The following is a 72,089-nucleotide window of genomic DNA, read 5'->3' on the forward strand; positions in this document are numbered from 1 at the left end:
TAACACATACAACACTTGGACCTCTGTTTTCCCTCTCCTGAAATTCTAAGGAAAAATAATAGAAAAGGTGGTTATTAAAGGGAAAAAAAGTGATGTGTGTGTGTGTGTGAGCGCATGTGTGCATGTGTGTGTTTAGGGAAGAGATAAATAATATTATCTCGATTAAGGAATAAAAATGCTTAATAAATAGGTTATTCCAGAACAAGTGGGCACTACTGCTAATTAGACCAAACTAATCTTAGGGCTTTCCATCCATTAATCTGAGCTGGTACAGTAAAATTAATTATGAAGCTGAGTTTAAAAGCCATAAATGACTAGATTATAATTCTGACAAGCATAGTACTTAATGATGTAACAATTATGCATTGTGTCTGTGTTGCTTGGAAAATCTTTGCCTGACTACACACTGTTGAGGACATATTATCATCTAGACAAAGGTTGACGATACAAAAGATTTATTTTAATCTGACTGATAGCATCATCTTAAATGTATGGGAAGTTGAGCTCTCAGAGATAGTTACTTCTGCCTGAAACCCTGTTCTTCTGTGGCAGCATCTATTGTATTGACAATTCAGGAAAATTTTATATCATTACTGATTTATATGGAATATTTTACCAGAAAGAGAGTGTGATTTTCGTTTGACTATTTCTAATATTTTCCAGAATTTAGTTTTACAATAAAGTTTAGATATCAAAATCTGTAAAGGAAAAATTATACATAAAATGTACCAATTTTCTCTCTTTTAAAATGTGCATATGACCGATTTGAACCTTCAAAACTCACTGGAAAGCATATGAAAAATAAAACGTTCAGTTGATGTCATTTAAATTAGTATATTGAGAAAATTATTGCTATTGTTCTCCAAGACACAATTTGGCAAAATACTAAATTAGCAAGTAGAGATAGATAGAATGCACCACTTTTTACGTTTACCCTTCTCATGTTTAAGATCAATTAATTTTTCCTGAAATAATTGCAGTTTCAGCATCTAATATATTATCTCACCTGTTGTTCATATTTTATTTACTCCTTATTTGAAAATAATGAGGCCAGGCATGGTGGCTCACACCTGTAATCCCAGCACTTTAGGAGGCCGAGGTGAGTGGATCACGAGGTCAGGAGTTCGAGACCAGCCTTGCCAATATGGTGACACCCCATCTCTACTAAAAGTACAAAAATTAGCCAGGCGTGGTAGGCGCCTGTAATCCCAGCTACTCAGGAGGCTGAGGCAGAAGAATCCCTTGAACACAAGAGGCAGAGGCTGCAGTGAGCCGAGATTGCGCCACTGCACTCCAGCCTGGTGGCACAGCGAGAGTCCATCTCAAAAAATAATAATAAAAATTAAAAAAAGAAAATAATGAATTACATTTTATTTACTTTTTGCTATTTTTTGTTGTATTTTTCATTTAGGACTAAGTTTTTTCCAGTAAGAGTCAGTATGATGAAGGGAGTGAAGACCTAGAGTACCCCAAGTATGAGTGTGATAGAGAAAATGATTGTTGTTCCTGTTTCTACTCAATTTTTAAAATCTATTATGATCACTGATGTCTAACCTCCTTGTCTCTCAGTTTGATAGGAATCTTCTAGTACTCACTTTAATTGGCCTCTTAGTAATATCCAACATTTTAAAATTCTCATTCTTTGATATATTCTCCCCCGTACACATCACTTTCTTAAATTTCTTCTGACATCTTTGGTCATTCTTTAGCTCGTCTTTTGGAAATGTCCCTTTGTATATGGTCATTAAATGTTTGACATACTCAAAGTTTATTCCCAGATCTGCTCTATTCTCATTTCATAATGTCTTTATAATGTATGGCATCCACATTGCTTCAATTTCTACCAGCATCTCAGCAACTGACATAATTCAACCACTAGTTTAGAACTTGTTGAACTAAACATTTCAATTCGGATTTCTCAAAGGTGCTTCAAACTTAGTGTGCTGAAAACTAAATTTATTCATCCCCCCCAAAATCTGCAAAAGGAATCTTCATAGGAGTCATCCTTAACACATCCTTCTCCCACACCTTAAATCCTACATTCATTTCTAAATTTTTTCCTAATCTTTCTACTTACCTGGAACTTACCACCACCTTAATGCAAACTATTGTTCACGCTAAACTACATTAAAACAGTACCTTTCCAAGAGATTTGTCCATATTTATTCATTTTCCCTCTTTTCTTTTCTCTTTTCTTTCTTTTTTTTTTTTTTTTTTTTTTTTTTTTGAGGTGGAGTCTCCCTCTGTCGCCCAGGCTGGAGTGCAGTGGCACAATCTTGGCTCACTGCAATTTCCGCCTCCCAATCTCCGCCTCCCAGGTTCAAGTTATTCTCCTGCCTCAGCCTCCCGAGTAGCTGGGATTGCAGGTGCCCACCACCATGCCCGGCTACTTTTTGTATTTTTAGTAAAGACAGGGTTTCACCGTTGGCCAGGCTGGTCTCGAACTCCTGACCTGGGGTGATTCACCCCCACCTCGGCCTCCTAAAGTTCTGGGATTACAGGCGTGAGCCACCTTGCATGGCCCATTTTCCCACTTTTCAAACTCTATTACCGACCACAGCTTACACTATTTTAATAAAGTTCAATAGTTATTAGGATAAATACCAATTTCCTTAACATGCTGCTCAAGGCACTATGTGAACTGGTCCCTATCCCATTAGCCTCATGCCTCATTTCACATCAGCCTTTCACTCACAGCTTGAAGTACCCTCATTTTTGTTCCTCATCATGCCACACATACACTCCCATGCCTGTGATAGTAACTCTCTGTTTTTACTCACTTTGCCTGGTTGAATGCCTTCTCATCCTACAGGTCCCATCTCAGTTCCTACTTTTGGTGGGCTTTTCTTGATCTTCCTGATTGGCTCAACTTCTCTAGCATGTGATTTCATGACACCCTAAACTTCTCCATAACACTTATTATAGGCACACTTTTATATGTATTTGTGTAATCATTTAATTAATTTTGGGGAGGGTCACAAGCTCTTAGAAGCCAGAAACCCTGATACTATTTGCCAATGTTTTCTTCATGCCTTGCACACACCTGGCATCTGTTAGGTGTTCAATTATTCATTGATTGAATGACTGACTATGAGAAAATACAACAGTTAAAATACAGTCCAGAGAAGTATAATGCTAGAGAAAATGGGATGGCAGGCTGGCAGGAATAAATTAACCCAGAAAAAAAGAACAAAAGGATACTGGCCTCAGTGAGTAGAGATGATGAATTAATATCAAGTTTATCTTTATGTTAGTTTTAGTTATACTTGTGGTATTTACATAGGTAAAGACATATGTACTATAGTATACATTATATACAAAGAACTTAAGTAAACTGCTTAGTATATTGCATGTAAAATATACTTCATCAATAATGATTAATCCTGTTTTAAATATCCTTTGTCTTTTTAAAGCTACAAATTAAATATCTTCTCAAAATTCTTAGAAAATGTGAAAATTATGTCAGCTTTTTGGGCCTTAGAGTGAAGAGATATTGTAAGGAATATTAACTGCCAAATGATGTACAAATGATTTTCTCTTTCTTGGTTTTGGAACTTTGGATAGCTGAGCTATAGTCATTGGTTTTCAGGGGGAAATTATAAATTTCTGTCTCAAAATAAACCTTATTCTAAGTAAGCTTCAGTATTAGCTGTGTGTTGTCACTGAGCACCAAGAAAATATTAAATATACGATCTCCGTTTATATTGTATATATACACATACTATGTCTCTTTAGAACTGCTTTCTAGTTTGTTGCTTTATAGGCAGAAACATAGTGTATTTCTACTTGTAAAGCCACATTTTCCTTCTTTCTCTTACTGTTAAGTTTTAATAAAAACAACAACAAAAAACCTTGAAGACAAAGGGAAAAAAAAAGAACAAAAACATTTGACTGATATTTAATTTAAAGAATTTAAAAATCATTTTAAATCTATTTGTTCTTCTTTGTACTACCACGGTGCATAATGACAGTACTTGGAATTAATGTACATCCACGCACATTACAATAGGTATTCACTGTAACTTAGCAACAGCTAAGCATGGCTTCTTCAGCTTGTTGATTTCCATTGCTGGACCTGAGAGGCCATAGAAAATTCAATTTACTCTAAATTTCTTATGTTAGCAGTTAAATGTTAAGCTTCTGTTTACAGAAAGCTCTTCTGTGAATTGTCAGAATTCAGCAAGCTCTGTTCTACACAGCAGGAGGTGTTAGCCATTTTCTTTTTGGGAGAGGGTAGTAGAAAAAAACTTTTCTCTATCTCTTCTCCTTTCCCCATGTGTTTTCCTGTTTAACCATGATCATTCCAAAATAGAAAGAGCAGAAGTGCATCAACTCATAGTACTTAGAATAGACCTTTAGTGCATAAAATGTTCATAATTCTACATGAGAAAAATATAAAGAAAAGCCCTTTTACTGTGTCTCAGTAAAACAGAAGCTGAGTTATAAAAATTTTAGGTCAACATTAGTACCCTTTGCCCTTGGACAATTGATAGGCCCCATATTTGCAAATGTATTTATTTTACGGGGTGGAAGGAGCATCTGGGAGATACACAACATTTTCCATTTTTATTTTACTAATACATTTAATTCATATAAGCATATACTAAAACAAAAGAAATATTTACACACACAAACACACACACAAAATTGGGAGATGATTAAATTCAAAATATAATAAGATATGTCAAACTAAAGGAAAAAACTGAGTCAAAATTAATATAAGTAGAGATTTTACTTGGACCAAGTTTGAGGATTATAACTCAGAAGCACATATTCAAGTTGTCCTGAATATACACTCAGAGTAGCAGTTTCAAGTAGGTTTTTAAAGAAAAAGAAGAGGCAGTTCCTAAGTTATTTACCAATAATTTACACTAAAATAACATCAACTATTGATTGGCTATACAATGCTTTTTGTATTGTAAGTTTAGAACATAAAGACAACGGGTGAGGCAGCTAGTCAGGAACAAATGCATTTAAACAATTGCCTCCAAGAAAATGACCCACGAAGTCATGGAGACTTTATGAGTTTGAAGTCGCATACTCATGTTTCTCTGGGCCTAATAAATTTTGCATACCGCACATAGCTCAAACTGCTCTAAACTATTTTTCTTTCCTCATATCCTTTAAATTGAATATGTTTAGTTTGAAAATAAACCTCATTCTTTGTTATATTTCACTCCACACCAATAGTAATCTGTGACCCTGAGTTGAGAAATTCCTACTGGAGGACATAGCTTTTACTTTTAACAATTTTATTGAGATAATTTAATGCACCATATTAAAGTGTACAATTCAATGGTTTTAGTGTTATCACAGAGCTACATAATCATAACCAAATTTCAATTTTAGAACATTTGTGTCACTCCCAAAAGAAATCTGCTTCTAATTAATAGTCACTTCCTAATTCCCTGAAGCCATTTGTTTATATTCTAGGGTTTCCAAACCTGGAGACTAGTTCCCTACCTTGGGAAGGTTTCTTTACATTCAGATTAAGGGTTGTTCTCTTTCTCTTCAGACGGAAGTAGTAGATTTGTCAGCTGACCTACATAAATTCTGCGATTCCTAATTTTGCAATTCCTTTTTTATGCTACAAACATCAATGTACACACTGCTGATACCTGCATTCATGGTGTTGTCTCATGCGGAATCTAGGCATGAAGAGACTAATGCAAGCTTTTCTATTAGCCATTAAAAGTCTGTCTCTAATCTAGGAGTCTCTTGACTGTGTGTGTGTGTGTGTGTGTGTGTGTGTGTGTGTGTGTGTATTCCTCTAATTCTCTTTTTTTGCACTAAAATATTAGCTAATGTAACATTTTTTATTCCTTTAATGATTTCTGATTTCTAAGTTATATTCTTTTATTTTGTTGATGTTCGCTCTAATGTTCTCTCTCTCTCTCTGCGTGTGTGTGTGTGTGTGTGTGTGAATTAATATGTTAGAATCTACTTCAGATTTATATCAACAACTTCAGTGTGCTATAGAAAATACACTTCTGAGCTGGGCACAATGGTGAGCAACTGTAATCCCAGCTACTCAGGAGGATGAGGAGGGAGGATCACATGTGCCTAGGAGTTTGAGGCCAGTCTGGGCAAAATAAGAGAGGAAATAGAGCTACACAGAAGTGTATTTTTTTTCTATTTTTAAAGAAAAATTTCTTTAATTTCTTAACATTTCTTAAAAAAACAAAAAATACACTTCCGTGTAGCTCTACTCCTTCTCTTCATTTTATGTTGTTCTTATTATCTTATTAGAAAAATATTAATGCCATACATGTTACATATTTAGATATTATAAATCCAGCAATGCATTGTCATAAATATTACTAGTATAGGTATATGTTTTTTGAAGAAGCTGAGGCGGAAAGAAGCTCAAATATATGTATTTATATATTTTCTTGTATTAGTAATCTTTTTATTCATCCTTTGTATTTCTGTTCATTTTTTTCATTTAGATTCATGTTTACCATCTGGTGTCAATTTTTTTCATTCCAGAAATCTTTGTTTCCATTTGTGCTATTCTTGTAAAATACATTCTATTTCTGTATGTTATAGACTCAAAAATGCAATTATATGAATGTCATTTTGTAAAATTACATTTAAATAGGTTAAGAGCAGAAATGTGCAATTATAATGTGTTTATAATTACCTACATAATTACCTTTATTGAAACTCTTTGTTTCTTCTTGTTTATTTGTATTATTGTCTGGCATCACTGATTTTTCAGCCTGATAAATTTTTTAGCATTCTTCTTAAAATGGGTCTGGCAGCAACAAATTCTGTGAACGTTTGTTTATCTGAGAATACCTCTATTTTGCCTTTATTTTTGAAATGAAGTTTTGCTGACATAATATTCTTAGTTGAACAGTTTTTTGAATTTGTTTTGCTTTAAGTTTTTAAATGCTTTGAATGTATTGTCTCACTGTCATCTAGTTTCCATTTTTCTTTTTTCTAATAGAGTCAACGGTTTTCTTAGTGTTGTCTCATTGTATGTTATAAATTGTTTTTCTCCTGCTACCTTCAAGATCTTGGTTTTCAACATTCAGACTATGACAATCCGGGTGTGGACCTTCTTGTATCTATATCCAGATCTTACCTGAAGTTTGTTGAATATTTTGGTTATGGAGATATATGTTTTTTAAATCAAATTTCAGAAATTTCAGTTGTTATTTCTTTTTTTTTTCTGTTTCTCTCTTTCCTCTTTCTGGTACTCCCATTATGTGTATCAGTGTGCTTAATAGGGTTCTATATTCTCAGAGGCTATGTTTATTTTTCTTTATTACTGTATTATCTTTATTCATTAGATTGCATTATTTCTATCAATCTATCTTCAGGTTTGCTGACTCTTTTGCTGGCTCAAATCTACTATTAATACTCTCTGGTAAATTTTTCATTTGGTTTCTTTAACTTTGCAACTTCAGAAATTTTATTTTTTTAATAAATTCTATTTTTGTTTTATTCTCTCTCAGATGAAATTTGCCAGTGTATTTTCCCTTAATTATCTGAAACAATGGTTTTCTATAGATTTTTGAGTATGTTTATAGTTGCTGCTTTAAAATTATTGTCTGCCAAGTGCAATATCTGGCCAACTTAAATACAGTTTCAATCTCCTGTTTTTTTTCCCTGTAGATTGTTATACTTTCCTGTTTATGTTTAAGTCTTTGATAACTTTGTAAGTTAGATAATATATTGTAGCAACTCTGAGTAGTGATCTTTTTGTCTCCCCACAAGGCTTATTATAGTTGTTCGGTTATTAATTTTTTAGTGACTTGGCTGGACTGGTTCAGTTATTTTTCCCCAGTTATGGGTATCCACTGATTTCACTCCTTAGAGGACATATTTATGTCCCCAAACCTCCTGAACATGAAAGGTGATTGTTGTTTTAGCTTTGATCTGTTTGGCTATCTCTTTTCTCTCTTTTCTTAATGAGATTCTTGCTGGTCTATTGATATTACATTCAGCTGTTAGCCTCCACTAATTGCTAGCTAATAACTTGTTTTTTTCCCATACGGTAGTGCACATTTTACTCCATGTTCTGATTCAATTGAAGTTACTCTCCTTGGCCAATGCAGGGTACTGCCAGCCTTTGACACTTACTCTGAACCTCTTCTGAGTACAACATGTAGACTATGAAATAGGAGGTAAGTGTATGGGTAGCTTGTTTGCTTTTCATTGCAGCTCTAACTAGATTCTCCCTAGGAAGCTACAGCTATGTGTTTGTGTTGTTGAGGGTAGGAAATGAAACTGCCAATGGCTTCTAGCAACTGCCCAGTAGGGATCTTCCACACTCTTAAGTTCAGAAGAATAATATCTGGCTATGTTTACTAAATATCAGTGCAGACCAGAATTTACCCAGCATAGCACTTTTTCTCTGAGACTGAAGGAGATGAGCATGGCTACTTGACTGCCAAGCCCACCAGAGCCATTGTCTTACAGCAGAGTTGTGTGCAAAAGGGACACTGCTCTGCTCTCTTCTTGAGCTGTTCTGCCAAGATTCTTACTAGGTAGAGGAAGATGGAAGTCAGGAGAAATAATGCCTCCTGACTATAGCCAGGCTTGACATGAGCTTTCCATAGCATGGAACTATGGAAAATGAGATCTGTTGATGTTCATCAGCAGCTGAAACTACTTGGAATAGTTCTTTCAACCCACGTAACTGGGAGACATGGACATTTCCACTTGTCTGCTGAGTTCTTTGAAACAGTATTTCTGCAAGACAGAGCTGTGGGAAGGGTACAGTCCATAGCTTAAATGCCACAGCTGCTTCTTACTGAGTTTTCACAGACGTGTTGAGTAAATGCTTCTCAATTTATCTAAGCCCTTTGATCCATTGTGAGACTTTATATGATTGTCTTCGCTAATTTCAACCAGCTTAATGAATATCTCTCTACAGGAGAGGTTTCTTTAAGGTTCTTACACTACCATTCCAGAAGGCCTTCCTGGTCATACCTCCTTTTGAATGTCTTTTGCTAAATCATATTCCTATGCTTTTATCTGAAACTTACACATTTTTAAAAAGTCTTAGATAAAATTATTCTAGGTCCCCAAAAACTCAAATCAAAAATCCATTAAAACTAATTAAAACATATACTTTTAATCCACTTTCTATCTTTAAGACTTTAAGCTGCATCTGTGTTATTGTTTTCTTAAAGCAAAATGCCAAAAAGAGGTACAAATAAATTTTACTTTATAAGCTAATTTATCTTAGTGCTTGGCAATTGATGTTAATACATTGTTGCTAAATATGATGTCAACAAGAAGTTTGCGTTAACTTATTTTACCCCTAAATTCCACAAAGTAAATAATATATTTGTTTTGGAAGTTTGAACAAATAAAATAAATTCTTGGGAAATTATTATTGAAGCAATTTTGACTTATGAATAATATTAATTAAAAATTTCATCTCATTGCAGTGAAGGTTTTACATTCTTGTTTGGAACTATAAGGAGAAAGTGAATGCAGTATATTATTTAATTGGCCCAGTTTGTTATATATTTCTTTCAATATTAGCTTATGTTACACTGGGAAAAAAATTTTTTCTTTCTGTGAAAAGAAGAAATTTCCACAAGTAAAGGTTTTAATTTAGTCACAATTTGCCTGTGTGTATGTGTGTTCTGTTTTGGAAATGACTATTTACAAAATCTAAATTCTTCAAATTTAAACATTCCCTTTGCCTTACCATATCTTGTTATCTTGATCGATGTCACATAGAAAAAAATCTATATCATTTTTTTTCTCTCTTCACAAGCCAATTAAAGAGGTTGGAAGGAAGGAAGCTACCCAAAAGTCTTTTTCCATAACTTACTGAGGTAATTAAATTTAATCTGGTTGTTCCTCCAAATTTTCTTGAACCTCTTCTCTGATATTCCTTTAAAATCAAAGAAGAAAAGAACAACATTTTTGTATGATTTATACTTTTTTAATCTGGTTGTTCCTCCAAATTTTCTTGAACCTCTTCTCTGATATTCCCTTAAAATCAAACAAGAAAAGAACAACATTTTTGTATGATTTATACTTTTCCATTTTGCGTAATTTTTTCAGGTAATTTGCATCTTACCGCCTAGTCAGTAGCCCATCTTGCCCTCTCTCTCATATCTTTCCTGACATGAAAAAGGGTAAGATAGGCTAGTGAGTAGGTGTTAAGTAAGATAATACGTTAGTAAGAGAGCTCAAACTCATAGTGTAGCAAAGAAGGTTTAAAAATTGCCTCAAGAAATTGTCCAAAAGTGAAAGGCATAAATCATACAAAAAGTTTGTCTGATTCCTATGTAAGAAATTAGAAATGAACAATGAAAGGAGAAACCAAGACATTTTCTTTACTGGGGTATTATACCAGTTGACTCACCAACCAAAAAACAACAAAACACAATTTAATAGAAAAACAAAAGAAAACAGATTCTCGCAAATCATATAAAGTGTAATCAGAGTGGGAATTACTTAGAAATAAACACTATGAAAGCTTAACTTAGAAATTCATGTGGGATTTAAGGAGAAAATTTATTAGGGAGAAAAAGCATCAATAAACTAGGCATTCAACTCAAGATGTTAAAAACAAACACACAAAACATACAAGATGCTAGAAAACAAACATACAAAAAGAATGATATAAAGCCATCCTAAATACAAAGGTTTAATTTACATTAAAGTAAATATAGATTTTGAAAAGACTGATAAAATAGGCAAAACTTTGAAAACATGGTAGTAAAGAGAAAGTAGCAACAAGTGAACAAAAATAATATTATGAATGAGAAAGAAACCATAGTTACGGGCCTTTAATAAGTCACTTAAGGAGCAAGTATTAAGCAACAACTGTGCACCAGACATTACTGTATGCTCTAGGATTATAGACATAACAAAACAGAAAAATAAAATCCCTCCCTTAGTGGAATTATCAAGCATGGAGAGAAAGACAATAGGCCAATAAGTAAGATGAATTATTAAACTATATATCAGACAGTAAGAAGTAGTATGGAGAAAAAGGTAGTAAGAAAGGCAGTTGCAAGTTTTTAGATAGAGTGGTAAGGAAAGATCTTCTTGAAAATTAAAATTGAGTAAAGATCGGAAGGACGAGCATGAGTAAAACATACACATATCTAGGGGAGTACATTTTAGGCAAATGAAACAGCTCCTTGAAGTAGTAGTATACTTATTGTGTTCAGGAAAAGCAGAGAGTCCTAGAGAGAAATTGAGCAGGGGATGGTAGGTAGTAGAAAATGATATGTGGAAGATTATGAAAGGTAAGGGATTTGAGAATGGGGGTTTCAAGAGCTTCATTTAGGATATGTTTCTATTGAAATGCCTATTAGTCCTCCAAATGTAAATTTTGTGAATATGCGTTTGGATGTAGTAGTTTGGAGTTCAGGAGAGATGATGTCTGTGCTGGAGACATTAATTCAGGATTCAATGGCATGTATATGGTATTGAGATTGCCAAAGGAGAAGGTGTAGGCAAATAGTCCTAAAGTCCTGGTCACTCCAACAAGTAGAAAAGGGTCAAAGAAAGGAATCACCCCTAATACATAATTAGCAGGAGTGACCAGTGTGTTAGGAGGAAAACTAAGTGAATATGTTGCCTAGGAGGTCAAGTGAAGTTATATCCAATATAGCTGAGAGAAATGTCTCTTGGTTTTATATATTCTTGATACATATATAATTAGATGGCTCAAAATCATGAGAAAAACAGTGATAACACTTAACTGAGAGGGTCTTTGAAAAAACAAACAAAAACCCAACTTACAAACTTCCCTGAAATTTAGTTTTAGTTTCTTTAAAAAATTAAGAAAAATCTTTACAAAAGTGTGTGGTGATTGAGTAACAAAAATCTGATAGAAAAGGATTCAAATGAGAATTGAGGATAAAACTAGAAAACGATAATGTAAAGACAAATTTAAAAATATTTTTGCTATAAAATAAAGAAAAAAATGTGTTGGTACCTGGGGGGGTGATATTTACTCTAGATAGGATTTTTTTAAGGTAGCTAAAATAATACCATTTTTGTATGTTAATGGCAAGTATAGTCAGGCAGGGAATTGATACTGGAGGAGAGAGGGAGAATTTTTTAATAACCTTAAATCGGTAAGAGGGACTGGGATCTAGGACACACAAGTAATCCATAATAACAGGATAAAAGATAGAGTCTGTAGGCTCAGAGGCAGATAAATGTATAAATATAGTGATGGGAGGATGTAGAAGCTCCATTTTCATTGCATTTTCTATGAGAAATAAAAATAGAAGTCAGTCTCTACAAAAATTATGAATGTAGTAGAGACATAAATGAGAAGTGTGTAAGTATCAAAGGACTAAAGTGATAATGTAGTCTTGCCATGTCTACTTAAAGTGTCTGAGCAGAAATTTAGTATGCAAATAACCAGCAAAATTGTGTGTCTTTGTGCAGCCACATTCAACTTTGTGAGAGACAAAAAATAGTAAGTAAAAAGTAGAAATAACCGATGTTTGACTTACGTAAGTGAATAAAAGAGAGTAAAAAAGAGACAGTAGTGATACACAAAATACTTAATAATAATTGAGTATGGAAAATAAATTAGAAAAAATAATAAATAATTATGTTAATGTAGTGAGATTCAGTGAAAATTTGGCAGATTCAACAGATTGAAGATGTTACAGGGTTGGATGATTTATGGATATAGAATACCAAAGGAAGAAAATTGAAAATATAAAAAACCAGTAATTGGAGGGTAGAATGTTTGAAATTAAAATGATTAAAGCATTTTATTAATAGTTAATAATAAAGCAAAGGGCATCATAATGGAAAAAATTTAGAAAATATAGAAGAGATACTAAATATAAGATAATGATACATACAATTTTAAAAATATATTTGTAAATATAGAAGTTGGTTGAATTTCTAAGAACACAAACACATGGATTCCAAAATATGGAAAACCTATATCATTAATTTCACTGAGAAATAAGTAATTGACAAGGTAATCAAAGATCAAAAAAGAAAAAGCCATGTCTTGAACATTTCATGTGTGTTTCTAACTAACCTTCAAAATAAATGTCCATCAATAGAGAATGGTTAAATACATTAAGGTATATCTATACTAGAAACAATATTCAGCCATGAAAAGAATAAGGTAAGTTTGTATGACTCGAAATATAAACTAAAAAAAAAAAATGTTTTTTTTTCTTTTTTTTTTTTTAGTACACGTGGGCTCAGAGATAGGTAAGTGTAGAAATATAGTGGTGGGACTATGTAGAAATTCCATTTTGGTTACATTTTCTGAGAAATAAGAATATAAGTCAGTCTATCAGCAGAGTGTATGGATGAAGTAAAGACAGAAAATAATTGACTAGAATAGTAGAAATGTCAAAGGACTAAGGAGATAAAGTATGCTTGCCATGTCCACTTATACTCTCTGAACAATGCAATACAGTATAATTTGTTATTTTGTTTGTTTAAATAATATATAGATATAAGAATGGCTCTTTTAAGAGAATACACAAACTAATGAAGTTAGATATTCTCTTCAGTATGAATTTAAAGTCAAGGATAAAAGAAGATTCATTTTTCAATGCAAACACCTCTGATTTTCTTTATGAAATGTGTGCATATTCATTTTCATGATAGACTTTAGTAAGTCTAAAAATGTCACCATATATTCTTGGTGTATATAAGTAGATACCTCAAAATCATGAGAAAGACAGTGATGGTAACATTGAACTGAGAGGATCTTTGAAAAACCTAAAAACTTACAAACTTCCTTGAAATGTAATTTTAGTTTCTTAAATAATTTGAGATACGTAATTCTGTAAAAAAAGATTCATCACTCTACAATAAGTTGTCTTTACAAATATTATTGCTATAAATTAAAATTTTCCTTTACTTCTGAAGTACTTACTATTTTTATGTAAAAACAATGGAAGCAATTCGGCAGAATGGCAGTGATTAACATAATAAAAAATTTAGAAATTTTTCATAGTTACTTTCAGGCATTTAGACACTTTTACCTACAACTTCAAGCTTCCTATAGCTTTCTATCTTCATTTAAATTAGTATTTTTGTATTAGTTTCCATAGTCATTTAAATTTAATTTTTGATACTTGATTAGTTCCTCCTTCAGTTTTCAATCTTTTCTTCCCACAGGTAATTTGTGTTCATTAACTACAAGATTTTTTAATATATGAAAGGAAAGGCTGCCATTTCTGTTACTGCTTTCTTCAGATCAGAAATAACCGTGTGTGTGTGTGTGTATGTGTGTGTTGCACATATATGCGTTATGTTTTCTGGTAGAACAAATAGAAATAATGTCTGCGTACAGTGCTTGTATGTGATATATAAAATAAAAGTTTGTCAATCTTGATATTAGCTTCAAAATTAAATTCTTAGATGGCCAGAATCATATTTTAAGTTTTTAAGGATTTTAAAAATACTGGCAATTTTGGCTTTGAATATTCTACAAAACAACCATGAAAAAAATCCATGAATAATGTTTAGTTTTTGAGAAATTATATACTTAATGGTGGTGTGATTATCATATTTTTGTATTATATAGTTATATATATTACCTATAGAATAAAAAATATAAAACTAAATGAGTAAACTGGAAGTTTGAAGGAATGTTTTAAATGTACAACTAGGGGATTTTAGAGAATTAGCCTTTCTCTTTCAAAGCTCATAGTGCCTGGATATATTGGTCACTAGTTACATAACAATTAGAGGTTCCCACTTCTCAGCTCTTGGATATCATGTACCTGGAGCACAGTCTACCTTGGCACCCTAATTTATCAAATCAGCTAGACAATTTAAAAATCCCCTGAAAATGTTTCTAGCCCTGGAACATCAAAGTAGCTTGGCTTTCTATTCAGTGACTGCATCCTCTTCCTCTAAAGCAGTCTACTCCCACAGTGGTGTTCTGAACACAATTCACAAGAAATGTATTTTCTTTGGAAACAACCTGTTTTTCCATCTTTCTCATGCCTTCTTTTCCTACAAACCTCCTTTGAAAAAAATCTCAATTTATTTTTTTGAATTTTTGCACTCGATATTTTTTCTCATTCTAAGAACTATGGTGATACATTTCAAGTAAAGATAAAAAGTATCTTAATTTCTCATCATTTTTTTCTGTGGCCTGGTGCTGTTATAAAAGTAAAATATTAAATTCTATTGTCTAATGTGTTAAAACATAGAGTTTATACTCTCATTTAGGGCTTTTAATAATACTGAATAATTATTGTGCTTGTTCCTGATGGTGTTGTTGAAATGCATTTTACATTTAACAGTCTCACTAAATTTCTTAACATCATCATCTACATTTATTTCTAGCAAATGCTCTTCCTGCTTAGGAGAGAAAGAGTTGACAGGCTTTGAGTTAATTTCTTACCTTCACTCATTCATTCATTTAACTTAAGGGCTTAATCTGCCCTCTGAAAGATATCATGTTTTACATTGGAGAAACAAGAATAGATTATGACTTCTCCCTTAAGGGATTCAGAAATGGATAGAAAACAAATATATCAGCAATATGTGCATCAAGGTAGGTACCGTGAAGGCATATGTAATACATATTGGACAGAACCGGACACAAAGTAATTTTGATAGGAAAGACTACATAGATTATAAATACATATTGACATACATATTGGAAAGAATATTCCAAGAAAAGGCATCAGTATGTAAAAATTGTGCAAGTGTTAAAGTGATATAGGGTTCGAGGAACTATAGGCACTTGTTTGTGATGGAATCACAGAATAACATTTTCAACAAGTAATTAAAAGAATTAATTGAGAAACAGTATGATGTGGCTGAGAATGTGAAAAGTTGGAACAGTAATAGCAGTTTGAGGATGTTTACAACAGTTCAAGGAATAAATGATGATGTCTAAAATGAGACAAGGGCACTGGAAAGAGAAAGGAGTTATACTAGATACTGAGGAGCTAGAAATGGAGAAATTTGGTGGCTATCTGAACAGAGCCATTGAGGAAGAGGAATGGGTCAATATTGTTGTTGGTGTCTGAGAACTGAAGTATAGGAAGGAAAGCCAATTTTTGAAGAAAAGATTTTGAGCTCTGTTTTGCCCATATTGATTTTAGGTACATTTTAAACACTCACAAGGAGACATACTCATTTGAATGCCACATGCTTCTAAATATAACAGGAGGCTTTTTCCCCTCAAAAAAATATATCCAAGTAAAGAAGGAGTATCTTGGATTTGAATCCCTACTACAGCTCTCATATTATGAGGATGTTGGGTTTTTTTTTTTCAATTACTTTATTTGGAGCATCAAAGCATTGTTGAGAGAAGACACATTAACTGAAGCCTGAAATAACTTCAATCAATGCTAATTTGGGATATTCATAGAGGTCACCAATAGAAAAGCAAAACAAGAAGCAAAGAAAATTAACAAGTAGGCATTATTTCTGGGAGTGTGACCTCACAGGTTTAAAGGCTGCATGTCATTTTAAACAAGATCATTAAATAATTTAAAGAAGCAATAGAGAAAATGGGTAGGTAGCAGAGATCATAAAGACACTCCATGAAAAGCGTAAATACAACATATTCTAATGTTGTACAAATGACTTACTGTGGCTTTGAACAAAATTTACAGTGACAGCAAAATTCATGGATTCAACATTGACTACCTCTCATGTAACATAACGTAGATGCTCATGAAGATGATATCTATAAAAATCTGTGTTACATAAATCTAAAAAGTCACCCTAATAAAATTAGAGTCTGATGTCGAAAATTAAAGTTTGAATAGAATGGTTTCATTATTATTTTATATAATATGTGGTTTTAAATATGTATGTATAAGTAAATTAAATATTATGATTAGACTTTTGAATATTTAATCTGCAGTCTGAGAGTACATATTTAAAATTTCCTTTAGGAATTTAGATTACTTTATATTTGTGTTTACCTTATCTTTCAGCGTTCATGTTAAATGGATCTAGAGCTCCCAATAGCAGTGTGTAGCTTATAGATGCCAAATAAGGATTTGAAGCACATACTATATGCATTGAATTATCAGCCTTTACCTTTCTATGGTACAATTTTTACCCTACCAGGTATGTTCAGTTTATGCAATTGTATTATTTCAAGTAATTACTTTCCTTTCAGTTTTTTTACTAGAACTCTAACTTAGCCCCCAAGCCAGATAATAGAGCTAGAGCCCAGCTTCTTAGCACTTTATCACCTTCTGATCAGGGTATTATATTGAAAGCCATAATATTTCCAGCTCCTAACTGGTGTTCTGCTCTAAATTAGATGTGTCCCTTCTGGATTCAAATGCAAACATAGGCAATGGCTAGAGACAACTGCTGCTGTGCTACATCCACTAATTAAATCTCTCCAGGTATTGGGGTGGTCATTGAGGCTGCATAATAAACGAGAAGTTTAAAGTGTTGTGGACAACCATCCGGCAATCACAGTGGGGAGGCAGGTGACATTATGAAAGTACAAGCAGAGAGACAGAAAGAAACCAGGTTTATGAACAATATTTTAAAATCTTCACTCAAAATCCTAAGGTCTGCTTAAGTTCTTGCTATATGTCAATGAAAATCTTTTATTATTTAAGCTATTTTGTGTGTGATTTCTTTTATATGCAACCCAATTTAACTTCATTAATATTTAATCTCGTATATTTTTCTTAAATATGGTAATTTCCCCTTTCCCATTCCAAAGGTGTTCTCTCTGAACTTAGTTTTCCTATATTCAACCCACCGCTCAGCTGAACTTTTACAGGTATTGTTATAACACCCATTGGCTCTAGCTTCTCTGAGTAGTGGGTCTAAAGTTCTTGTCATGACATTGAAGGCCTCTATAACCTAGTTCCTTTTAAATTCCCAGACACATTTCCAGACACTCCCTGTAACACTATGGTTCCCCAAGTCCTTTTTTTCCCACAATTTGTAGTTTACACATGTTAACCTCTGTATCAGATTTGTCTCTTGTCTAATTCTCCAATGAACCTTCTACTCATCTTTCAATACTCAGCTCAAATTTCAGTTACACTAGGAACCTTGTTTCCTCATGTAGAGAAAATTGCTCCTCTCACTGTGTTTCCATTGCACTCTTGGATATTTCATGACTGATTAAGTAATGTCTTTTATCAATACATATGTATTAGATTATAAGATCTTTGATGACAGAAATTTTATTTTATTCATCTTTTTTTTTTAGGAATCTAGCCCAGTACTTGGCAGATATCCATGCGCAGCAAACACAGAATAAATGCTAGAATGACAAAAGGCAGGAAGAAAAGAAGCAAAAAAAAGAGCTTTCATGGAACAATTAAAATCTGAGCGTAGAAGACAGTGTTTACAAGTAAGGAGTATAGTCGGTACAAATCGTAGATGACTCCAATTTAAGAGAGGATTAATAAAATCTGTTAATGTTTCTCCACTAGGAATCACAAATAATTCATTATTTCATCTATTTCTTGATAACTAGTAGAATGCACCTTATTCATCTGAAGGTTATAAAAAGCAATTCAGTTTTAGTGTAAAGGCCAAAGTATAAAGAAAACCCAAATATATTATTTTAAAAAGCCAATTGAATCAAACAACATTTTCTTAACAATGCAGCAGAAAACACAAGTGTACAGACTAGCATAGGATTAATGTAGATACACTGACAGAAGGTGCTTTCTAATGGTGACCATGAGATTTTTCAGGAATCAGTCTATAAAATTATGAAGACTATTTTGTCATAGAAAAAAGAATGCTTTTTCTAGGGTATAGTTATTTATAAGTATATTTTAAAATCAATTATAAAATCACTTTCAGAAATCAATATCACTTTCTCATTGTAGGGACTGGATATTTCTTTGGGTAATTTCATGCTTTTTATCTTTAATCTTAGGTCCTAAAATGCTCCAGTGCCATTTTAAAATAATTTGATATTTCTAATTTGGGGGTACTCTTAAGCATTCAAAAGGACAGTTGGATTGATGAAGATCTTTTCCTGATAGAGAAAGCTAGTATTCAAAATAGAATAATTAGAAAATCTATCAAGAGTCTGACAGGAGCTGTTTAACTTCATATTATTGGCTAAGAGCACATCCATTTTATTCAGTTTGGGAATAATCTCTCTTCTAGGTAGTTAAAACCCAGTGTGGCTAGAACTGCATAACTGAGCAATATTTAATCTCCTAAAGTCAATAACACTTGAAATTACAAAAGTATATTCAGTTAAAATGAGTTCTTATAAAGATTAATTATAATAAAGGTCCAAAGGATATACTGCCTTCTGTAATTTCTATTTTGATTAATGGCATTATTTTCTAAAGAGTCAACCAAGCCAGAAAATAAAGTTATCCTAAATTTCTCCCTCTCACATTATTTCTACTTCCCAATTAAGTTTCCACTCTCTGCATTCAACACCTTTATGTTTTTACTGTCACTCTGCTAAATTTCTAAATTGTTTTCCCATAGTCATTCTTGTTCCTTGCAAGCTGTTTTCTGTATGTGACTTTCAGACATCCTCACTTCCTCAGTGGGTCAAACATGAACTATGTTCACACATCCCATATGCTCCTTCCTCAAACTTTTCTGTCTAATTAAATGGTAACTCAATTTTTCCAATTTCTTAGTTCAAAAAAACTCTTTCTCTCATAACGTAGCAAATCTATCAGTACATCATATAGGCTCAACTTCTTAAATGTATCCAGAATTACCCATTTATCATGATCTTGTTCCACTGGTAGCTGATATTCTTATGCAACCCATCCTTATCTATTGCCTGATTTGCTGGCATAGCCCTCTAACTATCCTATCTGCTTCTATGCTTGCTCCATTGCAGTCTATTCTGCATATACTTTCTAGAAATTAAAAAAAAGAAATAACTCAGATCATGTCTCTCTCTGCTCTAAATTTCTGCTAGTTTTCCATATAATTTTTCCCTGGCTATTTTGATGAACTTATCTCCTATTACACTTCTTCTTACTCCCTTCATTTCAGCCACTTTAGCTTCTTTGCCATTTCTTTGTACATGCCACACATTTTAGCGCCTTGGGGCTTTACATGCAGTATCTCTTTAGCCTAGAACACTCTTCCCTCAGAAAACCACTTGTCTCCTCAAATAATTTTTGTCTGCACTCAAATATCACTTTATCAGAAAAATCCTCCCTAGCCACTTTTTCTATCCCTTATACACATTTTCTATCCCCTTATACTTTTTAATTTGTATTTGTAGTACTTATAACTACCTGATATTTATTTATTTGGAGACCAATAATTAAGTTCCAATGTTAAATAGTAAAGGTCTAACGTGCAAAAGCTGGAAGAAGTAGCCATCCCCTCAAATGTGCAGATATCAATGTAAGGAATCAATGATTGCGAAAAATTAGGGAAATATGACATTACCAAAAAAAACACATAGAGCTTTAGTAATAGTCCCAAAAGAATTGATGAGTTATGAAATGTCTGGCAAATAATTCAGAATAATTATCTTGAAGAAGCTTAACAAATCACCAAAAGTTATCCTTAGAAAATTAAATAAAATTAGAAAATAATCCAGGAATAAAATGAGAAATTTGACAAAGAAATATAAACAATTAAAAATAAAAATCCTAGAAATAAAGAATGCAGTAGCTGGACTGAAAAACTTACTGAAAATCTTTACCAGCAAACTTGATCAAACATTGAAAAGAATGTTCTTTAGACAGAACATATGACATTACTCAATCAGAGGAGCAAAAAGATTTAAAAAGTACAAATGCTTTTATTATTGCAACAAGTAAATGTCTAGAGGCACAAAACTCAGTGGTAAAAGCAAATATACAGAAAAATTCAAAATAATCTAATGCAGTAATCAAGGTATATAAACCACTTATCTATCTTTTGTATGAAGACTAAAAACTATATTAAAAAATAATAACTACAATAACTGGTTAAGCGATAAGCACTATCAAATGGATGTAAATTTTAATATCCAAAAGTCAAAATGTGAGAATGGGGGATATTGTTAGTGTATAGTTTGTTTTTGTTTCTTTTCCATCCTTTGCAATTAAAGTTAAGTTGTTATCAGTTTAAAATAACCTGTTACTATAAGATAGTTTTTGTAAGCCTCATGCTAACCACAAAGCAAAAGCCTATAATAGATACACTAAAAATAAAGAGCACAGGGTCAAAGCAAACTATAAGAGAAAAGCTCCTAACTACAAAGGAAACCAATAAGAGAGGGACAAAAAAGAAGAAATGATGTACAAAACAACCAGAAAACAATAACAAAATGGTAGTTGTAAGTCCTTACCTATTAATAATAACTTTAAAGGTTAATGGATTAATTCCCCAGTAATAAAAAGTCCTTTATCAAAAAAACAAACAAACAAACAAACGGAAAACCAGGCCCTGATGGCTTTACTGTTGAATTCTAACAAACATTTAAATAAAAACTAATACCAACTCTCCACAAACTCTTCCAGGAAATTAAAGAGGGAAAATTATTTCCAAACGCAATTTACAAGGCAATCATTACTCTGATTCCAAACAATACAAAGACAACAAAGTAAGAAAACTATAGGCCAATATCCCTGATGAAGATAGATGAAAAAATTCTCAAAGAAATAGTAGCAAACTGAATTCAGTAGCATATCAATAACATCACTTATTATAATTGAGATTCATTCCCGGAATGCAAGGATGGCTCATCATATACAAATGCATAAATGTGAGACATCATATTAATAAAAAGAAAGTGAAAAACCATATGATTATTTCAATAGTTGCAGATGAAGCATTTGACAAAATTTAACATCTGTTCATGATTAAAAAAAAGAAACCTCCACAAATTAGGCATAGAAGATGTGTACCTTAACACAATAAAGTTAAAATCCATATATGACAAACCCACACACAGCTAATATAATATGAATGGAAACAAGCTGAAAACTTTTCCTCTAACATGAGAAGCAAGAAGAGAATGCCCATTCTCACCACTTCTGTTCAATATAGCTCTAGAAGTCCTAGCCAGAACAATTAGGCAAGAAAAAGAAATAAAACTTACACAAATTGAGAAAAATGGCTAAATTTGTTTCTGTTTGTAGATGACATAATCATATATATGATATACCAATACTCCACCAAGAAAAAAAACACTGTTTGAGCTAATAAATAAATTCAGTAAAGTTGCAGGATACAATATCAACATAGAAAAATCAATAGCATTTCAACACACTAACAGCAAACTCTCCAAAAAACAAAATAAGAAAACAATATCATTTACCATAGGATCAAAATGAATAAAATACTTAGGAATAAATTTAATCAAGAAGGTGAAAAATCTCTACAATGAAAACAATAAAACATTGATGAAAGAAATTGGAGAAGATACAAATAAATGAAAAGATAATCTTGATAATGAATTAAAAGAATTAATATTGTTAAAATGTTCATATTTCCCAAAGTGATGTACACATTAAATGCAATCTCTATCAAAATGCCAATGACATTCTTCACAGACACAGAAAAAAAAATCCTATAATTTGCATGGAACCCCAAAATACCTTGGATTAGCAAAAAAAAAAAAATTAAAAAATAAAATAAAAAAAAACTTGAGCAAAAAGAAGAAAGCTGGAGATATAACACAGTCTGACTTCACGGTATTCTGTAAAGCTGTAATAACCAAAAGTAGCATGATATGGCATAAAAACAGACATTCAGACCAATGGAACAGAAAGCCCAGAAACAAATTCACACATTTACTGCCAACTGATTTTCAGCAAAACTCTGCTAAGAATGTACAATGATGAAGGGAAATGCGTAGTTAGTGTTTAATAGGTGTGAAATTTCAGTTTGGAAAGTTGAAAAACAGTTCTGAAAATGGATTATGGTAATGGTTGCAGAATAATGTGAATGTCAGAACATTACATTTAAAAATGATGAAAATCACAGACTTTATGTATCTTTCACCACATACACAACATGATTGCTTAGGGTACCATTCACTGAGAAGGTGACAAACAAATATTTGATAAAGATGAGGCACCTAGGCCTTTTGATATCCCACAAGAAAGAAAGCCTATGTTACTAGAGTAGATTAAAAACAAGTGAAGTAAGTAATGAAGTCAGATAAGTAATGGTATGAAGGGGACAGATTGAGACAGACTTGAAAGCTGAGAACTGAAAATAGACATTGGATTTAGCAATATACTGTTCTCTGTAGTTAGTACTAATTAGAAAAGGGTAGTTTTCGTGGCTGATGTGCTGAAAATGTATATTGAGAAGGAATACAAAAGAATTGGAGGAAAGCATATCCTAAAATATTAAATACAATGAGAGTCACACATTTTTGAGTTAAAATAATCCCTTCCATCTAATCTAGTATCCCTTCTTAAGAGAAAGAATGAAAGAGGACTTTTGTAACAGAGCAAAGAGGGTTTATAGATTTGTCTAAGGTTTTGCAACATATTCTGTGCAATGAATAGTCATTTTCTCACTCTAACATAGAATTTATTGAGTCAGTTTTCACACAGCTTCTCATTTACTCAGAGTCTTAGGCAACATTTTTTTAGATCCTCAAATTGAATCCAAAAGCTTTTATTCTTTGTGGTTGAGGATTAATATAATAATTAAGGAAAGGTTTTGACTTTGTATTTTAAAGGTACAACCAAACCATCATGAGTCTTAGTTCACATTTATTAAAAATTTCTCGTTCTTTTTCTCAACTCTAAGTAAATTAAATGAAATGGCCTCCAAGGTTATTGTCATATGTAGACTATTCAACTGTAGGGTATTGAACTATATAATCTACTTTCATCCCATTAGAGCTGTATCACTCTTAGTCTTCTGTCTAATTGTGAGTAGACAATCAGATACAAATGGTTTTCAAACGGATTTACTATAAAACACTAGTGGAGGAAAATGTCAGGATCTTAGCTGTTTTTTATTTGAAGTGTAAACTATTAACTATTCTAAAAATCCCTTAATTTGAGTATCCTCCACTGAGATCATAAAGTTTGGGGTGATAACATTGGCATAAATCAGTACCTTTTCAAATATAAAAGACAAACCTGATAATTAGGAACCTTTACATTTTTTCCTATGCAATTTATTACACTTACCCTATTTAAAGTTAGTTTTTAAATCAAGTGTATACCTGGATTAAGACAGTAATGTCCTAATTGGTCTCTTTGACTCTAGATTCGCCTATCTCCATTATAGGGTACACACTACTGTATGATTAATCTTATTAAATCACAGTTCCCAGTGAATCACTTCTTGCTTTAAAAATAGGGCTTATTAACTAAATATTTGCTTTATTGAATTAAGGATGTAAATGTGTGTGTATGACAAAAATGGTTACCTGTTTTTACTGCACTAACATGATACATTTTTACTAAAATTGTAACAATGTCCGTAAATAACTCATTTTACAAATAACTATTTTTTAATTTATTTTCTTTTCCCCAAGTGATAAATTTCTTGTTGCTATTACAAAGGGTCCACAATGGTTAAAGTTTGCATATTCAAGGCCTAGAGAATGATCTCTGGAAGATGCGCGACTGTATAAAAATTTATTTGAAATAACTGTTAAGATTTTATTATAAATATATGTGTGTGTATGTGAGTTTATGTTTGTGTATATACACATATATATCTTAAAGTCAAATAACCAGACATGCATGTGTGTGTGTTTGTGTGTGTGTGTGTGTGTATGTATGACTATTCTAACCTTTGTCATAAAATCAAGTTTGTCTCAAAAGGCAACCAGAGCTTCATTTTCAGCCATGGTACTTACACTATCATGTAAAATGAAGCTGGAAACAAAGGGATAATTGAAAAATGAATATAAAAATCTATAAAACAGGCCAGGCGTGATGGCTTACACCTGTAATCCCAGAACTTTGGGAGACTGAGGATCACCTGAGGTTAGGAGTTCGAGACCACCCTGGCCAATATGGTGAAACCCCATCTCTACTAAAAATACAAAAATTAGCTGGGCTTAGTGGCGTGTGCCTGTAATCCCAGCTACCCAGGAGGCTGAGGCAGGATAATCGCTGGAACCTGGGAGGCAGACGCTGCAGTGTGCCGAGATAGCTCCACTGCACTCTTGGGGGAGATAGAGTGAGACTCTGTCTCAAAAAAAAAAATTATAAAACAACTATTTTTATATATCAGATATCATGCAAAGTTATAGTCTGATCACTTGGAGAGTTACAGAAAACAAGCAAATAAGTGGATTATTGCACTGGCTCTGGCTTTCTGCCAGGAGGTTCTTTCCTGAATGGGGAAGCAGATCAGCAGCAGAATATTGCAGTCTTGTGGAAGTAAAGAAATAGGTATCAGACTTTGAGCTGATGGATATAGCTGGAACTAGTGAGGCAGGTGTTAGAGAGAAGGGAGCAACAACAACAACAAAAAAACAGTTTCAGATATCTGAATAGGAATCTCTGAGAATCTTTAGCTAAATATTAATCTGTATTTGTATAGATTAAAAAATCATAAGACCAAAACAAATTAACAACTGTTGGGAAACTATAGAATGAACATTTCTCAGAGCAACGCAAGGCTGAGAGGCATTTGAATTTCATTAGCCCAGAATACAGAAGCTTATTTTAATACTTTGGAAAATCCGTGGATACCACAAAGGGTCATATCTTAGTAATCAGGCTATTTAGTAATACCTAAAAGAGTTTTCTTATTTTTATTTTTTTAGACAGGGTCTTGTTCTGTCACCCGGGCTGAAGCATAAGTAGCATGATCACAGCTCACTGCAGTCTCAAATCCCCGGACTCAAAGGGTCTTCCCCACTGAGTAGCTGGGACCAAAAGTGGGTGCCACCACAACTGGATCATTTTTTTTTTCTTTATAGAGACCAGGTGTCCCTATGTTGCCCAGGCTAAAGAGTTTAAAATTATGCATTGAATCAGTCTGCTCTGCAAGTAACATAACTACCTGCCAAATAAATTAAGCATTCTTTAAAGAAAGAAAACTAAATCATAACATTCAACAACATAACAATGTTCTGCAACAAATAAAAATTTACTAGAAACATGTATTAGTTTTCTCTTGTTGCCATAAGAAATTATCACTAATTTAGTGGCTTGAAGTATACAAATACATTACCTTGCAGTGTAGTAGGTCACAAGATTAGTAAGGGTCTCACTAGATTGAAATCAAGGTGTTGACAGGCTGCATTCTTTTCTGGAGGAGCTAAGGGAGAATTGGTTGCTGGTTTATTGGGGTTATTAGCCAAATTTAGTTTCTGGTGATTTTAGGACTGAGGTCTCTATCGGCCTTATTTACAGTTTTGCAAGCTGTAGAAATCAAGGCTCATTCACAGCTTCCAGAAACTATAGGGTTCCTGGTACATGGCTTCCTTTTTCCATCTTCAAAGCCAGCAACAGGGGGTGGACTACTTTTCATGTTGCAACTTTCTGACCTCAGCCAGAAAATGATATGCACGTTTAAGAGCTCCTTTAATTAGACTGGCCCACTCAGCTATTCTAGGATAACGTCCTCATCTCAAAGTTTGTATTCTTAATGGCAAAGTATCCTTTACCATGTAAATATTAAAAATATATTCACAGATTCCAGGGATTAGGGCATGAATATCTTTGAAGGGAGTGGCAGCATTATTTGCCCATTATATTATGTGAAAAACCAAAAAATAAAACTCATGTAAGGATGAAAATCAGTCATTAGATATCACTCCAGAAATGGCAGAAATGATTTGATCTCTATGAAATTCACTGACAGACATGGATATATAAAGTCACAAAAATTATAAATATAAGAAATATATACATAAATATTTCTTATATTTATATATTTACAAATATATAATACATATTTCTTTATAATATTTTATATTATATATAAATATAAATATAAGAAAAATATGAAAATAATGGGGGGAGAAATTGAAGATATAAAAAAAGACTAGGTCAAAATAATAAGAACAAATAAATAATACTCAAAAGGAAAAATTTACTCAAATTAACAGCAAGATAAATATCATAGTAGAAAATATTAATGCATTTGAAGACATAGTGACAGAAACTATTCAAACTGAGGCTCAGAGAAGAGGGAAAAAGCTTGAAAAACTGAACAGGATCTCAGTGACTTATGACACAATATCAAGTGGATTTAATATATGTATAATTAGAACCCAAGAAGGAACAAAAAGAAAGGAACGATGAATAGCTAAAGGTTCTCTAAATGAGATGAAAAATATAACCTTACAGATCCATAAAATACTAAAACCCATTCACAATAATAAAAATAATAATGCACCAAGGTAAATCATAAGTAGATTGTTGAAAATCAGAAATAAAGAGAAATTCTTAAAGACAACCATATTCTTCTGTATATACAGAAGAATAAAGATAAGGATTACATAAACTTTTATCAGAATCTATCTTAGTCAAAAAGAAATGGCAAGATCTTTTTAAAGTACCAAAAGCAATTATTATTGGTCTACAATATATATTAAGAAAATTTGCAAAAGAAAAAGGGAGAAAGAATCAAGCAATTGTCCAAATATTTGGAAAATGAATAACAAAGTTCTAAATAAAAAATCTCAAATGTAAAATTCAAGTACCAAGAATAACTCTCAAGAGAAATTAGTAAATATTTTGATTTGAATGGAGAAAAATCTCAAAACCAACATATCTAAATTTGTGAGATGCAACTTAAAACAGTGCTTAGAAGGAAGTCTGTGTCATTGAATACTTACATTAGGAAAGAAGAACTGTTTACAGCCAAGAGCCTAAACTTGCAACTCAGGAAACTAGAAAAAAAAATAACAGGTTAACCCAAAGTAAGCAGGAGGAAAGGAAAAATAAAGGTAAGAATAGAATTCAATATAAAAGAAAAAGGAAAAAATTATGAAAAATCTATGGAAGCATAAATTTGCTCATAGAGAAGATCAATGAAATTTTTCCGAAAAAGAGAGAAAACACAAATCACCAATATTAAGAATGAGAAAGTGGATATTACTACAGGTGCTACCAACTTTAAAGAGTTCACAAAACCTTAATTATTGAAGTAGTCATTAAGAAGACTGTGTATGTAGAAAATCCTAAGAAATCAAAAATAAAGTGCAAGAATTAATAAATTTAGCAAGTTTGCAGGGTACATGGTAAGAATAAAATTACTTTATTTCTATGTTATGAGGCCACACAATTGGGAAAATGCAATTTCAAAAAGTAACATTTACAATAGCACAAAAAACCTGAAATACTTATTAAATGTACCACAATAGGTGTAAAACCTGTAAATTAAAAACTTAAAATATTGCTGAAATTTAAAAGTACCTGCATAAACAGTTAATTATGTAAGTGGATCAGAATAGGTAAATTTAGTATATGTAAATTGTGCTTTAATAGAGCTGTTAATTATAAATAAATATATTTTTTAAATGTCGGCTAGGCTTATGCCTGTAATCCCAGCATTTTGGGAGGACAAGGTGGGTGGATGACTTGAGGTCAGGAGTTTGAGACCAGTGTGGCCAACATGGCAAAATCTGGTCTCTACTAAATAAATACAACAATTAGCTGGGCGTAGGTGGCGCTGGCCTTTAGTCCCAGCTACTTGGGAGGCTGAGGCGGGAGAATCGCTTGAACCCACGAGGCAGAGGTTGCAGTGAGCCAAGATTGCACCATTGCACTCCAACCTGGGCAACAGAGCAAGAATCTCTCTCAAAAAACAAAAACAACAACAACAACAACAACAAAAAACGACAGGCATATCCATAAACATTGCCCAACTGGATATCAAGTAGCCCCATTAGATTGACATAATAAAAGGGCTTGATTAGTCAATTTTGAGTCAGATAACTAATCCAATACATGCACCTCATGAAAAAATGTCTTTCATGTCTGTACTTTCTGGGGTTGAAATTTTAGCAGAATCATTCCAAATGCTAGTAAATGTTTTTTCTCCTTCTCACAGCTAGTAAAATCTTAGAGTACATGGAATTTCAAATGCTATCAAATTGCATCAGTAGTGATGAGATATGCCACTGCGCATTGGGTGGCTACAGCCAGATGCTTTTACTTTATGTCAGGAGGTTGTGCCATGTGGGAATGACCAATTGCTTACCTAGCAGTGCTAGACTGACTGGGTTCTCCCCTTTAACCACTGCTGCATGGCAAGTGAAACCAGCCAAAGCCATGCATTTCTGGCTGCTTTCACAACATCTAGAATTAGATGAAGTGATCTCTTGAGAACAGTATCTGGGTTCAGCAGAAGTTGTTAGAGTCCCTGAAGATAAAACTTGGAAGAAGATAAAAAGAGCAAGGAAGATGTATTATCTCTCTTTCCTCCCTTTTACATGCTTTTGTTCCAAATAACAATTTTTTGTTGTGTCTTTCATACTGCCTGTCTGAGACACCTTGTGTGACCAGGCAACTGCATCTTTGTGGCTCATGATGGAAAACTGGCCAGCAGAGTAGCACACCAATTTATGTTGCTTCTTATGTTTCTCCTCTTTACTTTTTTTTTTTCCTTAATCTTCCTGTCCTGAGATTTAACTGTCCTCCTCCCAAAATTACACAAAAATGAGAAAAATCGGCATTTTTCCTACTTTATTTCTGTTTTCTAGGGATCTGTGTTAAGAAACTAGAACAGCAACAGTTCATGAAATCAATAGTCACCATCTAATTTGGCCTTGGTTTTTATATTCAAGACTTTGCAGACTTGGGAATTGCATATGTAGAGTGTAATTTTATCCATAAAACAGATTTTTGAAAAGGTTTTAGTGCCATCATTATCCTTAAGGTCTCATTATTTTAAACGTCTGTGGATAGATGCAGAATAATCTCCACCTCCCTTCAATGCTCACTCCAAGGATGTTTAAATTTTAATCCTTAAAATCTGTAAATATTTTGTATTTCATAATAAAAAAGGCCTTGTTTATGTGATTAAATTAAGGACATTGAGTTGAAATTCTCCTGTGTTATCCAAGTAGGCCTAATGTAATAAAAAGAGCCTTTAATAGTGAAAGAGTGAGCTGGAAGAGTCAGAGTGATAAACATGAGAGACTCAATAACCACTGCTGGCTTTAAAATGGAAGAGGGCCACAAACAGAGGAATTGGAAAGCCTCTAGAAACTGGAAAAGGCAAGACAATGGGAGCCTAGAGACTCAAGGAGGAACCCAGCCCTGCCTTCAGGACTAGATTTTAGCTCAGTAAGATTCACTTTGTATTTCTGGCATCTAGAAATATAATAAATTTGTATGGTTTCAAGCCACTAAGTTTGTGGTAAGCTGTTATTGCAGCAAGAAGAAATTAATACAGAGGCTTTAGAATTTTTGTCATAGAATATTTACCAATGTAGAAATAATTTTTGTGGGTTTGATTTCTAAAATTTCAACTTTTATTTTAGATATAGAGTGTCCATGTACAGGAATGTAACATGAGTATATTGCATGATGCTGAGGTTTAGGGTACAGATCCTGTCACCCAGATAGTGAGTTTAGTACCCAATAGGTAGCTTTTTAACCCATGCTCCTTCTTCTTCCTCCCCTTTCTAATAGTCCACAATATCTATTCATGTGGAACTCTGAATCAATTAAACTTTTCCTGTCTTTATGCCCATGAGTACCTGGTATTTAGCTTCCACTTATAAATGAGGATATGTGGTATTTGGTTTTCTGTTCCTGTGTTAATTCACCTTCAGCTGTGCTATTGTGAATAATGTTATTGTGAATAACATTGTGATGAACATAGGAATACATGTGTCTTTTGGTAGAACAATCTATTTTCTTTTGGATATTTATCTAGTAATGGGGTTGTTGAGTCACATGGTAGCTCTGATATAAGTTCTTTGAAAAATACCCAAACTGCTTTCCACAGTGGCTGAGCAAATTTACAGTCTCATCAACAGCATATAAATGTTCCCTTTTCTCTGAAGCCACACCAGCATCTGTTATTATTTGACTTTTTAATAATAGCCATTCTGACTGGTGTGAGATTGGAACTCATTGTGATTTTGATTTGCATCTCTCATAGTTAATGATGATGAGCATTTCTTCATGTTTGTTGGCTACTTGTATATCTTCTTTTGAGAAGTGTCTGTTCATGTCTTTTGCTCATTTTTTTAATGAGGTTGTTTTTTGATTACTGATATAAGTTCCTTATAGATTTTGGATAGTGGACCTTTTTTAGATGCATAGTTTGCAACTATTTTCTCTCATTATGTGTGATATCTGTTCACTGTGTAGAAGTCCCTTAGTTTAATTAGCTCTCACTTGTCAATATTTGTTTTTGTTGCAATTGTTTTGGGGACTTACCAACAATTCTTTGCCAAAGCAAATGTCCAGTGGGGTATATCCTAGGTTTTTGTTTAGAAATTGTTATAGTCTGAGTTCTTACATTTGAATCTTTAATCCACCTTGAGTTATTTTTTTTTTATATGGTGAAATGTAGGGGTCAAGTTTCATTCTTCTGCATATGGCTAGCCAGTTATCCCAGCACCATTTATTGAATAGAGAGCACTTTCCCTATTGCTAGTTTTTGTCAGCTTTGTCAAAGATGAAATTGTTGTAGGTGTATGGCTTTCTTTCTGTGTTCCATATTGTATTCCATTGGCCTATGTGTCTGTTTTTGTGCTAGCACAATGCTGTTTTGGTTACTATAGCCTTACAGTATAGTTTAAATTTGAGTAGTGTGATGCCTCTGGCTTTTTTATTTAAGAGTGCCTTGGCTCTTTAGGTTCTTTTTTGGTTCCTCATGAATTTTAGAATAATTTTTCCTAAATCTGTGAAAAATTCCATCAGTAGTTTGATAGAAACAGCATTGAACCTGTAAATTGCTTTGCAGAGTATGGCCATTTTAATGTTATAGATTCTCCCAATCCATAAGCATAGAATTCTTTTTTAAATTTATTTGTGCCATCTCTGATTTTTTCATCAGTGTGTTGTAGTCCTCCTTGTACAGATCTTTTACCTTCTTGGTCAGATGTATCCCTAGGTATTTTATTCATTTTGTGGATATTGTAAATGGGGTTACATTCTTGATTTGGCTCTCAGCTTGAATATTACTCATATATAGAAATGCTACTAATTTTTGTACATTTATTTTCTATCCTGAAACTTCTCTGAAGTCATTTTTCAGTTCAAGAAACCTTTTGGCTGAGTCTTTAGGGATTTTTAGTTATAGAATCAGATTGTCAGTAAAGAGGGGTGGTTTGACTTCTTCTTTTCCTATTTGGGTACTTTTTATTTATTTCTCTCACCTAATTAATCTGACTAGGACTTTCTAGAAATAAATTTTGAATAAGTAGAAATGTGTTTTGAAGGGCGTATAAAAAACTCTTAAAATATTTGAGGATATTTGTCATTCAAAACTCTTCACTTTCAAGATCACATGAACAAACAGGAAACATAGAAGTATTTGTGGGTAAAATGGATTGGCTGTATCTCCACACAAATCTCATCTCAAATTGTAATCCCCATGTGTCGGGAGCCAGGGAGAGACCTGGTGGAAGGTGATTAGATCATGAGGCTGGTCCCTCCATGCTGTTTTCATGATAGTGAGTGAGTTCTCACAAGATCTGGTTGTTTGATAAGTGTTTGGTGCTTCCCCCTTCTCTCTCTGCCTCCTACTGTCATGTAAGACATGCCTTGCTTCCCCTTCACCTTCCACCATGATTGTAAGTTTCCTGAGGCCTCTTCAGCCATGTGGAACTGTGAATCAATTAAACTTTTCTTTATAAATTACCTGGTCTCAAGTAGTATCTTTATAGCAATGTGAAAATGAACTAATACAGGAAATTGGTAACATGGAGAGTGGGGCGCTGCTATAAAGATAACCTGAAAATGTGGAAGTGACTTTGGAACTGGGTAATGGGCAGACGTTGGAATAGTTTTGAAGGGTCAGAAGAAGACAAGATCGTATGGGAAAGTCTGGAATTTCCCAGAGATTTGTTGAATGGTTTTGGCCAAAATGCTGATACTGATATGGACAATGAACTCCAGGCTGAGATGGTCTCAGATGGAGATGAGGAACTTATATTTAAAAGGGTAGCAAAAGATTAGAGTTTGGAAAATTTAAAGACTGACTATGTGGTAAAAAAGAAAACCCCATTTCCTGGGGAGAAATTCGAGCCAGCCTTAGAAATTTGCATAAGTGACAAGGAGCCAAATGTTAATAGCCAAGGCAATGGGGAAAATGTCTCCAGGGAATGTCAGAGACCTTCACGGTAGCCCCTCCCAAGGCCTGGAGGCCTAGAAATGAAAAATGGTTTCATGAGTGGGGCCCAAGACTCCATTACTCTGTGCAGCCTCTGGACATGGCACCCTGTGTCCCAGCAGCTCCAGCTCCAGTGGTAACTAAAAGGAGCCAATTTACAGCTCAGGCCATTGTTTCAAGGGGTACAAGCCCCAAGATTTGGAGGCTTCCACATGGACCTGGGCCAGCAGATGCACAGAGGTCAGGAGTTGAGGCTTGGCAGCCTCCAACTAGATTTCAGAGGATGTATGTATGAAAACGCCTGGATGCCCAGGCAGAGGTCTGTTAATGAGGCAGAAGCCTCACGGAGAACCTCTACTAGGGCAATGCAGGGGGATATGTGGGGTTGCAGCTCCCAAACTGAGTCCCCACTGGGGCACTGCCTAGTGTAGCTGTGAAACGGCTACTGTCCTCCAGATCCCAGAATGGTAAATCCACTGAGAGCTTGCACCATGCACCTAGAAAATCCACAGGCACTCAATGCCAACCTGTGAAAACAGCCACAGAGGCTTTACCCTACAGAGCAGAGCCACAGGGGTGGAGCTGCCAAAGCCCTGGAGAGCCCACCCCTTTCATCAGTGTGCCCTGGATGTGAGACATGAAAGCAAAGAAGATTTTGGAGCTTTAATATAGTAACTGCCCAGCTGGGTTTTGGACTTGCATGGGACCTGTGGTCCCCTTGGTTTTGCCAATTTCTTCTATTTGGAATGGGAACATTTACCCAATGCCTGTACCCTTGTTGTATCTTGGAAGTAACTAACTCGTTTTTGATTTTACAGGCTCATAGGCAGAACAGACTTCCCTTGCCTCAGATGAGACTTTGCACTTGGACTTTTGAGTTAATGCTGGAATAAGTTAAGACTTTGGGGGACTGTTGGGAAGGCATGGTTGTGTTATAAGTAAAGTTTTGGTGCCACAAAAGAAATAGCACTTGAATATAAAATTTTCTTTTTAATTCTCAGCAAGGCAAGGTACTTCTATAGAAGGGTGTGCCCTTACAGATGGAGCAATGGTGAAGCACATACTTGGACAAGGGATGGGAAGGGGGTCTTATCACTGACACACGTGGCCCCTGCTGCTGTGTTGTTCCCTATTGGCTAGGGTTAGGCCGTACAGGATAAACTAATTCCGATTGGCTAATTTAAAGATAGTGATGGGGTGAGTGGTTTGGCGGGAAAAATGGTTATGATAGAGCAGGTAATCGGAATGAGTCAGGGTGGAGTAGGTAATCGGAATGAGTCAGAGTGGAGCAGGTAATCGGAATGAGTCAGGGTAGAGTAGGTAATCAGAATGAGTCAGGGTGGAGCAGGTAATCGGAATGAGTCAGGGTGGGGCAGGTAATCGGAATGGGTCAGGGTGGAGTAGGTAATCAAAAAAGGTTGCTTTACAAGGAAGTTAAGTTTAAAAGTAGAAGGCAAAGAATTGAACATACTGACATACTGATTCTTTGAAAAGAAATTTAGAACTCATATCTAACAACCCCTCCTCTTGCATTTCCTTACAGCTCCTTCTTTTCAAATTTTTTAACATGTCTTGGTTTAGTTGTTCCACTTGATTTTCCAAAAGAAGAAGCTTCTCTGGATAAGGTGGAGGATAGTTAAGGGAGGTTTTAGTAAGTGCCATTGTTATGAGCCTCTGCACCAACCCACGGACGCATGGTGTGACACAGCACCTGACAAGAATAAGTACACCCTTTACGGCTGCGAGGGAAGTAAGAATTGAGGCTATTATTCTCTTCCATTTACCGAACCACTCTTTTAGCCATTCTGTAAAGGGGTCATTTACCCTTGAGTTGTTGGCTAACTCACTGGACAGAGCAGTCAGATCTTGCAATACCTTTGTTATACTTCCATCAGGGGCGCTGTTGTTTGGGATGAAGGTACAACATTGAGTTTTAGTCATGATGCAAACTCCTCCTTTTTTTGCTAATATAATATCTAAGGCTATCCTATTTTCCCAAGCCATCTGGCTAGTAGCCCCTAATTGCTCAGCTGTTCCTTTAACAACATCTCTAGCGTAGTTAATAAATCACTGTTGGTTGTAGTAGACGTAGTTTATCCAATCTACAATTTTATTAATTGTCATCCACCAAAATACTGACTCAAATCCTGCAGCTATTTGATTTTGGGCTTTAAATTATCTGGTATTTCCCGTGGGACTCCATTTGCGTTTAAATAGATATGAGAGTTAAAAGATCCATAAGGGGCTTCTCTCACTTTACAATGTCTTATTTTTTTCTTCCGCTAGTTAATGAAATGCCAGGGTGAAAGAGATAGCCAACTGAACTAAAGCACAAGTGCCAGTTCAGTTATTTGGCATAGTGTGCAGTAAAGTTCCACCACAATGCCACCACACATCCACTCGTGGATGAACACGGGCTGACTGATTGATAAGCTCTTGAAAATTCTTAAGCTCGCTGCATCCCTTCAGGTCTCCAAGGAATGCTGTTTCCTCCCTGTCATGAGAGACATGAAGTGAACTTAGTGTTGGGAGACAGAAGGAGGATGGCCCTTGGGGACTGACCCACAAGGTGCCAGATTTCAGGATATAGCAGAGAGAGAGCTTGGCATGATTTGTTACTTCAGGCTGTAGAATCCTAGAAAAGAGCTACCATGCCCAGTTGACAAGAAGAACCCCCTAGTGGAAAGGGGACAGTCTGGGCCTCTGGCCTGCTGTTTACACAAGCATAACAATTGCTTTTGTTTAACATGCGGATGGAATATTTGATCCATTCCGACCAGGCATTTGCATCTTGGTATCCTGTCTTAATTGCCAAAGTTTGTTTTAAGTCTTTAACTTCTACCGTAGCTATCTTGATCTTAGATGCAAGAGAAGCAATTGTTCCATTGTGAGAGGTTTTGGAAGAAGGCTTAGAGGAAGGTGCAGGTGGCGAGGAATCAAAGAAATGCATATCAAAGAATCCAATGGGGTCTGTCCCTGAAACCTCAGCCCCTATACCATAAAACCGGCTTAAAGGGAACTGGCTTAGAAAATGGGAAGAACTTTGAGGGTTTGAGATAATAACCTGTGTAAGATTGCACTGGTTTAGCTGACAGTTAGGGGGTGGGGCTGTCCCTCTAGTAAAATGAATGTATGGTTTTAGGAAATTACAAAAACCGGTTGGGGCAGTCCATCCTTGCTCTTTAGTGGTTCACAGAATGTTGGATCGACTGTGGCATAAAAGCTCTACATCAGAGGGGCAAGACTCCTAGTTGACACTGGGATCTTTATCAAAATCTCCCCAGATTAAATGGTCCCAATTCACTAATGCCCAGTCTGAGGAGAGTTAGGAGAGATAGAGGTGCTTCTCTGAAGTAGAGAGCTGTCTTTGACTTGACACGTTCCCACAGGGTATAACAAGGCAAGCATTAAATACAATAGTTTGAGGTGAAAATGACTTGGTTATGTTAATAACTAGATGGTCAGCAATAGAGCGAGGAAAGAAGAAAGAGTAACAGAATAGATGAAAGAGAGTTAAATTTTTCTTAGTTTTAGTTTGGTACAGGTTTTCCCCTGGGACTATGGTCCACGACTCTGGAGGGGGCAGTGCTTTCTTGACACCAGTGTAACGAGTTCATCCCCTTTTTGCTGTACAAATAGCAATCTCGCTGGTTAGTAGCACAAGGTAGGGTCCTTCCCAGGCTGGCTTGAGTTTTTCTTCTTTCCACCCTTTGAGGAGAATGTGATCTTCAGGCTGGTGCTGGTTTACCAGAAATTCTAGGGGTGGTACCTTTGCTAAAATACTTTCAGTTTTGAGGGAAAGGAAAGTGGAAGATAAACCAAGTATATATTTTCTAAGAAACTGATATTTTGTTTTAAATGTGGGGACATCAGCAGTGGACTTTATAGTCCTTGGTGCCTTCTTACTGAGAAATTTTCTTTAGCACCTATTTTTATTAGTTTTTAGACCAAAGAAAGCCAAACACTATTTTATATTTGACAATGCTTCCTGTATGATTTTTATGCCAGGTAAGCTAAATTTCACCTTTATATTAGTATGTTGTTAATGTTAAACTCAATTTTAATAAAACCTTGTAGACATATTTATCCAATTTTAACATCTGACCACAAGGTAAGATTTTTATAGACTCTTTTTAACCTTTTATAATTTTTGTTAAAGAGCAGGTTAGTGCTTTAAGAAAAACCCATTGTGCTTTTATTTTAATGTTCAGTTCACAGAAAAACTGGATGATACCCCTTTAACTTTAGCCAATATGTTTACACACAGAATTTCCTTTGCAATTAACATTTTAAAACTTGCTTAAACCTTTAAAACAAAATTTTTAACCTTTTAATGTAGGTAAAAATGCACATTTTTATGCCTCCTTATAATCCTTTTATCAAAATTATATTTTACTTTCCTTGCACACCTTGCACATAAACTGTTTCTTCAATAGTTTTACATTCAGGAGGCCTAATTACTTCTAAATTATACAACATTTCTTGCATAAATTCCCTTTTATAACTTTTTTTCACGACTTTCACAGTCTTTGACTTGCCTCAACCTTCTGACTTGTTGCAAACATGCCTTTCTTTAAAAAACCAGTTAATTTATTTTAGGACAAGAATTTATCACATAACATTCTTTTTATATAAATTCTTCCCCTACCCTTTTTTTTTTTTTATTTTCTCCAAAGCAAACTTCCTTCATGTCTGTGGACTAGACTGCCTAAGGCCACAAGACTAGAAGTTAAGATAATACATGTTACACTGTTAACTTTTAGCAAATTTTACTTAAGTTGAAAACCTTGTAAGTTTGGGATTTTAATTATCCTTTGCTATTAATAAGACCTTGTTTAGCCCAAATTAACTTAGAATTTGTATAGATGGTTCCTTCTTGGTTCTGTAAGTACTTTAAGGCTTGGCTGAGTGCAAACAGCTCGCTCACATGTTTGAGCAGATCAATTATTAGGCAATTTTCCTAACTCTGCCTCAACAAGAGTTTCCCTATCAATTACTGAATACCCATTGTGTCTTTTTTCCTCAATCACCCGGGAGGAACTTTCTATAGTCCTGTCCTGAAGGGAGTTCCTCCTAGGTCTGGTTGAACTTTTGTATGGTAATTAATTAAGATTTAGATCCCCTGTTAGGAAACCTGCTGGGTTAAGGGAATTATCAGAGGTTAATTTTAAATCATCTTTTTCTAACAGAATAGCCCCATACTTCAAGATTTTTGAGTTAGTAAGCTACCTTTTTGCTTTTTTTTTTTTTTTTTTTTTTTTTTGACTTAGGGTAGTTCTGAACTGGTGAGGTAGTTCTGAACTGGTGCTCACAATGAGGTTTCCTCTAAAAGTTATTTTTCTACTTTCTTCTGCTAGCAAAGCAGTTGTTGCTACAGAAGGAATGCATTTGGGCCATCCTCGGGTTACTGGGTTAATTTTTGATAGGAAGGCTACGGGTCGTTAGTGGCCTCAGTGCTTTTGGGTTACGCCCTTGTTTACACTGACAACAAGGTGGTATTGGAGTGTTATAGGGTCATGGAAAAGACCTTCAATTATCAATTACAGGTTTTAAATTTACCCTGGCTTTTAAAGGAATAGGGTACACTGTTTTTTCTTTACTAGTTCTATCTCTTTCTCTCTTTGACTTTGTCTCTCTCTTTCTCTCGTTGACTCCCTCTTTGTCTCTCTGCCTCTTCCTCTCTCTCTGCCTGTCTCTTTCTCTCTCTTTGACTCCCTCTTTGTCTCTCTGTCTCTTCCTCTCTCTCTCTCCCCTCTCTCTGCCTCTCTCTCTCTCCCCTCTCTCTTTCCCTTCTCTCTCTTTCTTTCCTCTCTCTCTCTCCTCTCTGCTGTTCTTTCCCTGCTTCTGCCTGCCGCTTATGCTGCTGTTCTCCCCTCTCCTTCCCCTTCCCTTAGAGGAGGGACTGGCGGGAGTGGAGCTACCCTTTCCTCCCCCGAGAAGAAAGGAAAGAGGAGTTCTGAATATTTTTCTTATTACCGGAGGTTTGTGTGAGGTTCAACCCCTGAAATTAGTGGGAGGCTCAACCCCTCACACCAGGGATGTCTCGCCTTGCCTGTCCTGGAAGCCTCAACCCCTCACACCGAAATGTCTCATCTTGCCTGTCCCGGAAGGCTCAACCCCTCACACCAGTCTTGCCTTGCTGCTCTGGAAGGTTGACCTGTTTCCTCCCTTTACCCCTTTGAAGGTCCCTTGCACACTTCCCACTCATGTTGTCCTCTCTGGCTGCTCCCCAAGGGAGAATTAGGCCCCTCTTAGTGTTGGCGTGCTGGTATAAATCCCACGACAGGGTCTGCCCTAAGCCATTTGAGGTAGCTATGGAAGTGCAGAAAGGACCCACTCACTCCGTCCAGCAGTAGAACTTTTCACCATCCACATGAACAGCACCACAAGTAGGGTTGTTTGTGATCATTCACGCACACATACATTTAGCCCTCCAGAATTTGACCACCAAGGAAGTACTTTACCGGTTCCTGCAGCTTCTCCTTCCTTAGTCTGTGCACAGAATCGTCGCTGCAGTCTATGAGGATCCTTTAAGCTAGGTTGCTGGCCAGTCCCTCCCCCCAGCCCCTCCCCTGCGCGTTGCTGAGAGCTGCGGTTATTCCTCGCACTGAGTGGGTCTTGAGTTCTCACCCCCGAGGCCGCCACAAGGGGGCGGGGCATGTCTCCTCAGAAGAGAGAACCAGAGACCGCCCCCGGAGGATAATGTAATCACCGGTGAGGCCCCAAATTGTTATAAATAAAGTTTCGGTGCTGCAAAAGAACTAGTACTCGAATATAAAATTTTCTTTTTAATTCTCAGCAAGGCAAGGTACTTCTACAGAAGGGTACACCCTTACAGATGGAGCAATGGTGAGCACACACTTGGACAAGGGAGGGGAAGGGGTTCTTATCCCTGACGCATGTGGCCCCTATTGGCAAGGGTTAGACCGCACAGGCTAAACTAATTCTGATTGGCTAATTGAAAGAGAGTGACGGGGTGAGTGGTTTGGTGGGAAAAATGGTTATGACAGAGCAGGTAATCGGAATGAGTCAGGGTGGAGTAGGTAATTGGAATGAGTCAGGGCAGAGGAGGTAATCAGAATGGGTCAGGGTGGAGTAGGTAATCGAAAAAGGTTGCTTTACAAGGAAGTTAAGTTTAAAAGTAGAAGGCAAAGAATTGAACATACTGACATATTGATTCTTTGAAAAGAAATTTAGAACTCATAACTAACAATTGATTTTAAAATGTGCAAAGGGCATGATATTTGGAAGGGGCCGGGGCAGGGTGATATGGTTTGTCTCTGTGTCCCCACCCAAATCTCATTTCAAACTGTAATTCCCACCTGTGATAGAGGAACCTGGTGGGAGGTGATTGGCTCATGGGGGCAGTTTTCCCCAGGCTCTTCTCATGATTATGAGTGAGTTCTCATGAGATATGGCTGCTTATAAGTGTCTTGTGCTTCCCCTTTCTCTCTCTCTCCTGACGCCATAAGGGTAAGATGTGCCTTGCTTCACCTTAACCTTCCACCATGACTATAAGTTTCCTGAGGCTTCTTCAGCCATGCAGAACCGTGAGTCAATTAAACCTCTTTTCTTTATATATTACTCAGTCTTAGGTATTATTTATAGCAGTATGAAAATGGATGAATACAGTGGGGCTTTTGTTTGAATTTTTTTGTGTTTACTTTTCTAGGTACTGACTTAAAGAAAGGTGAACAAAGTTCACTGGAATTTCTGTAGAAGCAGATAGGTGTGAGAATAAATTCAGCAAAGTATATCCTATTATAGCTCTCAGAAATCATTCTGAAAAGGTGATAAATATATGATTATTTTAGGATAATTATGTTTGAAGATAAAATGAAGCGGCACTTTCTCAGTAGGATGTTCTACTTACTTGATTTTTAAGATTCCTAGATTTCAAACAGTTAAATCTATTCTGGAAGCTCATCTGGAGCAGAACTGGCATGGATTATGAATCTAATGAATATCAATATTTGGTTACTATTTTTCTGAGTTCTGAAAAATGATGCTCAGTGTGTAATTATCATACAGATTATTGTCAACAGAAGAAATATTCAGAGAACTAAGTGAAACTCTTTATTATAAGCCAAATTTAAAATAAGCCCTTAGCAGCCCTTGTTTGTATGAAAGGGCTCCTGTGCTGACCGTAAAAATACATCTTTCAGCTCTTCCAGCTCAAGAGGGCACAATTGACTGTCATTCCCACTTGCTGCACTGGGAAATTCACCACTGTCTTCCTCTGGAGGCCAAGCTTCCGATGAGCCATTCCCAGGCAGTGACTGAATTGGCAGTGACTGAATATAGCAAGGATACTAAGTCAGATTGGTTCCTGCAAAACATGCAATTCTCTGATGATCAATCTGGTCTCAAAGAACCCACCTACTTTGCTGCAACTTTCTTAGAACTAGAATATTCCCAGTTCACAGATGTTTCCCAAATAAATCTCTAGTCAAGTCTTGATGTAAATACTTAGGGAACCTCAGCCAATGCATATCCCCACCCACTTATTCCACAATCCTCACTGAAATTAATAACAGTGATGAATAAACATATTGAACATTTGTAATAACCACTTTGGTAAGTGTAATTTAAGGAAGTGAAACAACAGAGAAAATTTAATGTGATAACAAACAAAATATCTTTAAGGGACAACAAAGAATTTCAACAAAAAAAAGGAGTTAAAATAGATAGTGCATATTCTCATGTAGCTGATCCCATGAAATTTTGTTTCTTCATAGAGAGCAATATATGTATCAGGAAGGCCCTGTTTCAAGTTCCTATTCATAGAACTATGTGCAAAAGATAATTTAGACAAAGTTTAGACTCAGAGCATAACACAGGAAGAATTGTGGTGTTAGGATACTCTTTAGATGAGTCTATGAATAACTTAACTGCTATCAAGACAACAAGACTGGGGAGCAACTAAAACTTTTTTTCCTTTTTTATCATTGATTTTATAGTCTAGAGTTCTATACTATAGTGATGTAAAAATCTCTGCAATAATATTATGAAAGTATTGCAGTTGCTGACATCGTACAAAAGTCCATCCATAAAAGCCTTAGATGTCAGTATCAAGCTATGCTATATGATTCTCACTTGTGAAATTCCTGATGATAATATACTTGGTTTTTTAAATTTCTATCCTTCATATACATAGACACAGCACCCAATAAACCTGATTATTACCTGAACTTGTATGTATGCTCACCTTACTAGGGAGTTCCTTTGTTGCAGCAATACTGGTCTTTATTTCTTACCCAATTAGCAAGGCAAAGAGATTGTTTCTGATTGCTGAAGTGGAATCTCGCTTACCATTGCTTGAAATCTGACTCAATATTAATTATCACCTCAGCATTGATAGAGTGCTGTTTTCCTTTCCTTTAGAAAAATCATTTGCTTTCATTCTGGCCAAAAAGGCAAGATTTACCTCATTTAATCCTTACTTAAAAGATTTAAAATTACCAAACTTTATTTTCAAAATGGCAGACTCTGTGCTAGGCATGTAGAGAGGTAAATCAGAGAACTTTTACAATGTTAAGATGATACGTGCATGTTTACTTAATCTGCAAACACTGTGAGGTATCAACTATTGTGTTCTAATTGCAAATTACAAAGCTGAAGACCCGAATTTAAATATTTTTTCAAGATCACAAGGTTAGCAATGTGAAAGAGAAAGTAATCCCTGGTCTTCAAATGACAAAGGCAGTAATTTTTCTACTATATCAACTTTCATTTTGATATTTGTACAACATATCACAAATAGTACAGATTGAATAACTTATGATGTTTACTTGGGTCACTATCATAATTAGGGCAATATTTTAAATAAAGAATAATAGAAAATTGGACTTGCAAAGCCTGGGTTCTGCTGCTTTTAATCAAGCATGTGAATTTGAATGACTATCTTGCAAAATTTCCAATCTCTGAGAGGCAATTTGGAGGTATCTTGAGGGAAATTAACCATGTGTTTTCTTTATAGAAAAAGTTGTTTAAATCTGGTTTTAAAGTGCTTCACTTTTCTTTTTTCATTCAGCTGTCAAACATGTGTACCTGATTCAAAGAAAAGATGAGAGGTTGAAATAACAGATTATATTAGTACTTAATATGACTGTAAACTTTTCTTTTATTTGAAAGCACCACATTACTGCTTATAAAGTCAAGTTGGTTTTCTTTTTTTTTTTTTTTGAGACAGAGTCTTGCTCAGTTGCCCAGGCTGCAGTGCAGTGGTGCAATCTCGGCTCACTGCAAGCTCTGCCTCCCGGGTTCACACCATTCTCCTGCCTCAGCCTCCTGAGTAACTGGGACCACAGGGGCCTGCTACCATGCCCGGCTAATTTTTTTGTATTTTTAGCAGAGACGGGGTTTCTACCTGTTAGCCAGGATGGTCTCGATCTCCTGACCTCGTGATCCGCCCATCTCAGCCTCCCAAAATGCTGGGATTACAGGCGTGAGCCACTGTGCCCGGCCGTCAAGTTGGTTTTTTAAAGTATTTAATTCTATATAGACAGCTACAGCTGTCAAAAAATATTGGCACAGAAGATGTTTTCTTAAAAAATGTTAGGACATTGTCAGTTGATGAAGGCAAATGAATATCCTAGGTGATTGCAAATACAATTTTCTGTTTAGTGTCACAGTATCAGTTACATAATTCATCATTGCTATGCAAATCAGACTGAATAAAGCAAGTGACATTATATATTCCTACTTACATCATTAGTGATAGAAAAGGAATTTGACATGTTTTTAATTCTGTATTAAGTTGACCATAAATTTTAACATGACAAGAGTTTATGGATCTGGATAAACTTCTTGAGTTTAATAAACTTCACATATTATTTTTTAATCCAAATTTCTTATACTGTTCATAAAAGACAGTATAATGTAAGTTATCTGTGACCAAACTCTACCCTGGTTCTATTTTTTATTTTATTTTATTTATTTTTTTGAGATGCAGTCTCACTCTGTTGCCCAGGCTGGAGTGCATTGGCACAACCTTGGCTCACTGCAACCTCTGCCTTGCAGGATCAAGCAATTATCCTGCCTCTGCCTCCCAAGTAGCTAGGATTACAGGTGTGCACCACCACACCTGGCTAATTTTGTATGTTTAGTAGAGATGGGGTTTCACCATGTTGGTCAGGCTGGTCTCGAACTCCTGACCTCAGGTGATCCATCTTCCTCGGCCTCCCAAACTGCTGGGATTACAGGCATGAGTCTACCCTGGTTCTAAATTAAGCAACTTTAAACCTTATTGCTTTGTCCCTATTTCTTAAGATACTATTAAATTATTTCCTTGTATAATAAACTTTGACTAGCAAGAAGGAAATTACCTATAACTATAGGAATTATAACATTTGGCTTTTTAGCTTCTAAAATTTTCTTTTATGTCATTTAAATGGAATCAGCATTATATACAGATCCATAAAGTCAATCCTCCACATTGGAAAACATGAGAGATACTGATAATATCTCATCTATTTGCCCTAATTTTTCTATTTGCTTCTTTCTGGTGCCAAAAGTTTTACCATTCTGGTTAATTTGTTTTATTAAGGGATGAAATTTCTATTAAAATGATAATGTAAACTCTCAAATCTTTTCTTATTTAAACTTCAATATAAATGAATTTATGTGGATCATTGTGATTAACCACTATATTAAACAAATTTTGACAAGAATGATGAGAAAATAGTACAGAGAATAGATTCATCAGGAATTGTGAAAATGAAGCCTTCTGTAAGAAAACCTGAAGCATATTATCTGCATTTAAAAAGTGGGTGACTTTAGATTTGAAAAATATGTAGGATTTCAGATGTCTCCTTATAGATGTTGGCAATCGATTTTGATGTCTCTGGCAAAAGAATCAGTGTTACTTTACAATATTATATGGTTTTGTATATTACTACCACTTTAGTATATGACTAAAGCAGTATCTATGACAGAAACAACAATATTTCTTCACTATCCCTACTCTTTTTTTCTTTTTAATAAGGGAACACCTAAAGATTTACCTAGACACAATGGTGCATACATAGAGACTTCATTTCTACCTCTCCAACGTTGCTAGCTATTGGCAGGTGACTAAATTTCAGTGCTGTGTGGGGCTTTGGGATCATCTCCTAAGTGATGGAACTTAGTCTTATGTTTGAAAGACTCATCAATATCTTTCATGTAGATGTAAATAATTATATTTTATTATGTGAATGGACCGCAATTCATTTAACTATTTTATGGTTTATAAAACAAAATGTGTTGTTTGTTGCTTGTATGTACTATGAATAATCCTTCGGTTAACATTCTTGTACAGGTATCTAGGATCCATGCATTTCATTTATGTGGCATTCATACCTAAGAGTAAAAATTCTGGGTAATATAGTATCCATATGTTTGGCATTAATAGATTTTACTAAAATGTTGCTTAGTGAAAGTGCCAATTTTCTCACACATCAAAAATATATGAGAATATCATCTGCTTCAAAATCTGACACTTTGTATCAACAGATTTTTTTAGACTTTTTAGATTTTTTTACTCTACCATTTGGCTATTTGTGATATCTCATTTTGTGTTAATTTGCATTTTCTTGGTGGTTATAATTATCTTCTTTTGTCAAGTGCCTGTTTAAGGCTTTGCTTATTTTGCATACTTGGTTGCCTTTCGTTTCCAATTCAAAATCAGGAAAATGTGCAGAAATGTACTACTAAGTAAACTATTAGAAAAGAAATTTCAAGAATGTATAAAATACACAAAATGCCATTTACTTCATTACAGGACAATAATGTTCATTCAAATCAGGAAAATGACATAGTACCAATCAAGTATTTTAATAATGAAAAAAAGTTTTCTTCGAAGTCCAATAGCTAATCATGATAAAATTGTTAGAAACCTATACATAAAGAGAATTTCTATAAACAAAGATGTATTTTCTTTTATTTAGGAAGAAGAAAAAAAGTCTGCTAATATACTTGAATTCAATACTGTACTAGACTCTTTAAATGGCATAATAATATAAGAAAAGTATATACATATTGGAAAATATTTTTAAAGCAACTATTAAGATAATAGTATTCTCTATTTTTAAATTCTATAACAATATTTATATTAATAAGTAGTTTATAAGCAGTGTGCTATTCCAATCTTTGTTATATTTCTGTAAAGAATGAATACATAATTTCAGATACCATTTATACTACTAATAAATAATAACTGCAAATAAAATGTAGCAAAATATTTTAAGACTTTTGTCTTTGTATAGAAATCCTTATATATAACATTAAAAATATATATTCACTAAATATATATTAATCATACTTAATATTTTATGAGTAAATTCTCCCAAATTGATCTATATATTTAATTCATCTGCAATAAAAATCCCATTAGAGTTTTATTAATAACTTGATGTAAGAACAAAAAAACTCAAGAGCAAATAGCCAAGACACTCCTAAAGAAGAATAATATTCTGGAATTATCTTTTTAATTATTAAGAACTTTTAGAAAAGTATAGTCATTAATTTGTGAGTTTTCAGCAGCAGAACAGAGAAAGAGACCGATGGAGGAGCATAAAGAGCCCAGAACAAACTTATGCATGGGAACTTGCTATTTTACAGAAATTGCATTATGAATCACTAGGGGGAAGCAAGCTCATCAGTAAATGATGCTGAGACAAATTGCTACCCAAGTGAAAAAATACATACGTATATTTTATAATGGATTCATATCTCACAGCTACACATAATCCATTCCAAATGAGAGAATTCAAATTTTAAAAAGAGTTTCGAAAGCAGAAGTCAACATAGATGTATGTGTTTATAACCTTTATTAGGAATGTGTTTCCTAAACAAGCTACAATGGCACCAACTCTAAATGAAAAGGCCAATACATATGAATCCCTCTTATTCACAAGACATTATAAAGAAAGTATAATTCACAAGTTGGGAGAATATATGTGCAACATATACAATTGATAAAGAATTATAGAGTAGGAAGGTGATAATAATAAAACAAAGCAACAGAAAACAATGTGTTTCAGCCAGCAATAGAATAGAAAGTAAGTGATTTTGATTGGTACAATGTAATTTTGTATAGCATTGAGAGTCAATAAATGAACTACATATATGCACACCAGAATGGGTGAAACTGAAAAACAAGAATATTGAGCCAACAAAGCTAATCACAAACAATGCTTGCAACATAATTCTATTTATAATATGTAATCTTTAAAAATCAAAACTAAAACAATATCTTTAGTTATACACCCAAATGTTAAAATCTCTTTTTGAAAAATTAAAGAATGAGTAACAGAAAACAACAAAATATGTGTTTTCTTCTAGGGAAAGAAGGAATATGGCATCTACAACGAGTACACAAAAGTCTCTAAAGTGTAAAAAATGTTCCATTTCTTAAGTGATATATCAGTGTCATGGGTGTTCATTTTATTATTTTTTGTACCTGTATTATTCACGATGAAAAAATGTAAAATTACAATAAAATTAATAAAATAAAACAAGATAATTTGGAAATGATAACAGAGAAGACTATGCTTCAAACTGATATGCTGATTGAAATTAGACTAGTTTCCAAATTTTATTTAGTATATTTATACTAAATAAATATATTTATTTATTTAGTATATTTATATTATATTATTTAGTATATTTATTTATTTAGTATATTTATACTAAATATATATTATTTAGTATGGAAATAATAAGAGAAGACTATGCTTCAAACTGATATGCTGATTGAAATTAGACTAGTTTCCAAATTTTATTTAGTATATTTCAAAAATTTGTTGCATACAACTCCTTTTAACACTAAATTACATTAGAATTAATTATACCAGTAATGTTTTTCTTTACTAATAACAGCATTTGTCAAAATGTATCCACATCAACAAAGGTTACCCTACACATACTGAGATTTCCTTAACATTATTTGGATACTTTGTATCCAATAAATATGTTGCTCAGGGACATTTCCTAATGATTGATAAAACATTTGCTAAATATTAGCTGATTAGTAGGAAAAAGTTGACTGTAATGGGAATGGACAAATTATATCAAACTATAAAGTGTGCTCTGTCTTGCTCAATGTATTACTCTTTGTATGGTAGAACCACACTTATACTAGCCTAGAAGTCCTGTACCTGGGACATATGGGCTAGTAAATGAAACTCTAATGGATCATCACAGCTGAGTATATATCCTCAAATTCTCAAGATTTTCTACCATGCTTTTCTCTTTGTTAATCCTTTGATTAATTATATCATTTTGTGGTCAAATATATTCTTATTTCTTTTTTTTTCTTTTTTTTTTTTTTTTTTTTTGAGATGAGTCTTTCTCTGTTGCCCTGGCTGGAGTGCAGTGGTGCTATCTTGGCTCACAGCAACCTCTGCCTCCTGGGTTCAAGCAAGTCTCCTGCCTCAGCTTCCTGAGTCACTGGGACTACAGGCACCCGCCACCATGCTTGGCTAATTTTTGTATTTTTAGTAGAGGCAGGATTTTACCATGTTGGCCAGGCTGATCTTGAACTCCTGACCTCAGGTGATCTGCCCGCCTCGGCCTCCCAAAATGCTGAGATTACAGGCTTAAGACACTGCATCTGGCTGTGGTAAAATATATTCTGACTGTAAGTAACCAGTCACGAAAAAAATTATTTCTCTAGTAAAGAGCATGAATGTAATAGTGAAACAGATTTGATGAACAATGGAATACATTTTACTTTAAGTATCATTGTATCTATTTAAAAGTAACATTAACTTAAAATAATAAAAAATATTATTTTTTACATCATGAATAATATATTTAATAGTGACTATATCATAAATGTATAAAATTGAATGGCTCTATCAGAAACAATATCCTTGATTAATTTATTCTGGATCACATATTACCACATCTAATAGTTTTCACTCATATTCTGGAACAAATGTACTTCAATATGATAAATGTTAATTAATTAGAAGTCTACTGAGAATGATTAAAGCAAAGTTGTCTTTATGTCAGGGAATTTAATTATTATAATGACTTTAATAATTCCTGGATCTGTGATCAATATAAAATGGCACAAAGGAAGAAATCCAAATTTTTGTTTCCCCACACTGTATAACATCATCCAAGCCCACGAAGAAACACATTAAAAAATAATAAAGTAGTAAGACTCTGTGTCTTGTTAAAAACCAAAATAACTTAAATAGTAATCAAGAAACAGTGTTTCCCCTTTTCCAGCTAACTTGGTTTCAGGAAAATGCTAATCTGTATCAGTGTTGTGCATTCAGCTTTATTCCTTTTGTTCCTCCTTTCCAGCTCTAAATTTTGCCCTGCTATACATTTCTTTTTTAATAATTATTCTTTCTCTGACTGCTCTGCAACTCCTCTCTTCTTTCTTGCATTCATCTCTCTAGAGAAATGAATCCAACAGCCAGCTCTAAAAATGCCTAATGGCTAAAATACTTTTTGTATACCAAATGGCTAAAATAGTTATATGGTTGAAGCATTTTAAATCCCATCTGTGGGACTGAATAGATTCATAGAATTGAAGTTTATGGAGACAAGATTTTATTTCTAGTTTTCTATGTAAATTTAAAGAAGTAAAGTCTGTAAACTAACAATAAGTTGATGGAGATACTTAACACTGAATTGGTATATGTTAAAATATATTCAAGGATGAAAATCAGCAAACAACTATTTTTTTGAAATGATTTTTTTTCTCAATAGCTGACTAGTTTTGAAGGGAAAAAGTAATACTAAAGGCCAATTTGAGCTCAGGGATGGTTTCAATTGAGGTTAAAACTGAAAGTGTGAAAATAAGACATGCAAGATTTTTGTTATCTTCATTTGTGAATTTCATATTTCTGACTTTAAAATATTTAATGCAGGAGAATTACATGACTTAGCATTTCTATAGTTGTCAGTTGGAAAGGAAGAATTATATTACTGGAATTCCTTGAACCTGCCTCTCTTTTAGTAAAGGTTAGTAAGAGCAATTCATAACCTAGTAATAAAAAATATATTTACTGTTTTACTATTGCTGAAGAAATATTATAACCCTGTTATTCATGTGGGTATTTGCTATCTTGGCTCAGAATTCTCTATAAACTCAATTATCTATAAACTTAAATGAATAACAATGGTATATATCAATTTATGATTTAATACTTTGCTTATATCAAGTAACTAAGTAATCTATTTTTTGCATCTTAATTAATACATCTTATAAATTGAAATCTGAAACACCCTGTATGTTTACATGTTAAAATACAAATGTATTTTCACTCCTGACTTAAATATGCTACTACACAGAGCTCCTTGGAGAATGTAATGTGAACAAACTTCCGAAGTGTTTGTCTCATGTTCATCTTTCAACAAATGACAACGTTGAACCTGACTTTGATAAGAAAATAAACATGACACTTGCAGGAAATTAATAGCATTGTCAGTGGGCAACTGAAGCTCCAGAACATGTATCTAAAAGATTTATCTGCTTCTTTTTAAATTCTGACTCTATTTTTAAGAGACAGGATAACAATTTAAAGATAATTATAAGGCAAACAATGTCGATATAAATATTGAGAGTAATCTACTCAATAAAGTCTATAAACAAACACTGCACATTCCAAGTCTTTTAAAACTCTTTTCTTCTGGAAAAAATTCATAGAAAAAAATAATAATTTTAAAAATTAGTAAAAGAAGTAAGGAGGAAGTCAAAATGGTAGAAGTAAATTCTTCTTTATTTGTAATTACATTAAATGTAAATGGATTAAACTCTCCAATTAAAAGGCAGAGATTGATGGTAAGAAAAAAAACGACCATAGTGTATGCTATCTAGAAGAGATTCACACTATATCCAAAGACACAAATGGGTTGAAATTGTAAGAATGTGAACCGATATTCCATGCAAACAGTAACTAAAAAGTGGGATATGGTGACTAGACTAGCATTAGGCAAAATGAACTTGAAGATGAAAACTGTGACAAGAAACAAAGGAGGACATTATATAAGAATAAAAAGTGAAATCCACCAAGAAAACATAACAAATATAGATAGATCAACAGAGCCCCAAAATACATAAATCAAAAACTGACAGAGTAGAAGAAATAGACAGTTCGATATTAATAATTGGAGACTTCATAAGTCCAATTTCAAAAATAGCACAACTAGAAATGAGATAAATAAGAAAACAGATAGCTAGAACAGTATAAGATAATTAGACTTGAGAGACATATGTTGCATACTCCACTTAACAATAGCAGAAAGCATATTCTTTTTAAATGCACAATAATTCACCAGGATAGAGCATATATTATACCCACAAGATAAGTCTCAATATACTTATAAAGATTGAAATTGTATAAAGTATGTTCTCCAAGCACAATCAATTGAAATCAGAGATCCATAAAAGAGAGCTGGAAATTCCCCAATATATTGTAATTAAATGATACACTTTAAAGCAACCATTGGATTCAAAAAGGATATCACAAAATAAATCAGAAAATACTTCAAGTTGAATAAAAACATAACCTACAAAAACATATAGGATGCAGTGAATGCAGTGCTTAGAGACACTTTGTAGCTATAAAAGCTTACATTAAAAAAAGGAAGAGTTTAACTCAATAACCAGAACATCTACTTAAGGATCTAGAAAAAGTAGAACAAAGTTAATCCAAAGCAAGTAGAATAAAAGAAAAGATGAAGATAAGACTGAAGATGAATGAACTAGAGAGTGGAGAAATAATTGAAATAAGCAATGAAACCAGTTGATTTTTAAGATGAAGATTGACAGACCTTTACATAGATTGACAAGGAAAAAAGACAACTCAAATGACTAACTTAAGAATTATAAGTGTTAACGTTACCACTAACATTGCAGGAATGAAAAAAATATGAAAGCATAATATGAAAAATTACATGAAAGAAAATTAGGTACACTGAATGCAATGGACAAAGTCCTAGGAACACACAAACTACCAAAGTGACTCAAGCAGAAAAAAAGTCTCAATTCACCTAAAAGATATCAAGAAGATTTATTCAGAAAAATAAAACAAAAATGAAAAATATATCAACAAATTAAAGCAGAGCCTAGATGCCTTTACTGCTGAATTCAACCAAATATTTAAAGAATAATTAACATCATTCTTATCATTTTTCAAAAAACAAGAGACAAGGAAAAAACTTCCCCGCTTATGCAATGAGAAAAGTATTATTCTAATATAAAAGTCAGAAAAAATAACACAAGAAGAAAACTATAGACTAATATCCTTGTATAAATAGATTCAATAATCCTCAACAAAATTTCAGCAAACGAAATCTAGCAACGTAATAATATATACCATGACCAAGTGAGATTTATTTCATGAATATAAGGATGATTAACCATACAAAACTCATTCAGTGTGATGCATCACATTATTAAAAAGAAAAATAAACTTAAAAAAATTATCTCAATAGATGCAGAAAAAAATGAACACGTTCAACACACTTTAATAATAAAAGTACACAAAACTAGAAATACAAGAAAACTTTCTCAATATGATAATTGGTATATATGAAAAACCTATATATAACATTATGTTAAATGGTAAAAGACTATAAGATTTCCCCCTAAAATAAGACAAAAAGACATGAATGTCCTTTCTTGAAACTTCTATTCAACATTGCACTGGAAGTGCTAGCTAGGTGAGTAGGTAAGAAAACTAAATAAAAAGAATCAAACTTGGAAAGCAAGAGATAAAACTACCCTCAAAGATGACATGGTTTTATACGTAGAAAATCATAAAGAACACATACACACAAACTATTGAGCTTATAAATGAATTCAACAAAATTAAAGGAAATAAGACCAACAACAGTAAGCTGTATTTCTATACACTAAACATATTATTCAGAAAAGAAGTGTGAGGCCAATCGTGGTGGCTCACGCCTGTAATCCTAGCACTTTGGGATGCCAAGCCAGGTGGATCATGTGAGGTCAGGAGTTTGAGACCACCCTGGCCAATGTGGTGAAACACCGTCTCTACTAAAAATACAAAAATTAGCCAGGTGTGGTGTTGGGCACCTGTAATACCAGCTACTTGGGAGGCTGAGGCAGGATAATTGCTTGAACCCAGGAGATGGAGGTTGCAGTGATCCGAGATCGTGCCATTGCACTCCAGCCTGGGCAACAAGAGTGAAACTCCATCTCAAAAAAAAAAAATTAGAGAAAAAAGAAGTGTGTAACAGATTCACATATACTGGTGATGAAATACATTGTTATAACAAGTCTAGAGGGTAATTTAGCAATCTGTATAAATGGTTTCAAATTATTTATGCCAAATCTAAAACACAATTTTAAGCAAATAATCACAAATTCATATTTGTGTAATTTATATACATTAAGGGAATTTTTCTGATGTTTTTATAATATAAAAACTGGAAACATATCCCAATGTTAATATGAATAGAATGAACACATAAACTATCTGATATTCATAAGAGGTATTACTTTGCAATTATTAAAATGTATGGTTTTAATGAGGACTTGACAAAATTCTCTGATATATTTAATGAATTATCAGAACACCAAACTTTACAAAATCAGACCCAAATGAATATATATGTATATTCATAGGATTATACATATACACACAAACTTCGGTAAATTTTCACGTTTCTATGTTGCATATATGATACTTTTATAATTTTACAATGTATCAATAGTGCTTTAATTTTATGGATTTCCAAAAATTATTGTATATAGATTACTCCATATTTAAAACTTTTTAGTAAATCTGGAATTTTTATATTTTCCTAAAGCAGACATACTCATCAATTTACTTAAAGACATATTGTATATTTACCCAAAATTTTCAAAAACACTAAGTATGCTGGAAATTAGGTGAAGAAATTATCCATCACAGGCAATATCATTCACCTTAAACTCCCCTCCAAAAAACACACATTCCTAATTTTCATCAGGATGAGGTAAAAGTTATTTTAAGGAAAACTGCCTTGAAAGTTAGTATCTAGAGATTTACATTTGTATTTTAGTATCTTAGTTTGGAGTTTTGATCTAAATTTATGTATTACATTCTCTTCTATAGAAGTATATGTCATAGTATGCCATATACGAATAACATTGTACAAGTTAAAAGTAATTTAAAAATTGTTTTTCAACATGAATATTATTTAATAATTAACAATAGTTTATAATGTTCTACATATTTCAGCATGCTTTTACAAAATGTAATCCCTACCTCAATGAGGCCAGATATATGAAAATCTGAATTTTAGAGCACCAAAAGAAGACACTAATTATTTTGAAGAAGGTCTTTGGTGGAAATTCTACTGATGGTATCTGTTTATTTGTAGAAGATTATTAAGAAATGACAGAAACAAGTAGTCATGTAGTATTTTTTTTTTTTTGAGATGGAGTCTCACTCTGTTACCCAGGCTGGATTGCAGTGGCATGGTCTCTACTCACTGCAACCTCTGCCTCCCAGGTTCAAGTGATTCTCATGCCTCAGCCTCCCAAGTAGCTGGGATTACAGATTTGCACCACCATGTTCTGCTAATTTTTATGTTTTTAGTAGAGACGGGGTTTTGCCATGTTGGCCAGGCTGGTCTTGAACTCCTGGCCTCAAGCAATCCACCTGTCTCGGCCTCCCAAAGTAGTTGGATTACAGGTGTGAGCCACCACGCCTGGCCATCATGGAATATCTTAAGTGTTACTGGAAATTAATCAAATATCAGTATATCATCTATAAAATTTTAATTATAGAGTTAATTTTTAAAAACATTTTATTTATAAAACAATTTGATAAAGATAATTTTAGTAATCTACTTATTGTATAAAGTAAAATCTTGGAGTGAATGTATGAACATAGAATCTATGTATATTATATGTTAATCTAAAATGGTCATTCAACTCTGGTTTTGTCATTCTTCATGTTAGAATTGTTTGATATTTTGTGCTATAACATTCAGTTGAGCCTCTTCAATTTAATCTGTGAGAAGAACCATGGGTTAATGAATAAATTGAACAACATTTGCAAGTTAATCCATACTGCATGGGGATGCAGCTATTAGAGAAACCATGGAAAGAACAGCTGGTTTGCTTATTGGAAATAAAATCTTACTCATTGGGTTCATTCCAAAGATGCTAACCACATATTCCCCAGGTGCACTGGTGGTGGTTATTTCCTTTACAATCATTCTGAACTGTGGTTCTAATGGAACCATATGGGCAATATTTATTGCCCAAATTGGACAGTGCTCCCTATATACTAATTATATTCAGCAAAAATGAAAATCTTCAAGTATAGTCCAATCAATGAAATTCTGATTACTGAACAGCCGCAGTGAATGTTCTCTTAAAATAAATAACCCTTAAAAACCCTTAAAATAAATAACCCTTAAAAATATAATAAATGTTAGAAATGTTGATATTCAAAATGCTGAGACTGTTACAAATGGTAGACCTATTTTTTACTATGCTACTCAATGACAAATATAGTGAACATTTTAACACATTTTATTACTTATTTTACCCACTTATTTTCAAAAAACATTCAGATACAAGGGAACTTTTAGACTAGCACCAATTTTAATAGAATTAAATGCAATTTTAATAGACTGAAATACAATTTTAATAGACTTAAAATTATTTTTCTTCTGACTTTATAGATATCATTATAAAACTTTTTGTTCTTACAAATAAAATGACAGATTTAGTAAAGTCTCTCAATCCAATAAAACAGAAGTTAATTCTACTCTTAATGTGGTTTTTCGTTATTAGTCAGGAGTTAATAAATACAATCCTCGTGCCTGTACACATATGAAATGTATTGTGTGCTTCTAGGAAGCAACTGAACACAAAACCTTTGAGAATAATATCCCTTTTCTTGTCAAAATGCATAACGCTGAAACAAAGATACAATAACCCAGGAATTCTATGATAGTCAAATCTATATTATACTCAAAGAGCTTTTACATGGAATATAGGCTTTTAAGAAATCAAAGCCTGGACACAGTTCTCATGTACCTTTTACTTGCAGTCAAGACTGAAGTTTTGAGAGACCAGCTAATGACTGTGTAGAGATTATCCCAAGAAGGATCTCTGACTAAATTTCTAAAGCCATTCTTTTCATGGTGTGTGTCTGTTTGTGTGTGTATGTATGTTGCCAGTGAAGGACTCTTTGGGAATGGGCCATATCAAATGACCAGTGTCAAATAATATGACTAATGCCAGAATTGAATAGCTCTAGACAAGTCTTAGAAACATGGCCATATAGTCTTGCCCGGTTTGCAATGCTCTCCCTGTTTCAACGGAGACTTTCTTCATCTTAAGCGTTTATGCTAATCAACTCATAATGTACAATCATTCTAAACTTGCAATTATCAAACTATAAAATGTTGCTTTACAGCTAACTGTATACTGATAATGTGGAAGTGATTAATCTCTCTAGTATTGTTCATTTGTTGCTATGGAAATACCACTTCTCTACAGGGCTATTAGTAAACATTTTATTAAGATTGCTGCCAATGACAGAGTCAGCCTTGGCAAACTGCAGCAAATGCAAAGCAGTATCTTTGCAGTCATGCTCTGCCATGCCTATACACATCAGAGTGTGTTTTTTATCAGTAAGATTTTGTTTTCAGAAAGCAATAAAATTTATTTCTGTTGCAGAACACAATGACAGAAAATTGATTTCACACTGGTATTGGGAATGCATGAAATTTAAAATGTATGAACATTTTATAATTCAAATATTTTAAATCAAATTTTATAAGTGGGTTCTTATTAAGGTTGAATATCTCTTAAAATGAACACTTAGTATATTTCTTTTCGAACCTAAAAGAAATACATATATGTAGTTTTAGATATATATTTCTAGACACACTGTGATAATATTAAAATAATGATAATTTTTTGAATAGAAGTTAATATAGCACATTGTCTATTGGCTTGGAAGGAGAAGTTAAATCCCATGTACTCATAAATAACAAGTTGCATCACATTTGGCTGAAGTGACATGTGGGACATATGTGAAATAATTTTTACTTTTCCATTAGGACTTATAACAATATAGTCTTGTAAATACATTTTACTTGTGGAATGGAGTGGATAAAGGTATTTTCACTTACCACGAAGTATATTTAGCTATCAGAGAAGCTATTATTAATATAATGTGTCTCCAAATACGTTAATCTCATATCATTCAAACAAAAAGATTTAACATATCTTTTTCTGTATTATGGGGAAATCATTGTTATAATTACCACTTGGCAAAGTATTCTTTGAATATAATACACAATAAATTCAAATTACTATACTGAATAAATTATAGAAATAATGGCATTAATTTAGTTGCCTTGATGCTTTAAACAATGATGAGACAGATCTAGTATTTAGTGAGCTTATGTTGAAATTTAAATTAGCCAAAATTATTAGAGGTAGAGTAGTATGCTTTAGTCTTGTGTCATTTAATCATTCATTTACTCAATCAATCATTCATCATTAAATAAATATTTGAGTGTTTACTTTAGCTTACTTTTAAGAATGAAAATTAGGCCGGGTGCAGTGGTTCATGCTTGTAATCCCAGCACTTTGGGAGGCCGAAGCAGGTGGTTCACCCAAGGTCAGGAGTTGGTCAGCCTGGCCAGCATGGCAAAACTCCGTCTCTACTAAAAATACAAAAATTAGCCAGGCGTGGTGGCAGGTGCCTGTAATCCCAGATACTCAGAAGCTGAGGCAGCAGAATTCTTTGAACCCAGGAGTCGGAGGTTGCAGTGAGTCCAGATCATGCCACTGCATTCCAGCCTGGGAGACAGAGCAAGACTTTGTCTCAAAAAAAAAAAAAAAAAAAGATACACTGCTTACCCTTAACGAACTTAGGGCATAGCAGAGTGAGAAAGACAAACGAGTTAGATAATTCGTGAAATAAGTGTTTTGAGAGTTTTGCACAGGTTGCTTTTCATTTAGCTAGTCCAAATAATTTAGTAATAAATTCAAATTGCCTATAATACGATTGATTACTTCTTTAGTTGATCACTTCAAAATTTGGAATTTAATACAAAGATTCTGTTATGAAGCTTTTGGTGGAAAGTCTTAGAATAAATAGATGTAGCATTCCAGATCAGTAAAACAAAGCAATTGGTTTTCATGATTCAACATTAATTTTACTCAATAAGATATTTGTGTTTATCTGCATAATAATACTGAGAGGCATAAAGCATTACACAATTATTTTTCTGGTTTTTTAATTAATAAAAAGTCATTTTATATTGGACAGATGATACAATGCCTATTGCTACATTGACTAAAAGGAGCTTCATAAATCACTTGAAGTTCTACATCACAACTTTAAATGTTTCAGTTCATTACAGTTAATGAAGGATGGTGGATCTGGAAAACATTTTACTTTGGATGTAGGCATGGTCATTTGTTCTGTTCATTAAAGCATTATGCTATCACACTTGCAGGAATCTTTCAATTTTAACATATAAATCCAAAACCAATTCTTTAAGAATGTGTGTCAAATAATATACTAAATTTAAAAGGTATGCTTTAAATGTTTTACATATATATAATTTCCTCATCATGAAATAATATTATTTTTAAAATCATAAGCAATGTGCATTTAAGAACTTTTGTCTACTCTTTTGGTATAGCAATGTTTACATTTAAGTGGATTGTAGTTAACTGATAAAATATAACTATTGACTTATATTGGACAAATACTATTAAAGTAAGCTAATATTTGATGCAGTCAGCCTGTAAGTGAGGAGGAATAGCTTTTGAGATCTAATTTGGACAATGAGATTCATTTTCATCTAATAAGCATCAACGCGTGACAAAGTTGCTGGATTCCCAAAGGCATCCTGGAACGATTTCTTCTGGCTACATCATTGTGAAAATTTTGACCTTTGATATTAATTAGGCATTCATATTTGCATGATGGAAGCCATAATTGTGGTTGGATATCAACCATATGAAGTGTTTTGCATAAATCGTTTGTATATGTATTTTTAGTATATTAAAGTAAAAAAAAGGGTGAACCTTGTTACAAGCTGATGATAAGTTGGTACTTAATGGAGAATATTTCAAATGGGAAAAGCTTTGTTAGGAATGAAGCAAGTGAGGTTGTAGTCAAAGGCATCTTTTCAAAACTGAAAAGATTGGCAGGCAGTTTTAAATCTTAAAGTCCTGAGAGATATTTTCTCAGAGTTAATATGATAATGGTGGTAAATCATTCCCAAATACAAAAATGAACATAAGGGCCGAGATGGTATACTGTCCACTTTTGGGTAGGGCAAATGGGTCCTATGTAGTGAATAATGTTAAATATCTGAAATTCTGTAGTGTGATTAAGAAAAAAAATTCACAAATTTGAAATAATTTGGTTGTCTGAATAGCATTAAAATGATCAATATGTTTATTTGCTCCTTCACATACGAGCGAAAATAGTAAAATATCATTATATAGAAAAGAGAAAATCTTTATACTTTATTTATGCTCTTTCTGTATGCAAAATGATCTAAGATTTTTGATAAGGAAGTGCAAAATATGACCCTTATAAAATATTCTATCTAGACCAAAATAAAGAAAAAAAAAGCCTGTCTCTTAAGTTTGATACCACACACTGCTCAAGCCAGATATTTTTGCACATCCCTTTTATGTCTTTCCAACACTCTCCCTGTCTCAATGGTTCTTCAACTAAGTCCACAATTGAAAAAAATCTAAGGATATTTTAATCTATCCATGTCTGGCCCACAGCTGACCAATGAATTGAGAATCTTCGCATGTAGAATTTTGGATGGATATTTTTTAAATCTGTATTTTTCGGATACTGATATTTGTATCCAGGAGGGTTGCAAACAATATTTACTATTTATTTCCTTTTCTGTCCCTTTCTTTCTCTGCCTGTCTTTCTCTATTTATTAATCAACTATTGAAATATGAATCACAGACCACGTAATTCATCTATTTAAAATGTCCAATTACATGTGTTTTAGAATATCCATAGGGTTTGCAATCATCAACACAGTCTAATTTTGGAATATTTTAAAATGTATCCAAAAAGGAAATTCTTACCTATTATTTGTCACTTCCCATTTTATCCTAATCTAAATAACCTACCCTTAAGCAACCACTATCTACTTCCTGTGTCTACAGAATTACCTATTCTGGACAATTGACAGAAATAAAATTATGTGATATGCAATCTTTTGTTAAATATGTTTTTTCACTTAGCATAGTATTTTCAAGAGTAATCTAAGTTGTGATTTGTATCAGTACTTCATTTCTTTTTATTGCTGTATAATATTCCAGTATGTGGCTCTAACATATTTTCTTTATTCACCAGTTGATGAACATGTGGTTTGTTTTCATACTTTGGCTATTATAAATAATGTTGTTCTAATAATTTTGTACAGGTTTTATATAGACATATGTTTACATTGAATATGTAATTTTGGGAGTATTGCTATCTTACTAATAAGATACACGAACATGAACATACATTCATTTATTTAGATAGTGTATATTCTTTCAATTATGCTTGTAGTTTTCAGTGTATACATTTTGCAATTCCTTTATTAAATTTGTTCCTAAGGAATTTCTTTTTTGATGCTATTGTAAATAGAATTGCTCCCTTAATTTTTGTTTTTGAGTGGTTCATTGATAATGTCAGGGTCCAGAAAACAATATCCCAAAATGAAGGCCTTAGCAGCAGCCTCAGAAATGAATTTTTATCTGGCCTTTTTCTCTCAGTTCAATTCTCTACCAAGGCTAGCCACAGAAAGTAGAATCCCTCTTCCCTGGTGTGGGTCATTTAATACCAGAACACCTTTTTCTGAAAGCCAGCCAAGAAATCTAATAATATTCTATGTAGAAAGTAGCCATAAAGAAATTATCTGACCTACCAGTTTGACTGTAGGTCATCAGATCCCCATTCCAGAGAAGGCCTGGATCATGCCATCACTGGGTTCATGGAATAAGTTGAAAAGGATTCCCTCCTTGTTATGGACTGAAAGATTTGGTCCTCCAGCACCCGAAATTCATATGTTGAAACCCTAACCTGAGTGTGGCTGTATTTGCAGATAGGGCCTCTAAGGAAGTAAATAAGGTTAAGTGAGGTCATAAGACCGGGGCATTAATCTGTTAGAATTAGTGTCATTATAAAACATACCAGAGAGTTCAATCTCACCTCCTCCTCAATCACATGAAGAAGTGGTTATATGAGCATACAGCGAAATGACAGCCCCCCATAAGCCAAGAGTCGAGGTCTTAGAATGAAAGCTGCTATGCTGACACATTGATCTTGAACTTGTCAGCCTCCAGAACCATTGTTTAAGCCAACTCAGTCTGTGGTATTTTGTTATAAAGCTCAAGTTGCACTATTATTCTTCTATTTTTTGAAAGAATTTGCAGAGCATAAATATAAGTTATTATTGTAATTTAATTTTATTTAATTTAAATGTTTGGTAGAATTTACCAGTGATACTATTTGAGTCTGGGCTTTTCTTGGTAGAAATTTTTAAAATTTGAATTCAATCTCTATATTTGTTATGGGTATATTTAGCCTTTTCACTTTTGAAACCTACGACTTTGTGGTTTTCTAGACTTTGTGGTTTTGAAACTTATGACTTTGTGGTTTTCTAGAAATGTGTCCATTCAAGTTGTCTAATTTATTGGTTCAGTTATTCACAGTATTCCTCCATGATTCTTTTCATTTCTGTAAAGTGTACAGTGATGGTTCCTCTTTCATTTATGATTTTAGTAATTTAATATTTTCTTTTTTTCTTTGGTTAAGCCAGGTATAGGTTGGTTCATTTAGCAAAGGACAAATATAGTTTTTGTTAATTTGATCTATTATTTTTCTATTATATTTCTTTTTGTTCCTGTTCTTATTATTTCATTTCTTCTACTATTTTGGATTTCATTTGCTCTTCTTCATCCATTCTCTTAAAGTGGGTTGTTGGGTTATTGATTTGAAATCTTTCCTCATTTCATAATATAAGCATTTACAGCTATTTATTTTTTTCTAACTAATTCTAATTCTGCAAAATATTTTGCTTACATGTTGAAACTTCTCATGTCTTTGTTGAGTTGTTTCTCTCGTTTTGATCTTTTATTTAGGTGTCCCTCTTGGTCAGAATATGTTACTTATTGGTCTCAATTTATAGCCTGCTTAGCCAGTTAGATACTCCCCATAGTGTGTGTGTGTGTGTGTGTGTGTGTGTGTGTGTGTGTGTGTGTGTGTATGTGTGTGTGTGTCTTAGAGTTCACAGTTCAGTGAGTTTATGATTTTTTGCCCACCTTTAGTCAAGGACTAGTAGCTTGAAGATTCCTTCTGATCATTTCTGAGAAGTTGCTTCTTTGGGGATGCACAGAGCCTTTCAGACTGCTGGGGATGACTAGGTTAATATTTTTACTCCTGGCTTTCCAAGAGTCACCCTTAAATCAGCAGAGCTTATTGTTCTGGTAGTGTTCGGTGACAGGTTATGTGTAAGCCCCTTGTGCCAGTGAGACTTCCTTTTGATGAGTTTGTATGCAGCATGGGGAGTGCCTTCATATTCAGCCACTACTGCCCTGATTAATCCCTTGTAGGTGCAACTTAGCAGCTGTGTACAACATTCGCATTCTCCATGGTTTATTATAATCTTATTAATACTCTTCATGGTTTCTTCTTTTCCTATTTCTTTCTATTAAACTTCTGGCTACTCTGCCACTTTGTCCAATTATGAAGCTACCAGCCTTCTCTTAACTGCTATCCACCAAGATCTCCACTGTTTCTAACAATGGCTTTAGAAATAAAGTTCTCCTTTCTCTGTTCCAAATAAAGTCAGTTGTCTCTGGCAGAGCTGTGGAGCTCTTTGCTCCAATGTCCTGCCTTTTCCCTGGGCAGAAATCCTATATCTCTGCAATATAGCTGGGGGCAGAACCCTGCTTTTTTTTGAGTAACACCCTGTTTCATGAATGAGCACTGAGGATGGTGTAGAATCTATTGTTCTTCTTAGCTACTCCTCCCAGCTTCAAGCCTCCATGCTATAAGTGAGCTAGGCAGAGCAATTGACGCCCCAGTATTCTCCATGCTCTGTGCTCAGAGTAGACTTCTTACCTATGAGTGAGAACTAGCATGAGAAGAGACATCCAATCCTGTTAGCTATGCCTATGTGGAGCAGACTTTCAGCAACGTGGTACTAAGTTGAGAGATGTGGGAATAGGACATGTCAGCAGCTTGCCCCTCCCAGAATGAAACCATAGTCCTAGACTGGAAGCTGGTGGGAGAGGAAGCCTTTGTCATCTTCATGGTAGAGGTAGAACTTCATTAACACAGGGCTGTGGGTGGTGATAATGGAGTGAGTTGTGTCTCAAAGGTCACAAACTCACCATTCTTACTGAAGATTAATCGTTTTCTTGAAGGAAAGTTTCTTCATTTGCTGTATGTTCTTAATTTCCAGGGACTTTAATATAGTTTGTTTTATCATTTTAATCATTTAAATTTCTGTTTTTCTGGAGATAATTTCTATTGATTTCCCCATTCAGTCATTGCAGAACTTCCCAATTTTTTCGTTAATCGGTTGTTCGCCCTTGCTCAAAGTAATCACTTAAAGAGCTTTTTAAAAAGTAATCGCTTGAAGAGCTTTAAAAATTACTGATTCCTGTGTTTACTAAACAGTAAACAGTATACTTTGATCTAATTAATCTGAATTGTTATCTGGTCAACAGGGCTAATAAAAATTCTCTGGGTTATTCTAAATTGTAACCTGGTTAAGAACTAACTTCTTCAATCCAATCCATAGTGGGCCCATATTCTTCAGCCATTTCTGGAGATCACAAAATTTGATCTTTATGACATACTACAAGAAAGCTGTTGAATGGGTCCTTCTATCTTATACAAGTCATGCATCAGCACAGCAGAGAAATTTCTGACAAGTACCTCTTTATTTACTTAACAGCACCACTTCATTTCTCTAATGCCCTGTTAAATATATATATTATATATAATTTATAACTATAAATTATATATACAGAATATAAAACACAGTCTCCTCAAGACGTACTGTACCATTATGTTCAACTAATGATGCTTTCCATAATATGTCCAATCCCTTATCCACCTGTCTAGCACTTCCTTCATTGGTTTGTAGGTGCCAGCAGTTCTTGTTGGTCCTGTGGCCATCAGTTGAAGATTTTCCCTTTATATTTTAATATCAAAGGGAATTTTGCCTGGGAAGGGTAGCAAGGGAATAATCACAGAATAAACCATGCAAAGATGGTTGCTTGCCCCAGTTTTGGTATGTATACCATCTTCTTCATTTACTGTGGTGCCACAGAGGTCAGTAGACAGAGATAGGGATTTACGGAAAGTGGCTGCAAGAAAATATAAAATATTTATTAGGAGATTTAGCTCCTAATATTTTGTAGTATTATTTCTTCACCCTCTCTATCTCCTCACTAGATCATTTTTGTCCCAGACAATATAGATAAACAGTGGAATTATTTAAGTTTAATGGGACACTTGGTAGCAAAAATGGAGAAATTATAGAGCTCGGGCTCTGTATTATTAGTATATATCTCTGTTAGTCAATTTTCATTAAATTCCCAAAGAGTTTAACACATACAAATGATTTCACTGTTGTATGTGACAAAAATTCATATTCTTGGCAGCTTTCTGATTCATAGACTTGAACTTCTGTCAGCTTTTGCATTAATTTTAGTGCTTCCTGTCAGTTTCTTGCAACTAATGATGTAAAATAAGTAATTATAGAGAAAACACTCTGAAAACTAAATAGTCTAGCAGACTACATGCTTAGGTAAGTGAATATGTACATTTTATGAAGTTGTTAATATATGTCTTAAACAAATTAGCAAATTGCTGATTAATTCACATCAGAGAATTCACTCCCTCACTCTCTCTCTCTTTCTCAGTCTATGTCTGTTTCTCTCCCTGCTCCCTCCCTCTCTCTCTCTCTGCCTCTCCCATTAAGGAACATGCCATATATGTTTAAGGAACTGAAGATCCCCTAAGTGGCTATTTTCATTGTAAAGAACATTTTTACTTTTTCTGAATGACTGGATTTGAGATAAAGTATATGCTAAATTCAATAATACTGCTCATTACTTGGAAATAATTTTAAGTTGGGAATCATTCTATGATCTTTATATTCTTTATTCCTAATATTAATGTAATTTTGAATATTCAAGGACATTCTCTAAAGAAAGATGGACAATTTTTTTGACAATCCTGGATTTACAATTACACATAAAAGAAATAATGGTTGTCCAGGTGCGGTGGCTCACATCTGTCATCTCATCACTTTGGGAGGCAGAGGCGGGCGGATCACCTGAGGTTGGGCATTCGAGACCAACCTGACCAACATGGAGAAACCCTGACCCTACTAAAAATACAAAATTAGCCAGGCATGGTGGTGCATGCCTGTAATTCCAGCTACTTGGGAGGCTGAGGCAGGAGAATCACTTGAACCTGGGAGGCAGAGTTTGCGGTGAGCCACGATTGTGCCATCGCACTCCAGCCTGGACAACAAGAGCGAAACTCCATCTCAAAAAAAAAAAAAAAGAAAGAAAGAAAGAAAGAAACAATGGTTAAATTCAGAATGAGTTCATAAATCTCCCAATTAATTATCTCACCAGCAAGTGAAGGCCGTCAGATTATATTTGGTTCATACCTAATACTTTTTAACTTTTGTAAGGAATGTGTTTACCACAGTGATCTTTGTATACATATATCCACCGCAGAGAAATGGCTATATTTTCTTTTTACCTTATTTAATTCCTTTTTGTATAGTTGATTTGGAATGTATGTGTTACTAATAAACATATTCAGCACCCCCTATAAAATAAAATATTGCTGGACATTTATGCAGAATCTATCTTTATTTGGTTATTTTCTGGGTATGAAAGCATGCTAATATTTACTTAGAGTTAGGTATCTGTTAATGATGGACCAAACCCCAGAAAAAAAAGAAAAAAAAAGAAGACTTTCTAGGGAGATTAGACTAGCCTGCATGTGACTGGTCTGCATGTTCCACTTTTTGTAGAAATGTTTATACAAGTAGCCAATTAATGTTTAGTCTATTGCTTGGTAACTGTATAATCAAAACAACAGGAAATAAATAACATTAATACAACTCTCCTTAAAGTATACTTTTCTTCCTATAAAAATTATAAAAATAATTTTTAGTAATACTATATTTCAATTTCCCATGAGAAATTGAAGTTAACAATTGCCTTCGCAAAGTTTGGAGAAATAAATGCAACTTCCTTCATATCTTCCCCCATCCTCCCCCACCAAAATTGCTACCAACAGCAACTAAATAGGCAAGCAAGCAAAGAAATATTTAGGCTTTGTTCAAGTCACTGTTTCCTATATTTAAAGGATCATAGACATTTTTAGGTAAAATCAATTAGAGTTCTATAAACATTTCATCTCTTTGAGAAATTCTGTCTTACAGAGGAATATCCATCAGATACAATCTGTTCTATGGGAATCACCTACCAAAAGAGGCTAAATATAGATAATAAAGTATTGCACCTTTTCATTAGTGTTTTTCAAGAAAGCAATGGCATTAGCAAGTCTCTAAAACCTGTTTTGATATAATATGAAATATATATTTGGTTGCTGACCCATCTTTCCTGGCACAGAGCTCCTAAAACATTTGCAGATAGGTGTAATATGAGATTCTTTTGAGCTGATATTTTATCTTTGACACTAGTTCTTACACAGAGCCCCCAACCACTTGGAATTTCATAGATGATAGAGTTTCTTTTGCACTAATGAGGTAACTGATGGCTGAGGGCTCCTGGATAGCCTCAGGATGTGGGCTACTTGCCAGGGGAACCAACTGTGTGATTAGAGGGTTAGAATTTTCAGCCCCCTCCTTCACCCCCCAGCCCACCCCACTAACCTCCAGGGAAGGGAGAGGGGCTGAATGCTCAGTTGATCAGCAATGGCCAGTGATTTGCTCAATACTGCCTACTTAATAAAGCTTCTCTAAAAACCAAAAAGACAGCCTTTAAAGAGTTTCCAGACAACTGAATACATGCAGGTCTCTGGAAGGTGGCAGCCACAGAGAGGGCATGGAAGCTCTGTGACCCTTTTCTATATATCTTGCCCTATGCATATCTTCCATCTGGATGTTCATCTTTACAATTTTTAATATTCTTTATAATACACGGGTAAAGTGTTTTTTTGAGTGCTGTGAGCTGTTCTAGCAAATCTAACCCAAGGTGGAGTCATGGGAACCTTGATTATACTGTCAGTCAGAAGTATAGGTGACAGTCTACTACTTGCCACTGACATCTAAAGTGGAGGCAGTCCTGTGGGACTGAGGCCCTCAACCAGTGGGATCTGACATTATCTTCTGGTAGCTAGTGTCAGAATTAAATTGAATTAGAAGGCATCTGGCTGGACACTGCAGAATTTATTGGTGTGTAGAAAAAGAACCTCTACACATCTGGTATCAGAAGTGTTGTGTTGGGTACGGAAGTAGAAAGTAGAAATAAACACTTTTTTCTCCTTTTAGGCCTATGTCCCTATATGTTGAATTTTATCAGTTCATTCTGCCTTTGCTTCTATATGTGTGCCTGTTTCTGGAATACTTGAATTTTTCACAGCTTGATGTGTTTGTATCACTCATCATTTAGGTAAAACTACTGCTGAGACTCTTCTTGTTTTTGCTTTTTTCTTGACTATCATCAGCCCATTCACTTTAAAGGGCATCTACTAGTTGGTTCATCCAAATGAATGAACACATCACCATTTATTTATTGCATGCTAAATTCTATTGGTGATATGGTTTAGCCATGTCCCCACCCAAATCTCACCTTTAATGTAATAATCCACATGTGTCAAGTGTGGGGACAGGTCGAGACAATTGAATCATTGGGGCAGTTTCCTTCATATTGTTCTCATAGCAGTGAATAGGTCTTATGAGATCTGATGGTTTTATAAATGGGAGTTCCCCTGTACAAGCTCTGTTGCCTGCCCCCACATAAGATGTATTTGCTTCCCCTTCACCGTGATTGTAAGTTTACAGAGGCCTCCCCAGCCATGCTGAACTATGAGTCAATTAAACCTCTTTCCTTTATAAATTTATTAGCAGTGTGAGAACAGACTAATAAAGTAAATTGGTTCCAGTACAGTGGGATTCTACTGTAAAGATAGCCAAAAATGTGGAAGCCACTTTGGAACTGGGTAACAGACAGAGGTTGGAACAGTTTGGAGGGCACAGAAGAAAAGAGGAAGATGTGGAAATGTTTGGATCTTCCTAAAAACTTCTTCAATGGCTTTGACCAAAATGCTGATAGTGATATGGACAATAAAGTCCAGGCTGAGGTGGTCTCATATGGAGATGAGGAACTTGTGGGGAACTGGAACAAAGGTGACTCTTGCTATGTTCTAGCAAAGGAACTGGCAGCTTTTTGCCCCTGCCCTAGAGATTCATGGAACTTTGAACTTCAGAGAGATGTTTTAGCGCATCTGGCGGGAAAAAACGTCCAAGCAGCAAAGCATTCAAGAGGTGACCTGGGTGTTGTTAAAAACATTCAGTGTTACATATTCACAAAGATATGGCTTGGAATTGGAACTTATGTTTAGAAGGGAAGCAGAGCATAAAAGTTCAGAAAATTTGTAGCCTGATAATGTGATAAAAAAGAAAAACCCATTTTCTAAGGAGAAATTCAAGCCAGCTGCAGAAATTTGCATAAGTAACAGGAAGCCAAATGGTAATTGCCAAGACAATGGGGAAAATGTCTCCAGGGCATGTCAGAGGGCTTCACAGCAGCCCCTCCAATCACAGGCCTAGAGGCCTAGGAGGAAAATATGGTGCTGTGGGCCTGGCCCAGGGCCTTGCTGCTTTGTGCAGTCCTGGGACTTGACTTGGTGCCCTGTGTCCCAGCTGTGGCTAAAAGGGACCGACATACATCTCAGGTCATTGCTTTAGAAGGTGCAGGCACCAAGCCTTGGCAGCTTCCATGTGGTGTTACCTCTGTGGGTACACAGAAGTCAATTATTGAGGTTTGGGAACCTCTGCCTAGATTTCAGAGGATGTATGGAAATTCCTGCAGAAGTTTGCTGCAGGGTTGGGGCCCTCTTGGAGAACTCCTGCTAGAGCAGTGCAGAAGGGAAATGTGGAGCTGGAGTGCCCACATAGAGTCTCCACTGGGGCACTGCCTAGTGAAGCTGTGAGAAGAGGACCATGGTCCTCCAGCTCCCAGAATGGTAGATCCACAGACAGCTTGTACCATGCACCTGAAAAAGGTGCAGACACTCAATGCCAGCAAGAGAAAGCAGTTTGGACCATGGACTTTTGAGTTAATGCTAAAATGAGTTAAGAATTTGGGGTACTATTGGGAAGGCATGATTGGTTTTTGAAAAGAGAGGACCTGAGATTTGGGAGAAACTAGGGGTGGAATTATATGGTTTGGCTGTGTCCCCACCCAAATCTCACCTCAAATTGTAATAATGGCCACATGTCAAGGGTGAGGTCAGGTCTAGATAATTGAATCATGGGGGCAGTTTCCTCCATACTGTTCTCATGGTAGTGAATAAGTCTCATGAGATCTGATGGTTTTATAAATGGGAGTTCCCCTGCACAAGCTCTGTTGCCTGCCCCCATGTAAGACATGTTTGCTTCCCCTTCCACCATGATTGTAAGTTTGCTGAGGCCTTCCCAGCCTTGGTGAACTGTGAGTCAGTTAAATTTTTTTTCTTTATAGATTACCCAGACTCACACTGCTTATTAGCAGTGTGAGAACAGACTAATACAGTTGGTATCCCAGCTGTCATAATTTCAGTTGGCATCAATTCAGGACACAAAAAATAGTTTAGAGCTGTATATTTTGCCAGAGTTAATTAGATGCTAACTTTGTGTATTTTTGGAAAGTGCCATTACTGTTATTAAGGGACAGAACTGGGACCCAGAACTAAAATGTTCTATCCCATTTTCCAAGTTCACCTGATCTGTTTTCATAATGCAATCAATCTACATTAGGGTATTTATTATCTGAATCCCTGTAAACAGAAAGTTTCACGGAACATTAAAAGTCATCAAAATCTTTAAACAAAAATCATTATAACATAAAAGCACTTAATAAAGTGACTTCTCAAATATTTCTTTCTACTTAATACTTGTTTAGGACATATCATTACTAAGAGCGTCAAAATCTTTGTCAGTTTCATGTTTCTGTTGTAACTACAATACTAAATATGACAAAATGAAAAAAATGTAAAGATTCAGTATTTCACTTGATGATTTTGGAGTAGTTGTCAAACCTTATTCAAGCACATTGACTACTGAGACTCTGACAGTTGAATCTGTTATTACTCAAAGAGAAGAAAATCAATACAAGTTTCCAAAATGAATGAATTGCATGTAAAATTCTTGAAAGGCTCTTCTGAAAATTAATGAAACTTCATGCTTTTTTTGTTTGTTAAAAATGACTGTCAGAAAAGTCACTCTGAAAGTGTTAAATGCATGGTACAATGTATGAGATACTGCACACAATATATATATAGAAGGATAAATTATTTCCTTCTACAAGTATTACAATTGATTTCTTTATGTGGTGCTGAGATCTAGAGTGTAATTGCTATTGTAATCCCAAACATTAAAATACAACATAAAACAACTAATTTTCTAAGTTTAGTTTAATTTCTCAAGATAACCTTCCAATACAACTTTTTTCTCATTATATTTACTTTAAAAATTATTTCAAATTGTGAGTGAATTAATTTAAAATTGTTCACTCACCCCCTCCCAATAATTCTGTTTTCCTAGCAATTTCTGTTTTCCTAAGTGATTCACCATTTGCCAATAAGAACATAGGTAATGTTAGAGAAAACTTCAAGGATTTCATTCACTTATTCAACAAATGTTTTTGAGCACCTACTGTGTGCCGGACACTGTTGTAATTGAAGGAATGAAGAAAACCGGCTCACATCAGTTCACAGTCTCGTAGGAAAATATAAACTGGTAGCTATATCAACAGATACTGTGTGTTATGAAGAAAAGATAAGTGAGTTTAAAGAGATAGAGAGGGATGCTAGTCAAAGAAGATCTATGCTGTTGTGACATCTGAGCGTAGACCTGAAGAAGATGGAACAAGAAATGTGGCTATCTGAGGGAAAGGGCAGAGGAACAAGTTTTTTTCTAGGCAGAAGAAAGGATTTTGTAAAACTTCCCATGTGATAGCACCCTGGCATGCAGAGGAAGGGTAGTGAGGCAATACTTTGGCATAAGCTACAGAGAGAAAGGGGTAAGAGATGGAGTCAGATAGCAAGGAAGAATATCTTGTCATACTGAGGATTTTAGCTTTTATGCTCAAACAAGACAGGAAATCATTAGGGTTTCTGTGCAAAGGGGTGAAATAAATTACCTTGCTTTAAAGAATAACACCTAAGTGAAGAATAGAGATATTTGGAGGAGAAGGTAAAGTAAAGACACCAGTGAGTAACTATTTTGATCTGTCCAGAGAAAGATAAGTGTGGCTTTGGATTACAGTAGTAATGGAGGTGATAAGAAACTGTCAACTTTGGCATATATTTTAGGTTTGTGCAAAAATAATTGCAGTTTTGGCCATTCCTTTTAATGGCAAAATCTAATAATTTGACAAGTCTTTATGATGGAGTTATGTGTGGAAAAGAGAAAAGAGAGATTGTTTTAAATTTGCTAGTCGGGGAGAATAAATGACAGGGAAGAAGTGTTCTTGTTTGTAGATTAGGCCATGTTTTTACGGGAGAAGGTGTATCCATTATAAGTAATAACTGAGGAAGAAGGGCACACTGGAAGGGGAAAATTGAACATGTAATATAAAGAAACATTTGGTAGAATATTGTATTATAAATGGTTAAAGAAAGAAACAATATATAAGAGCTAATCTTGAAGAACGGGACACTTCCTGAAACAGGAGAGAAGAAAATGACAACAAAGATACACAGAAACGATAAAGAATAGAGCAGGAAAATGAGAGATGCCTGCATTAGATGACTTCAATT

General features: G+C 34.3%; 1 annotated feature.

Annotated features, from left to right (window-relative positions):
• Positions 33,928-35,127: an enhancer, noted in NCBI's record as "P300/CBP strongly-dependent group 1 enhancer chr18:26936216-26937415 (GRCh37/hg19 assembly coordinates)". NCBI's record gives its function as "activates an origin of replication core promoter dependent on BRD2, BRD4, P300/CBP, MED14 and CDK7 cofactors, with strong dependence on P300/CBP, by STARR-seq in HCT116 cells {active_cell/tissue: HCT116}" and the evidence as "EXISTENCE:reporter gene assay evidence [ECO:0000049][PMID:35650434]".

Source organism: Homo sapiens, chromosome 18 (assembly GCF_000001405.40).
Source record: "Homo sapiens chromosome 18, GRCh38.p14 Primary Assembly".
Taxonomy (NCBI): domain Eukaryota; kingdom Metazoa; phylum Chordata; class Mammalia; order Primates; family Hominidae; genus Homo; species Homo sapiens.